Source organism: Pezoporus wallicus, unplaced genomic scaffold (genome assembly GCF_028554395.1).
Source record: "Pezoporus wallicus isolate ANWC-B61680 ecotype Strahan unplaced genomic scaffold, APGP_CSIRO_Pwel_v1 contig_6354, whole genome shotgun sequence".
NCBI lineage: Eukaryota > Metazoa > Chordata > Aves > Psittaciformes > Psittacidae > Pezoporus > Pezoporus wallicus.
Genome location: NW_026638688.1, coordinates 706392 through 778480, shown reverse-complemented (window position 1 = coordinate 778480; position 72089 = coordinate 706392). Strand labels below are relative to the sequence as shown.

The 72089-nt window shown below is 39.7% G+C and overlaps 1 long non-coding RNA gene across 2 annotated transcripts; it reads right to left on the bottom strand.

Annotated features, from left to right (window-relative positions):
- Window positions 1-35339: 35339 nt before the first annotated feature.
- Window positions 35340-71706, bottom strand: LOC130600571 (uncharacterized). Of its 2 annotated transcripts, none has more exons than XR_008972487.1 (4): window positions 71631-71706; window positions 36932-37076; window positions 36728-36834; window positions 35340-36131 (listed from the first exon to the last, which is right to left on the bottom strand). It is a non-coding gene; the product is annotated as an uncharacterized LOC130600571 (long non-coding RNA). The 2 variants fall into 2 exon arrangements; XR_008972486.1 differs by having other exon boundaries at window positions 36728-36820.
- Window positions 71707-72089: the final 383 nt, after the last annotated feature.

Here is a 72089-nt window from a genome sequence, read left to right as displayed (position 1 = left end):
CAGTTAAAACTCTATGCAACTCCAAAACGTATTGTCTGGAATGAAACAACCAATTATTTCTTCAGGTTTTGTGGCATAATATCCTAGGAAACCAGCAATTACGGAATCAAAGTGGCATCAAATGGCGTAGAAAGGAGTTAGCATGTATTATTCTTTAAATAGGAGTTACATGAACTCATAATAAATGGGTATTAAGTGCTAAATGTACGATAAGTAATTCTTGACAATGCAATTATCCAAACAATACAGGAAAAAGCAGCAAGATGGCATTGTCAAAATCACTTGTGCAAATGCCTCTGTGTGAAGACTAGTTTCTGTTGATGAACACTCTGGAAATAAAATAGTGCAAGTACATGTGTGCAAGTCAAGCAGCACATTGTTTCGGATTCCCGTCAGCTCTCATCTGGTAAACATCACCCACTGGTTTGATACTTCCTGAGGTTAAGACTTTGGCCAAAATAAGCATAAGGGATCAGGATACCATTTTAACCTCTGAACATGTTATATATAGTATGTTTTGAAGGAAACACAGAATGAAGATGGAGGAATTATATAAAGTGGACTTAAAGAAATACTGATTAGAACTTCTCCATTTCACTGACAAGGTTACATTGTCGTTATAGCAACAGGGTCAAAACTTGAGGAATTTCCAGAGGAGTTATACCCAAATGTGAAATAATGGGATGCTAATAGGATAACACATTTGGTTCTGTCCTGGGTTCAGGTGCAACAGTCATTTTTCTCCTCCTTAGTAGCTGGTGCAGTGCTGTGTTTTGGCATTAGTCTGAGAACAATGTTGATAACACACTGATGCTTTAGTTGTTGCTAAGTAATAGTTACTCTGATCAAAGACTTTTCAGTGTCTCATGCTCTGGCAGTGAGGAGGGTCATGAGAAGCCAGGAGGAAGAAGAGACAAGACACCGAGCTAGGACAAATTAGCCAAAGATGTATTCCATACCACAGCACATCATGCCCAGTATATAAAATGGGAGGAGTTACCTGGAAGGGATGATCACTGCTTGGGTCAGGCTGGGTATCAGTCAGTGGGTGGTGAGCAATTGTATTGCACATTACTTGTGTTTATTGGGTTTTTTTCCTTTCCCTTTTTAGTTTTATATTCTCTCCCCTTGTTATTTCCCTTATCATTGTTATCATTATCATTAGTAGTAGTAGTTTTATATTATACTTTAGTTATTGGACTATTCTTATCTCAACCTGTGGGGTTCACATTCTTTCGATTCTCCTTCCCATCCCACCTGGAAGAGGTAGGGGAAGAAGGAGGTGTGAGCTAATGGCTGCATGGTTCTGAGTTACCAGCTAGGCTTAAACCATGATGGGTTCCTTTAAACTCTTCTTGTTTCAAGAAGAGCTTGGTAACTTGTTTAGCTGGGGAACAGATAGAGTCATCACCACCACAAGAAGCTTTTGGCAGCGTGAATCTGAACCTACATCTGACATCAATCTTTAATCAAAACAAGGGAATTTTCTTTTGTTAAGGGAAGGAGTGATGATGAATCTAAGCCTGTTAAGGATCTCAATACACAAACACACTTAGGAAGGACTAAGATAGTCAGAGGGGATAATATAAAAACTTTAGACTAACAGAACAAAACTCATTGCAGGATAAAGCCTAGGCCTTTACCATGCACATTGTTTAATAGTCTTTAAAAGATGCAACAAAACTCTAGCTGCATTTTGGGAGAATTTTCTTGATTTGTACCTGTTTAAGTCAAAAGTTGCTGTTGCCAAATTTATTGGAAAAATTGAATGTTTAACATTGGGCAAATATCTCCTTTGGACTTATTTCAAGAAAATGATAAGAGGTCACTACTGTTCAACATGTCAGGATTTCCAGCTGTGGAGCCATGCAGTTCATGAAACCAGATCCGAACATTTTCCCCCTCCTCCTCCAGAGAAGATTGACATCTTTATCTCGAATAGGGAATCAAATGATCAAATGGGAATTCAAATGATGCTTTCTTAAAAAATAAAAAAATAATTTAAAATATTTTCTAAATTAATTAAATGCTCAGAAGAAAATTATAATATGTTTGGATAAGTAGCAGAAAGCTTCAGTTCAGTTCCTCTTTTTTTCTTTTCTTTAATAACATCTGGCACCATATGTTAAAACATTCATTCTTCCTTGTTAGTCAAAAAATTAATTTTATAATTAACTTTAAGCTTCATAAAACTGAATGATCTGAATAATGAGCTTTCCACAGTTTCTCTCCATCTCCAGACTTTCATGCACATATATTCAGATCTTGGTCTGCCTCACCTGCTGCAGGTCCAGTTCAAATTGTTCTCTCTGTCTTGCTTGTAAGTAGTGTCAGTGACTTGCTTATTAAATCTCAAACTTGCCTATTTGTGCACCTTGCAAAGTCCTTGTGCCCATCATAGAACTTAAATCAAGAATTGCAATGAAATTGTTTAAGAACATCTATTTAATGAATGCGATTCCATGGCTTGAAATTTGGGCTTAGTTTGAGCATTTCTCTATGTTTGCAGTAGAACCTTTATAGTCAGAAAGTCCAACAAATGCTTCAAAAAAGACTGCAAGAAGTCTGCAAGAAATGAGCTCTTTCAGAGAAGGTCCTCATTGGTAGTGTAATTTGGGATGTAGCTTGCAAACTGCTGTCACTGCCAGGAACATTTATGATGCGCTAAGAAGGCCAGTATTATGTACACACACATAAATACACATGCATGCATATTCTGAGATTTATAGAACATTTAAAAAAATTACTGAAGGATTTTATTCTGAGAAAGGTTAATGGTAACATAACACAGCAAACATGTAGGGCTCCTTGGGTTTCAAATATAAAAGGAATCAGCCCATTACATTCAGTCCTAAGAAACATCAGAAGTGCAAGGAAGGATCTGAGAAATGCACAAGGTACATCTTGCACATCCACTCACATATAAATGAAAAAGTATTTTTAACTAAGAAATCAGCCTATGCTAATTGTGATACTTATCAAATAGAGTTTATTTCAGGGTTTTGTTTCCAGATTTAGATTGTGTTCATTCTGTAATGAGATGAAATTTATCCAAATGAAATCTAGGAAGTTAATATTATGAAATCAAGTAATATGAACCCATAATGAGCTGAAGCCTGAGGCGAGGAAACATCCCATAACTTCATACTTTAAAAAGTATTGTTGTATCTTCCTGTGGGAGAGTACATGTCAGAAGAGTACCCACCAAATGACAGAGTAGGAATTCTATTCCCTGCTCAGATAAAGTGTGGCCATGGGAAGGTCACTTTAAGATTAATTCCACAAAAATTTAGGTTAGCATCTACTTTAACTTAATATTTCTCAAGGGGACAATTCGTTGCATCATGGAAAGGTTATCTATCTTAGACTAGATGTATCGCCTCTCCAGATAAATAGCAAAGATTAACTTCACTTTAAGTGGAAACAATTTTCAAAAGGAACTGTAAGACAATGAGAACATAAATTTTAATGAATTCATACAGATTTTCTGTTTTCAAAATTCTCATTATTTCCCTCTCACTGTTCTTGTACTCTGTCCAGCTGTGTTGGGAGGACTGCTGTTCTTAAGTGCTGCTCTTTTGAGAGCTTTTTCACAAAATGCCAGAGGAAGTGTAGCATTAACTCCCAGGAGGAAGAGGAGAGCCAGCTGGAATACACTCAGCTTTGGCTGAGGTTGACTGAAACAGGACTTGGCTTTCTACAAGGCAACATCTAGGCCGGGTCCCAACTGTCCTTTGTATTATATACAATTCTTTCATCTTTTGTTCTTGATACGTTGGTTTTATTCCTTTACAAAATAGGTGAAGCTGTTGCACTTACATTCAACCAATAGACGATACTCACATGAGGCTGTGTTGTGGAATGGGAGATAACTGTAGCATCAAGAAATGTGTGGGAAGTTTGTGTTGTACTTAGGTCAGCTCAGAACAGCTGTCTCCTCTGTTTCATATGATTTTAAGACATGCCTGCATTTAAGCTTGTTTTGGATAATCTCTTTGGCTACTCTGTCACCTAAAGAGGCACACTAAGCACAGGAAAAAATGTCAGGTGGCAGTCTGTTGAAATTCATAGGAGATTCAAGAGCTGTTCCTCTGGTGGGAGGCTGAAGTATCACTGCTGCTCAGATGATCTCCGGATTACATAATAATTGACAGTTTCTTCCAAATACAGAAGGCATGAGCACTTTGGGACTAGATGTTGTACTGCTCGACTGGTCTTTGTGCAAGAATCGGACTGGGGAACGAAGAAAGCTGTTGTAACAAGAAAAATGTCCACTGTATATGATAGCCACACATCATTGGGAAAATATGAAACTGAATGATGAGCATGGCTTTGTGACCGAAAGGAGACAGAGGTTCCAACTTCACTAACCTTTGGGATAAAATATTTCATTTTCTATCTCCTGACATAGCCAAGCAGCCCTATAAGCAAGGAAGGGTGAGCTCCTTCCTGAGACACCTGAGGAGGCAGGAGCTGAGCCTCCAGCTGCTCTCACTTCAGGTGCAGTGCCCCATTCCTATGTGCCTACAAAAGTCAGCACCAAGTAGCAGTCAGTCTGTTTCTGATCAAGAGCTCTTGTGTGTAGAGTCACAGAAGCACACCAAGAACTAAAGGGATGTCTCCTTAGACTCAGTGTTGACTCAAAGTACAAAGGAGGAACTCTGTACACTGTGTTTGACAACTGGCTAAAACACATAATCTTCCTCACTATGGTACCTGTCAGGTGGCACAGCCTCATGGGAAGCCTTTGGGTGACAATACACATCTAGTGGAGGTGGAGGCAACATCGTGGCAAGAGTCCAAGTCTTGCATAATGTCAGTCTATTTTCATCATTCCTAACATGACTGGCACATCCAGCAGCACAGCCCTTGGACTAAACAGATTGTATGATGGATTTCTCAGTGGAAATTCTCAGAGCTGTCAGTGTACGTGCTCATTACGGATGTCAAGAACAACAAACAAATCAGAGTGATTGTAGGTAACTAACATAATTAATTACCCACATGGCAGGCAGTTTCTATGGTTAATTCTATTACCCTGTATCTTGAAAGTAATGGAGAGAAGTACTCTTTGTCTGGCTGTTGTAAAAAGAAAAGAAAGAGATGATCACAGCAGGTGTCCTGAATTTAAAAAGGTAGAAAACACAAGACAGCTGGGCACCAAGGGAAGCTTCAAATGTTACAGAACTGTGTATAATCATACACAGATCATGTTCTCCTGCTAATAACTGATCCAAGAAAACCCAATCTTTGCATTGTTTTAATGTGATTTTATAAACTTCTCAAGACACCTTTAACCAAGACATAAATATGCCACCATGGCTCAACATTATTAAGCTTTCAATGACAGCAGCATGAACCTTACGAGCTGAAAATATGACAAGGAACAGATTTCACTGCACATCAGATCTGCATCTTAATCAGGGAGCTCTTCTCCAAGATTGGCTTTAACATGAACAGCTTTCCGACATTGTTTGTCAAGTATTTACAGCTTTTGAAGACATCCCCTGCTCCCGAGGGAAGGAAGATATCTTCCCCAAAGCACTACACCAAAACAATTAACAAAAAAATGTGGCTTTACACCTTTTTCAGCATGTTTAGAGTGTGCGTTCACAATACTGATACATCATAAATATTCAGCTACAAGAGATTATTTTCTAACCACTAAAACATGTCCTGTTTGACCGTTTTCTCTGCGTGGAGCCACTCAACTTAAAAATTTAAGCACCTTCCTATACATATTTGGCAGAGGTTATTGTAGTTGTTCATGAATTGACCATCAAGCATTTTTCTATGGAATAAAATACGTTGACAATTGACTACAATTTTAAAGATCAGGACCTTTAGGCTCAGTAATTACATTGCTGTAAAAGATACATAAAAGCTCTATTGACACTAACAGAAGTATTAATTTTTATATATTGCCACATACACATTCAGATACACAGCTCGTTATCTTTAGATGCCTCAATAAAAAAGCTACTTATAAAATTACAGAAGTCTGTTTTGTGGCATTGCATCTACATAAGTGGTGAGAGAGGAGATATGTACTGAACTAATGAACTCTGTGGAGCAGAGCTGCTACTTAATTGCAGCTCAAATGACACCTACAAACCAAATATTCTTCTTTCTATTCACCTAGGACAGCAGGGTGATAGATTATGCAATAAAATAAACCTCAGCTATATAGCTAAGTATTTGAGATTTGGATTTTATTAGTTTTTCAAAAATAAGCCACGTGGAATTGCTCGCAGTATTCTCTGTTTTGCACTTCAACAGTTTCAAAGTTTTCAAGGATTTAATTTGAATTTACCCTAAAATTTTTACAATTGACATCTCTATAAAATAGAAAAGGTGATTGGCTTTTCTTAAACTGATCCTTTGCAAATAAAATATTCAGACGGCTTCTCCTTAGGCTTTGTGAGGAATGCTTTTGTTATATTTAATATAAAATCAATAGAAGTCTTATTCAAAAGCCGTTACAGATATTGAGGAGACTCCGCCATGCTAATGGGGTTTGGATCAAGATCATGTTTGTGTTACACAGCTCAGGGTACTCCTATGTACTAATCACATTGTCAATAAATTCTCCCTCAGCTTGTGTTTTGGAATACAATACAGGCACAATATTTGTTTAATGATTTTAAGCATTAAGTTACTCAATTCCATTTATTGGAGATAACAATATCAGTGACATTTCTCTCAAGTGGTGAGACTGAGTCTGAATATTCTTTAATATTCTGTAAAATGTGGGCTGAACAGTGGTTAAGTGCAAAGTGGCTAATTTATTTAGGTATTTCCTACTGTTAAGAGTCAAACCAGAACACTGCATAGACAGGCATGCTACCATATTACTAGAGAAGTTAAACATTTTAAAATAACCTTTATAAATATGTATCCAAAAAATAGCTATTATCCAGAAAGCACAGTTTTAAGTTTCTTTAGACACATTTTATGTTTTTTAATTAAATTCCTAATTCTTATTATTGCAACCTTTGTCTTAATAGCTAAGAGTAATTCTTAACATTTACTCTAGTGCTGCTCTAATCTGTTCTAATGCAGCTCCATGTTCATCATGCAGTTTCACTTGCAGTCATTTGCATCATCTAAGATCATCTAAGTAATGGTATCTATATTTGTATCATACATTTTTCAAATACTCCTTTTTTTCACTCTATTATTTGGTCTCCAATGGGGTTCAGAGACACAGCAGCACAGCAGCTGAAGGCCACCACAGCCAGGCAAGCCAGCTCCAGGTTTGGACCACATGACATCATATTCCGCTGCTATTTCATAGTACTTTTGTATATATGGCTATTTCACCTCCAGAAGAGAGCCATTATTGTAGGCAAGTATTGATTTCTCAAGCATCTATTTTGTTAATGTTCTAGTATTCAGCATTTTGGGGGTTGGAACTAGATGATCTTAAGGTCCTTTCCAACCCTAACTGTTCTATGATTCTATTCTATGATCCTATGATTTTCTTTTGTCATGTGTTTCTTTAGCAGTAGAAGCCATGACTTAATTTTGAAGCAGCATATGTTTGAGTACATAGTGTTTTCATAACTTCTTTGACTAGTGTTGATTGACTTATTTGCTGCTTATATCCAGTGTATTAGCTTGATTCCTAGTGGATGATCTAATTTGAATATGACAGCAATCTGTGGTGTAAAATCATATCTCCATAACTAATCTCAGATTCCTATTATAGCTTTCAAACTTTTGTTGCTTTACTGCAGCATAAATATTATCTGAATTTTTGAGTGTTCTCCTACTAGCTATTCATCAAGCTAGCCAAAAATGATAAACCTAATAGTGATAGCAATATACAAAGTCCATTTCTTGGTAGACCTCTGCGCATGTGAGATGTTTAGTTTCATTATACATGGACAGTCTAACAAAGTAATTTAACGATGCTAAGTGAAATGCATCAACATTTAGCTTTCAGCAGACGTTCTTTTCTAAGTTGATTATTAAAATGAAATAAAAAGGGTCAGGTGCTGATTTCCTTCTTGCTAGGATAAATTGCAAAAAATCTCTAGAGAATTCAGAGAATTTATCACACTATAAATAAAATCAGTCTTGCTCAAAAGATGGCAATAATTCTAACAAAGTATTTCACCAGAGGCCTGCAGCCAAGACTGACATTCAATTGTAACCGAACCGGTTTTATGTAAATGGTAAAGTTATGTTTACTAAATAACTTATCCTCAAGCATAATCTAAAGTGCAAGGTACTGCTTGAATCCCAGCAGAAACAGTACTTTCTATTTGTATTCATGGACAGAAACTTTAGCAGTTACAGCTTGGAAAATGAATCTTTTATGGTAATGGTATGGATTATGTGTTGTCTGAAAGATTAGACAGCAGAGAAACCTCTAATAATGCAGCAAAGATCATTAAGTGTCAGTCACATCTCTACCAGCGGTCTCCATTTAAAGTTTTTTGAGTCAAGAAAAATAAGGAGGACATCAGCTAGAGCTTTTTAAAGAACTGTCTTGAGACATCCTTTTCCCATCTTGTCTTCTTTTGTTTGCAGTCTGTGGGTTGTATTCTTTAAAATAAAAAGGAACTTCAGTCATAGCTCAAGCTGCCTTAACTCTGCACTCTGCAAGTTGGAATCTGAAGAAAACTAACAGTATCTTCAAGGGGTAACAGATTTCAAGAGAACAGTACCTTGGTGACCAAGACACCAAAGTTTAGTTTTACTGTTATTTGTCACCTCCTGAATTTCTGAGGCATTTTACTTTAGCCCTGCTGGCCCTTGACAAATCAGCCTGTTACTCTATGGAAATCATAACTCCAAAAGAGAAAAGCTTGCCTTACTGACGCCAAAGATTCAGTACACATCAAGTAAGCCCTCAAAGATTATTTTACATGACAATTTCCCCTCTAACAAGTTGAAGATTTAGCATCATCACGTCATCTTTCATGCCAGAATGTTCAAGTCATCATCATGAGGCTATTTGGAAAAGGGGAGATCAGGCAAGAGCTGATGCTTGCGATGATGTATGTACCCAATTCTAGCCAGGCATCCCACAACAGAAGCATTTCAAACCACTCACCAGGACCTGCATTTCCTGACTTATCTGTACCAGGCATTTCCAGTTAGAAGAAAATGTCCCAGTGCTGTTGCCACCCTGTTGTGGTTTAAGCCCAGCCGGTAACTCAGAACCATGCAGTTGTTCCTTCACTCCCCCTGCTTTCTTCCTCTCTCCCCCAAATCCCGGAGTGTTGGAGAGGAGAATCAAAAGAATGTAAATCCCACGGGTTGAGATAAGAACAGTTCAGTAACTAAGGTGTGACACAAATCACTAATGCTACCACCAATAATAATAATGATAAGGGAAATAACAAGGGGAGAGAATATAAAACCAAATGGGGAAAAGGAAAAGAAAACAATAAACACAAGTGATGCACAATAAAACTGCTCACCAGCCTCTGACCAGTACCCAGCCTGACCTAAGCAGTGAACTGGACTCCCCCCTGTTTCTATCCTGGGCATGACATGTTGTGGTGTGGAATATCCCTTTCGTTAGTTTGGGTCAGGTGTCCTGTCTCTGCTTCCTCCCAGCTTCCCGTGCCCTCCTCACTGGCAGAGAATGAGACTGAAAAGTCCTTGATCAGAGTAACTATTACTTAGCAACAACTAAAAACACTGGTGCGTTATCAGCGTTGTTTTCAGGCTAAAGTCAAACACACAGCACTGCACCAGCTATTAAGAAGGAGAAAAATGACTGCTACAACCAGTACTCATCCCTGGTGGGCAGGGTGCTAGGGGTGCCCTTCCCCCTGTCCCCCAAAGCCCTCCCTGACCTGCACAGAGGTACATGGCCATGGTGGGTGCTGGTAGCGGGGCTCAGCACAGCCCCAGGACCCCAGTGAGCTGCTGCCCCCATTGCAGATGTTGGACAAGGCACTGATGAAGTGGTTGGGGCTCTCCCTGCCGCAGCTCTGGCACCTCCTGCACCACATCCACATGCAGCAGATGGTGCTGCCTCAGGGTAATGTCATTACCTGGGTCTCTGAAACCACTGAGTCCCATGGCCTGAGCAGTCCCTTCCAGGCACAGGGTGTGAAAGAGCATTGCCTGACTTAACCTGTGTCAGCTGTCCTATCAGTACCTCTTGGTTCCAGATAATTTTTCAGGAAACCTCATCAAATGCCAGCAGACTGGTCCTGGAGCAGATACAGAACCAGTAGAACAAAAGAAATATGATGCAAGTATTCATATGGAGGATTGCTGGATCAAACTGAAAATCATTGCATTTGTTCTTCTGAAGCACCAAATCTCTCTTTTTTTTGCGTAAGAATTATATGATATGGCATGGCTTCATGCAGGGCTACTGAGAATACATACATGCAGTCCTCAGTAGTGCAAGGCTGATACACTGAATTAGTTCCTCTATCCCACCATGGGGATGCTCCAAATGCTGAACAGATCTGGGGAGAGAAATGTGGCTTTCTGCTATTTCTTCAGCATACCTGTTTTGGGGCATTCAGAGTTCCCTCTTCTCTTTCTGTTTTGGACTCACTGTTATTCACATCCCAAGACGTGTAAATAGTAGGAGCTGGAGCAGATAGAAGAGTAGAAAAAGCTAAATTCTGGTCTGGTTTTTTATTGCTGTGGCTTCTGAAAGACTCTTGGAAGGAGCCCCTTTTTAAAGAGTCAGGTTTGCAACACATATTCAGTGCTTGATATATTATATGCTGAACCTATTTTATAAATAAATTCAGTAAAAGAATGCATTCATCCTTATAAACACACTGATTACAAGCCCCAGTATAAACAGCAGAGAGTGGGAAGGAGGACTGTATCTCAGTCTGACTTTGTATGTAGGCTTTCCAATGACAGGCTCTTGCTGGTTATTTGACAGAAGCTATCAACAGGCATCCTTGGAGGTGAACATTTAATGTAGGATTCATTTTAGCATTTGATTCAGTGGCAATTATTCCTCCAACATTAACAGTGAAATGACACTAATGCACTCTGCATTTTGCTGTTTTCAGAGACTATACCTGGCTCACATGATGCTGAAAAGGAGGAGGAAGCACTGGAACAAGGGCAACCAACAACTTGTACACAGTTAAAACTCATTTATAGTCTGGTATTTCTGAAACAGGCTCCTCTTTTTACACTTCTACAGATATTTATCCCTCACTTGACCTTCATACTTGTGAATTGTGGTATATCTTCTGCCTGGTAATTCACCTTCTGAACATACCAGAGTTGATAGACAAATTCTAAACCACATTGAAAGTGTTTGTCATCTACCTAAGCTGAACTTATGAACCTTAAGAATATGTGTAACTGCATATTCTCCCTAGAAACATGATAATTTTATCAAGCCAGGCACTTTTATATTTCTGGCTGAATTTATCTCCACAGGATGCTGCACAGAATCTAACAAAAAAAAAGAGCCACTAAATCTGTAAAAGTATCTTTCTACTTAAATGCATCGATAAAGAAGCGGAGGGTGCGAAAACTTGTTGCAACACTCAGAAAGAAAAGGAAATTGTGCAATACTGGTTCTAGGAAAGGTGTGAATGGAGGAGAATAGGCTAGCTTTGAAATCACTGTCAGCTGAGAAAATGGGTAGAGTATCTGAATTTTCTAGTTTGTTTTGAGCCAACTCCTCCACTTGTAGGTTACATCTGCTTTAGGTTCATTTCTGCATAGTGAACAGGTTGAGTTTCTCAACAGAGCAAAGTTGGGCATCAGCTTGGAATTTTGGAGGTTGCCATGGTTTCAGTATTTTTATCTTCTCTGCAAATCATTAAGATTTCATTGCTGTATTCAGAATGATTACACCTGAAACCCAGGACTTTCTTGCTTACAGAAGTCAGCAGTCTAGCCACACACACCTAAAAACAAGAGAAGCATGGAAATATTGCACCCCAGAGCAAAACTGGTTGTTAAATAGGCAAATAGCAACAATTCTGAGCCAAAGATACATATTTCTTAAAAGGCCCATGAGTCAATATGCAAATTATTACAGATTTATAATGTAGCAAAAATGTGGAGTATTTAGTGAACTTTTCAAAGTAAGAGCTTGAGTAGGGAAAACCACTGAACAAAATATTCCAATTAGCAAAGCCATTTACCAGGAACAGAAAATGACTCAGAGAAAATGTCAATGGGTTCAGTAGTGAGCTAGCCTCTCTCTTCAGAGAAAGACAGCTCAACCTTCTGGCTCATCCAGAGTGAGCATCTTCGCTGAAACATATCTCTTAGGTCCAACTGTTCCAAGAACAACTAGGTTTTATTCTTAAGGGAATAAATTCAAGATATATAGTGAAGCACACATTGTTCTCTCCAGTTAGAGCCAACTCTGGTCATATCTTTTAAAGAGCCTGGAATTAACTGCAGAGTCTCTCTAGACACAAGTTATGATTTATCTGGTTGGGTGAAGTCTTGTTTATCCTATAAATTAAAACCTTCAAGTGAAAAATTCAAGCTGCCTCTTGTCTTGCAGAGAAAGGAAGGAAACTGGAGTTGCATGGAAAAGGCTACATAATGCCAAGCAGGCAGGAGCAGTGACTTCTTTAAGGGGGATGCTCCTCTTTGGCACAGCAGCACTATCCTGCCTGCAGTACCACAGGCTGTGCCCTGAGCAGGATAGAAGCCTTCCTGGGGTGTCTGTGAAGAGAAAATTTTGCTTTCAGTACTGCCTGCTGCAGTAGCTGTGTGCGGACTCCTCAATTGCTTTCCACGTCTTGTGCTACATAGCTGCTTTCACTTAGAGAGAAGTACTCACGTCTGAAACTTTTGCCAAAAGTTGTGAGAGCTGTGGTGAAGACAGCGTAAGCAGACAAACATCGGAATTTGGAAGGGAATATACCAATCTTTCTAACATGGCAACGGGAAGCCAGCCCACTCTGGCTGCAGCGCTAAACATTGATGGTGCCTACCTCCATGGGGTGAAGTTAAAAACCACATTTGTTTTGGAGCAGAGGAATCACAAACACATGTGCATTTTTACACTGAGATGTAATTGTACCTTAAACCCAGATCTGTGCTTTTATGAAGAGTGTTTTGTCTTTTTAAATACTCCCTTTGATTTCATTTAAATACTTTAAATACTCCCTTTGATTTCATTCAAACAAGATCAGTAATGCGGAGATGCAAGTTGTTATGCTTCGAATACTTGCATGTAGTTCTAACTAGTATTACATTACATTCCTGCCTTTCTTTTCTCTCTCTTTTTTTTTTCTTTTTTCCTTTTTCAGGAAGTTCAGTTATTCAGCTGTTAAAGTAAATCAATTTATTTTGCCATTAAACATCCCATATCCGCTTCACCACAGCTTTAAAATGCTAGTTTACAGCCATAACTCCACAAAATAGAGACACATATCACCTTCTAAACAGAAAAAAAAGCCATCCCAGCCTTTCAAATCACAGCTCCATACACTGTAAAATCTCACTGCTTCAGGAGCTGAACACCTTCCAAAAGGCTATGTAGAGGTAAAAAGTCTCTCCTGAATTTCCATGAGGATGCAGGTGGCTTTTCATGTATTATTTAACACAGGAAAACTATGATGCAAAGCTTATATTTATGACTCTCCTGGGAAAAAAAAAGGTAGGTCTCTACCACCTGGAGTCCTCATGAGCATGGGCTTTGCAGGCAGCTCCCTGGGGCCGGAGAGGCCAAGCTCATGGCTTCTGCCAGCTCATGCGCTTTGTTGACTGATCCGTTGTTCCTGTAGAGTGCACTTATCATGTTCTATCAACATCTCAGAAAGGAGGTCTCTGAGTTAAATAAGGTCTTGATGAACTGAACGCGTTAAAAATGCAAGATCTGGAGCTTCAATCTTAACTGATGTTTCAAAAGGGAAACAAATGTCATGACTTAGAATTAAGGATGAAATAAGTGGACTTTTTTTTTCCCCAAGGAGGCCGAGAACTTTATCCTTTCTCAGTAACTCTCAGTTCATCCTCAGGTACAACATTCTGCAGCTAGTTAATTAATTGGTTACGACTATGTGACCTATTGGGATGAGGTCTGTGAGTCACAGAGAGGCAAAGGGAAGAGAGGGAGAGATGGGAGAAGACTTTCTAAGAGCTGTTTTAATGTTTGGTCCTCAAAAATATCACTACAGCAAAACTCAGAAATGCAGGTACAGATTCTTTCAATAATGGTGGAAATGTTTTGTAGGAATCAATAATTTCCTATTTCTCCCTTCAGACAGCTGTGTTCTTTCAGCCATTGATCTCTCTGTGGTTACAGGTTCTCAGGTGAAACACTTTTATCATGGCCATGAAAACTATTTGCTGCTAAGTATCATCCATATACAAGTGACATATAACTTCATGCTGTGTCATCAGCTGCTCTGCTAGCTGCAAATGTTTAGTTAGGGAGAGGGGACCAAAATGTACAAGCAGAATGCACCTTAAATTCACCAGCAGACAGATCAGCAGTTGTATAATGTATCCTGGACTTAATCTTACCACTGTCTGACCTGCGTTCAGCAGTAGCAGTCATTTTTCTCCTTCTTAGTAGCTGGTGCAGTGCTGTGGTTTTGACTTTCGGCCTGGGAAAATCACTGATAACACCAATGTCTTTAGTTGCTGCTAAGTCATGTTTACTCTGACCAAGGACTTTGTGAGTCTCATACTCTGCCAGGGACGAGGGGAAGCCGGGAGGAAGCAGAGACAGGACACCTGACCCAAACTGACCAAAGATGTATTCCATACCACAGCACATCATGTCTGCTATATAAACTGGGGGCAGTTACCCAGAAGGGTTAGGTCACTGCTTGGGTTGAGCTGGGTATCGCTTGGCGGGTGGTGAGCAGTTGTATTCTCTTTCCTTGTTATTTCCCTTATCATTTTTATTATTGGTGGTAGCAGCAGTGGTTTTGTGTTATATCTTAGTTACTGGACTGTTCTTATCCCAACTTGTGGGAGTTACATTCTTTCAATTGTCCTCCCTATCCTTTCAGGAAGGGGGGGGGGGGGGAAGGTGGGGGGGGGGAGTGAGCGAGGGCTGCGTGGCTGAATTGACAGGCTGGGCTTAAACTACGACACTGTCATTTCCTCCAAATCTGAGACACACAAACAACCACTACAACAACAAAAAAATAAGACTTGGTCACAGTGAAATTCCTGTTCTTTGCACAGAAATTGAACAATCATCAAGCACCAAATGGAATAAAGTATCCTCCAATGTCCCTACTCCAGTGGAGGAAAAGCAAACAGAAGTACAATTTGTGCATGACTGATATATTTCTATATGAACCAGGTATGTACATCTTTTTTCGAATCATCCAATAATGTCTACCCTCCAAACAGGGAGCTGCCAAAATAGTTCAAGGCTATTTCTTGATGTAACATTTCTCCTGTCTATTGCACTAAACAGCGTGACTGTCATTGTTAACATTCACACATCTTCATCTCAGAGATACAAGCATTTGTAGACTCCTGGAGGTGCCATTTCACAAAGCATTTGATAAGACATAAAACGTCTTATTAAATGTCCTGAGCAAACCTCTGACTGCACTTGCTGAACTGGATCACTGGATTCCCAGGAAACTTCCCACTGTGGTACAATATGAAGTTACAAACTTAGAGGAGGTAAAAGCTACCTGTGCGCTCCAAATATGCCTGTTTTCACAGTGGTACAGTAGTGTCTGAATATTGCTACTCTTTATAACATTGGCATGAGGCTTATGGATGGACAAAGGTCAGAGTTGAGGCCCAATACACACTGGGATCCTGGTCAGCAAAGTCTCCCCATGGAAAAACACACCAGCCCTGTAGTGGAGATAACAAGGGACTCTGCTAGGCAGCTGAGCAAATTCAGCTCTGCTCTGTAACACTGCCAGAGTTACATAAACATAGCTAAAATAATGCAGTGAGTCTCCAATAACACCTTAAGATAATTTGGCTAGAGCCTCCAATGCACGGTGGCACGCTGGGCAGTTAAGGTTATTTGTATCTTCTCTGGTCAGTCCTTACCTTAAAATATCTCAACTTAAGTGTAGCTCTATTTCTGACTTTGCTAGGTGCATGGTGTTTGGTACGGTGTTTTAATTTAAACATAGTGTCACAAATGCTGTAATGATACCCGACCTCGGTTTTGCCTCACAGGAATATAACCAAACCCCAACAATATTTTTCAGGCTTACAGCCAGTCAGATGAAGTGCAGTGTAAACATGCTGAAACTAACTTTAACTAACTATCTTTGGAACTAATAGTAAAATTTAGTGGCATCTATGCAGGGCTTAATGAGGGCTAATTTACTTATATTTGCATAACTGTACTTCTCTATGTAAGTTCATGACACAAGCTTAATGTAACAGTGAAGGGGAAAAGGAACATAAGATACGTCAGACTAAAGGAGAGAAAACACAGCTGCACATCTCTCCTTTTTAACATAAAACATTTAACTTCCTGTAAGCATCATCTAACAAAGTAATCAGGAAGAGCAATTAGGAGATGAGGGGAAAGGAGAAGCCCATGGAAAAGGCTGCAGGATCTGAAGTTCACAGGTGAATGGTAATACCATGAAGTTCAGTAGGTTTATCTAATAGTGATTCTAAATAAATTACCCCTTCCAAAAGGACTTCATTAAAAAAAAAAAAAATCAAATGGAGAAATAACAATGTAAGAATTATGTACATTGATTTCTGATCAAAGATAAGCTTGAGGTGAAAACCTAACAGTTTTAAAGGCGTTTAGAGGGATACACAAGGTTTATATGTCCCAAGCTCTGTGATAAATAAACCTTCTCAAACTTGCAACAGGAATATTACAACATCCGTTGCTGGCACCTCTCACATCAAAATCAGCCCAGGGCCAAATAAATGACAGCAATGACTTAGCCTTGACATTTCTCTTTGCATTTTGCAGTAATGACACATACGAATGTTTCCACTGTAACATTTAAGTCAAGTGAGAAGCACATTTAAAATGTCTGCTATCTTTCTTTTTTCTTTTTAAGAAAGACATGGTTGTTAAGAGCAACTTTTCCTGAGCAAACACTTGCAGTCATGAAGCAGAAATCAAGGAGAATGTCAGCAGTTTAGACTTTCAACATGGGATCTCAACTTCCTGTGTCACCTGCCCATTTGCAATTCCAGCAGTGAGGTCTTGTTAGAAGGATGACATAAGCCCTAGTCTTCTTTCCTCTAACCCAGTGTTGCACTTATTATTGCTCCATCAACACCACTTTTGATCTATGCCCATGGGAACAGAACACATTTACCATAGTACTAAATATCAATCAACCAACCAATTAATCAATCAATCAATCTGGGAAACTCTTTACTGACACGACCCCATCTAAGAGGAAAGGGAACGGAATCATCCCATTACATCAGGGTGTAAGAAAGGAGAATGTTACCAAGTCAATGCCACAAACCTTGATTTGCAGAATTCCCTAAATCTATGCACTTTCATCAGCACCTGAGTTTGAAAACATTTGTGAAAGACAATGCATAAAATACTGCCTGGGGCTTAAGAGAGGTTATACAGACAGAAAACCAGCCAAAGACTTGTACACCAAGGTGCTGCCATGAATCTCAATCCACCTGCACAGTCATTCCCTCTTCCAACCTTGCAAATCTGATCTTAAGCTGCCAGGCCTTGGCACAGCTCAGAACAGCCTCAGAGATGATCAGCATGAGTCTGGTTTTATCATCACTAGTACTGCTTTGCTGGTGTGGGTTATCCCCACCTGGCACTATTACCTCTGGTAGATGCTCATATGCCTCCTATGCTTTATGTTATCCTGAATACACTGGCCTGAAGGAATCCCACTTGTTTCCAGGGTTCAGTTTCAAGCCCTATTTTTACTTCCAGAGTAGTCCAAAGAAAACTAAATGGTGGTGGGATGCTCTCTTCAGAGTTTACTGTTGAAATATCAGTATGAGATTCTGTGCAATCTGAGAAATTAACTTAATGGCCCCAGAGATACACTCTCAAGCTGTGATATCTCTACACTGTGGCTTTTTGTACCTCTGAGAATGACTCAAGTAGAGGCCACAAAATGACAGGTGAGAATCAAGAATAAATATGTGTTACAAGGCCTAATTGTCCTAAATCACTTGCCTGGAGTTACTAAAAGGGAAGAAAGCAAACAACAGGAAGCCCAGTAATCTGAAGTTCACAATTTGTCACCTGAGGGAAAAAAACAGTTAGAAAAGGCAAGGCTATTAAAGCAGTTGTGCATTATCCCTGACTTGGTTTATATAAGGGCAGAACTCATGATGAGCTTTGCTGAACTCATTATGGCTTTAATGTTTATCTAGATAAGGTGTGAAGGGTTCTGAGAATGATAAATAGCTCAAAATAGCTGAAGACAGTTTTCTGCAGCCAGCAGGAAACAACTGCAGCTTATCTGGAAGATGGCATTTGTTAGAAAGTGATGTGTTTTTTCTAAATTTTTCAATTAAATTATTATGCACACACTTATTATTGTAATTCAGCAGGATTGCTGACAACCAGTTCCCCAGGTGCCAAATCCTCAGCCCTGTGCTAAGAAAGTGTGCAAGTGTGAGCGTTTTAAACAGTTGCAACATCAGATTTAAATAGAGGATAAGACCTGTGTTGTCTTTTTGCATGGAGGTGAAATTTCAACAGATGAGTCCCCCACTGAATTCATTGGTTGCTGTTCAGGATCTGTCATTCCTCATCAATTCCATGGTATTTCTGTTTCATTTGGACTCTCATAGACCTTTCAAGACGCATGCACAGAGGTTCCTTCATGTTGCCGTGAAAAATCCTGAGCAAATAATTATATATTTATAAAATGTTTCTGCAAACAAGATCTAACTTATCTCAGTTCTTTTCTGCTTTCACAAAACTAGATATTATTAAAGGAAGCCTACAAGTTTTAAACTGGAAGAGATAAGGATTCTTTATGTTTCAGTGGTGCCAGGACAGTAATCACGTACCATGACCTCTTTCATCTATACACTCCTCAGTTTTTTTAGATTCTGTCAGTATATTGCTGATAATAGGCCTAAACAAAGTACTTCTCTTTCCACTTCTGTGGGCCAAGGGTTTAGTGTGTTGTTACAGCTGAGCCTAAGAGGCTGGCTGTCTTACATGTCACTGCTGCTCTCTGCCCTTTGCTGTACGGTCCCAGCCTTCCTGGCACACATGCCAAGACTTTGCTGACCTCTTGGTGAGCTACTTCACAGTGTTAAAGCAGTGGAAAATTATCCTCCTTCTCAAAGGAAGTGATCGGTGTTCTGCCAAGTTATGTCCCTAATAAATAGCCTAAATTTATGTCCCTTTCGTAGTGCAACAGAAAAGGTGGAAGAGTGCACATGGGATGGGAAGTATAAGAGAAAAATATCTCTTCCAAGACCAGCTGGAAATTATATTGGCTTAACTGCAGTTTAAATGCTCTACAAATATTCAATAATCAATATTAAATATTCATATTAATATTACTATTAATAAATATTAACAATATAAATACTCGCTATTACAACACTCTTAAGTTTTTGGCTCATCCGCGAGATCTGCTTCTGTGCTAACTAAAATGTTTTCTTGTCCAAATACTTGGTCATGTCCAGTGGATGTCAGATAACAAAACAACTTGGATGAATTGTTCCCTCCATCCTATATTAATCATCATACTTTGTGCAATTCTCTCAGCTGACACAAACATAGATCAAACAGAAAAATAAGGATTGTACCCTCCTGCAAAGAATACAGGAAATATACACCACATCTTATCAGAAATCAAACATAGAGGATGGCAGAGAAATTAACTATGTTGCTGGCATCTGATGGAAGAGCTGCATGAAAAAAAAAATGGGCCAAAAAAAAGAGGCATGTATGCAAATCAAATTCTTAGAGTCATTTTCACAGTCAATATTGTCTTCAACCTACAGAGCCCTGCTAGGTCCACTGGGATGGACATCATATGTAAGACATCACGAAGCAGAACACTGATGTTTGCTCATTAATGAATAGAAACACAAGTACATACATTGCAGAAGTGCAGGAGTGTTCAAGGAAGACCAATTAAATAGATCTTAATTTAGAGACTACCTTCACCAATCTGTAATCCAACTCTAATTGTGGTGAGTAACAGAATTCAACTGAAATCTAATCAGCAGAATGAACATTGCTAACATCTTAGAGTTAATTAGGGTAATAATTACTGAAGAAACAGATTTGCTGCATTGAACAGAAGTTGCTATGGTATTCCCATATATATTTGAGAAAGCAATTAAAAAAATCCTCTGATGTAGAGGAGTAGCCACAGATGAATGGAAAGTTAAAAGGGCAATGCATCAGAATGTAGGAGCAATCCAGGGCCACCCCAGTTACTGCTTTTTGCTTCCTAAGGTCTTTTCTCCACATCAGCTCCAGATGCTAATGAGGCTTCATAATGCCTGAATGCACCACACACAGAGACCCAAGTATGAAGGATGTGGTTATCCTCTGTTCATAAGTTGTTGCAAGGGGGTGATTTTGACTGTTAGAGAGATGTCAGCGCTGGGAAAGAGGAGTATTTGATGGGGAGAAAGAAAAAAAGTATTTAGAAGGAAATGGCAGCACCAAGGTCTGGTCTCACTGACTTCCATAGGAGAGGTTTAAGAGACTTTGGAGAACCTGACAAGTCATATAACTTATGTCACTTGTGACAGAATATCTACAACTCATTTCTGACCTGTACAGTTTTCAAATAGAAATTAACAGCAGGCAATGATAAGAAAATCTCTGAGACAAAGGCTGACATCTAGGCTAGGGTGCAGAGACAGGTCTGAAATCAGAGAGAAAAAAATATTAATTCAAAACCAGTAGCTAAACAGAACAGAAAGGGCCTACACAGGCTGAGGAATAGGGATAGGGGAAGATAATGAAAGTTACAGAAAGACACAATTCCAATAAAGAGCACACAGTCAGTGTACTGTGCAATGAGAAGCCAAGGAGGATTTAAATGGAAGGGGGAAATGCTTCAGTGATCTTGTAAGAATGGCTCTTTAAAAGCCAAATTGTAGCCAACTTGGGATAATCTTGGAGCAGAGAGACAGGAAGCCAAGTTTGTAGACAGCTTGTTTGTTGCACACAGAGGATGGATGGAGAGGCTGGAAGGATCAAGGACTTCCCATTTATATGTAGTTGCACCAAGATGTAGGAGGCTAAGTAGGGTGACTAAGCAATGGCTGCCTAGTGACAGTGGTAGTGATATTCCACATGTCGACATATTTCACTCAAACACAATTTTAGCAGAGCTGGATCTACTTCACATTCAACATAATCCTGTTGTTAGAAATAAAGAGATTATGCAGGAACATCACTGATAGAAGCACTTCTTCAACTCAAATCTGTCTGTCTAGGTATCTCTATTCTCTGCTTAAAATTGCTGAGATGAGTAAGTAAGAAGCTGTAACAGAACTTGTATTTACTCCTCCCTCCACTCTCACACATTGTGGCTTCTTCACCCCAAACAAGAAAGAAAGAGCAGAGAATTTGGAAGATGATAATGAGATAGATCTTTGGTTCTTAGGATACTTAGGATATTTTTTTCTGTTCTGCCTGATTTTGTTGCTGTGACATTAGGGAAGAAATGATCTCCTCACAGAAGGACTGTGACCCAAATTTCCTGTGCAGTTTTTCCAATATATTTCAAGAGAGAAAGACAAGAGTCTACGATATGTGCATCTAAAAATTGTAAAAGCAAAATGTTGATATTTAGCAAGAAAAAATAAAAGGACTGCTTCTCAGCACAACATCTCAGTATCTAACTTTTAGGACGTTTCTCTGTTGACAGTGAGCCACTATAGTGAGCCGCTATAGCTAATAGCTACAGATAATCATGAGGAAAAGAGATAAACCACCTTCAAGAAGATCAGCCATCATTTAATTACAGCATGCACTCAAAAGGTTGAGAAGCTACTAAATCTTCCACTTCATTAATGAAACACTGTCCTGAATAACTTGAAAATGCTTATATTTGCAAATACTTGTAGTGGATGTGAGATAACAAATAATTTCTAGGCATATATTGTGGAATAGTTCAACAGACACCCTGCTACAAACATAAATTTACTCAACAAAAATTCTTGCTGTGTTTAAGGCTAAAAAGGTGGTACATGGTGTCCTGTTTCCTGTTGCATGAAGGCACACAGCAGCCCCAGTTTAAGTTAGCCAGAGGAAACCTGTGCACTGAAGCAAGAATCATGCAGGACTACTGCAAGAGAAAATTAGATCCTGCACCACCTTCAGCTGCAGAGATCTGTGTGAGTGGCTTTTACATGCAATAAGAAGAAAAATGGGTGATGGAGAGAGCTCTAACCTGTATTTTTCAACAATTTATTCTGGACAGTAGGGGTTGTCAGAGGGGACTTCAGTTTATTTGAAAGCTGCTTCCAAAATATTATAGGTGACCAGCAATAGGCTCAGCTGTAGGATGTGATATTCAGTATTTATGTAGCATAGCCTGTCGGATGCATGTTTGCTACAAATAACTGTTTTTATATGTCCTCTAAGCAGTAACTGGAATAATAAATACTATACACAGTGGAGATGCAGAAATACATAATGCAGTGCTCTTTCAGCGGCAGAAAACTGAGTGGAAAAAGGGTTTGTCTATCAAATGTCTTGGTAATGTGTGGAAGAATGAACCATATTTTAACAAAATGAAGAACTTATGTAAAATGATAGTGTTTTGTGTTTTCCTCCTAAATGCAAAAGAAAGTGCAACACCTTCATAAACTTACATCGAGTTCCTTTTTCAAGAGCCTGTATTCACAAATTAGAATGGCAGTGCAAGCTTCAACATTCTAAATCTTGCTTTCATTTGTTTGCGTCAAAAATCTCAGTGCAAACCTAATGTCATGAAAATTTCTTTTAATCACCCTGAGAAAAATGGGGCACTTTTTTTGTTGTTGTTTCATCTAAACAATAACTAAATTATTGTTTCTATCTATTTCTTCCAGTGTTTAAGTGCTGACAGCGTGCAAATTATTCTCAGCAAAAAAAAGACCTTAAAGCCTCAAATCAAAGCAGATGGTAAAACTGTCTGAAAAAAAACCCAAATTATTTATAAGATCAGGACAACAGTTTACAAATCCTGGTGAGATAAATTAACTCTTCCCCTGATAAACTAGGTCCTTAAAGATATAATCACAGAATTAGGTTTTCCATTTATCTTCTCATTCACCGTTTTCCTTACTTGGAAGACAAGAAAACTCTATTTCGGTGGAGCCCCACAGATCCGGCCCCGCTGCTTCCCTCCGCAGGCGCCGGGAGGAAGATGAGCGACCTGCAGATTCCCAAAGCAGCACCACCTCCTCCAGCCCCGCGTCAGCGGCGTCCCAGGCTCAATCCCGGCTCCAGGAGCTCTCATCCCAAATCAGCTTTACAACGTCACCACCTAGTGGAAATCCAGCTGTTTTCTTTCCCCGAGTCCAACTGCTACAGAGGAATTTTATACTCGTGACAACAGGTGAGTGGCAGATTTACGGGGGGGAATAAACCACAGAGAATCACAGTGCCTTAATTTTGATTAGTTGTTTCAGTTTGCCAGACTGAAGTGGTTTGAGATACTTGGTGAGAGGGTGCTGAGAAATGGAAGAGAAAATATAGGAAGAACACAGTGTTAGGGAGAAAATACAAAAAGACAGCATGAAGAGAAACACAGAGCACGATAGTATTGCTTGTTAAGCCCGTATTAAACTCCCAGGTGGGTTCCCTAAATACGAATACCTAAATGCAGGGCTGGGGATCAGCAGGGGACCTGGGAATGCTTGGTGCTCTTGGGATGAGGACAAGTCTTCTACTCATCTCCGCCTCTTTTTGGCAGCAGGGTCCAGCATCAGCCAGGTAACAGCACTGAAGCTTTTGCCCCCCTGGGCTCTTTTCAACAGTAGCTGTACAGAGAGCTACTGAGTAATCCCATGGGGTTCCAAAACAGGGCTCAATGGAACCCCCACCACTCTGAACTTGCAGGCAGGGGAAGGGGAAGGATGAAAAGATGAGTTGCTGGTGGGGTTTATGTTTTCTTTAATCCTGTTTGTTTTTCAAAGATGACTGCAGCCAAACTACGGTACTCTTCTGCACAGAACATCTTCTTCCACTAATCTTCCCTCTAGCTGTTTTGCTAAAAATGTAAACCAGTAAACAAACAGATTCCTGGAGAACTGAGAATACTTTTAAACAATATAGATGTATATTGCTTTCTGTTATATATTTGCATACATATTCTATTGTTGGTTGTGTTCTGGTTTGGTTTTTTACTGGGTGCGTTTTTCTGATCATGTTACACTTTTTTTTTTGCTGTCCTTCTGATGGAATACTTTAGAAACTTTAAGATCTGCTCTGTAGGAAGGGAGAAGCAGCTCTACAAAGGAGATTTGCACCTGCACTGTCCTCAAAAATTGTTTTTGCTGTGTTTGGAGTTTGTATGTTTGTGATTTAAAAGACTTTTTGAAAGTCTTCATGTTGACTTTGCTTTAAGTGCTGATCAACTTTCTGTCAATGTTTAAGTGAAAAGGACCAATGTTGCTAGACCATCAATTCAAAGGTATTAGAGTTTAAAAACATTTCCTTAAGCAGAATTTGAACAACTGCCAAAACCAACAAACTCCTCACTGTGAACTGAAGCCTGCACAGCTGGATAACCACTGTCATCCTGGTTTCAGGCAGTGGCAAAGGACCACGTGTGTTTTCGCACACTCACAGGTGCTACCTCGGCCCCCAGGGAAACAGGAGGGCTCCCAGGGAAAAAAGATGAGCTCGGAGTTAAGGTGGAAGGTGGCTAGATGGCAGCAGAGCCCCAAGACAGCAGCAGTGGTGGCTGTATATCTAGCATCTTCCTGGGGAGACATTACCGAGGGACAGACAACTCAATTGCTGGAGGGAGAAATGACAGGAAGACTGAACTGTCTGCGATTTGATACATTTGGGAACTCTAAAAACAGGAACAAAGAGTTTGTGTTCTGTTCCAGTTTGACATAAATTCCCAGCTCTCCCCAGGTTATTGCTGGCAGCAAAGTTGGAGAAGTTGCATGGTAGCAAAGGAAGGAAACCAAATGAAAAGTCTATTTATGTGAGAAATTATGTTTTATTTGTATAAGATGGATAAAATTTAACTATTTCATGGCCTTTTGTGGAAAAGTAGATTAGTGGACTACATCCTTGGACTGACATTCATAGACAGGAAAAATGCAACTTAAACTGCCAGCAACTAAACCCCATGCAGCCACTCGCTCACTGCCCCCAGTGGGATGGGGGAGAGCATCAGAAAGGTAAAAGTGAGAAAACTCGTGGGTTAAGATGAAGACAGTTTAACAGGTAAATCAAAAGCTGTGAATGCAAGCAAAGCAAAACAAGGAATTAATTCACCACTTCCCACTGTAGGTCATCCCTAGGAGATGCCATCCCCAGGAGAGCAGGGCTCCATCACATATTATGGGGACTTGGAAGACAAGTGCCATCACTTCAAACATCCCTCCCCTTCCTTCTTCTCCCAGCTTTATATGCCGAGCATGATGTCCTATGGTATGAGATACACCCTGGGTCAGTTGGGGTCAGCTGCCCTGGCTGTGTCTGCTCCTAACTACTTGTATACCCTCAGCTTCCTCACTGGTGGGGCAGGTGTGAGGAGCAGAAAAGGCCTTGACTCTGGGCAAGCACTGCTCAGCAGTAAGGAAACATCCCTGTGTTATCAACACTGTTTCCAGCACAAATCCAAAACACAGTACCACACCAGGTACTTTGAAGAAAATTAACTCTATCCCACTCAAAAGCAGCGCACAAACCCTGCCAGAATTCTCTGCATGACTCTACCACTGTGTCTCTACGGAAACATGGGAAGATCCTGGATCTCTTTATTTCTCAGCTTTCACCAGCTCTTTGTCAAGCACTTTGACATGCTGAGTTACTGGCATTACACAAGTGATGGTAATTGCAATAGACTTTATAGTCTTTAATGAGGTACAATCTGTTCAGCAGTGAAAATGAATCAACCAGATCTAAAATTTCAACTTTAATCATCTGGAGAACCAGGTTAGTCCAGCAAACCAGTTCTGGTTCACTCTTGCTTGTTCATATGGAGAATAAATCACTTGGTAAAAGTCAGTATAAATGAAAAAAATAAGAGGACATTTCACATAGTGGTATAAGAAAGACTTCACTTAACATGGTTTTGCAGCAGTGCCTGAGGTCACATGAAGTTTCTACTTGGACATGGCCATAAAATCCCTACCAATTTTCCAAGAAAAATTGCGCTGAAATTTCCAAAATTCCAAAAGTACTGAATAAATATCTGAGAAAGGAAACCAGATTACATCCCGAGTATGAAACTAAGCACTTTGTCATCAGCTGCATACAGATTACACAGGTGTCAAAAGGTGATTAAACTTACAGGGGTGGCATAAGTTTTAATGAAGCACTGAGAAACTCTTTAAAAACAGAACTGATTTTTAAGATGTGGATTAAGCTCATATTTTTATGATCCTGTTCATATGCAAGTAGTTATGTTGATGAAGGCATGAAAATGTAAGGGTAAAAGAGAGATGATCTGCAAGGAGAGACATCTTTTATTAGATCAAACAGATAAGTTTTCAAGCATAGCAGCTCTTCATTAACTATGTAATTCTTCCTGGTTCTTAAATATTGCAGTGTGGTATGTTCGTGTTACCAGCTGTTTCTCTGTGTATAACCTCAAATCATCTATCTGCATCTCTCCACCTCCCCTGTGTCAGTCATGCCAATGATACGCAAATGGTAGCTAGAAGTGGAGAAAATTTCCTAGTAAACAAACTTGTCTAGCCATGAATACTCACACATGTGCCACTGCCTTTAGTGGAAACACCTTTGTAAAACCACCTTAGCTCTTCTTTAGACACTGTGCATGTTGAGATGCATTTTTAGATGCCGGTGCCAAAGTATTTAAATAAAAAATGCAAAGCTTTTTGCATATCAACTGACCTTTGGTCAAAGAGCACAGAGGGATGACAGTTCTGGCCAGAAAAACAGAAAAGCCACCCACGAGAACGTGTCTCTGAGCTCTCACAGATCTCAGGTTCATTTAGTATTATGCAGCATTTCTGACAAGTGACAGCTAAAATATTTATGGGATAGAGAATTCTTGTAATACAGCTGGCTAGGAAATGTGTATGGCTACTGATGATCTCATATATGTCTACCAAAACCATCAGAGAATAAAAATCAAGGAGCCTAAAGAATGGACTTAGGTTTAACCACCAGTAACAGACAGGAATCAGACCTGTAGGCACCAGGCTTTGTGCAACACTGCTAGTTACTGGCTTACTGAGAGCAAAATTGCTTTGCTATTTTTTAAACAACTCTGTCTTTTGCCAAACGTTCAACTGTTTAATCTATTAGACCCTGATTTTCTCCTTGTGGAGCTTTAACTACTGAGAGTTTTGTTAAAGATAAGGCTATTAAAGGTAACATTTAAACTTATTATTTTAATAGACAAAAACATACAGGTTTCCTTATTGGGCATTCCTATTGGGTCTAGCATTTGTATGTCACTGAAAGTAATCAAACAGTATTATTTTAATCAAGAATAGGAGGAGATGATTTAAGAAAAGCACAAGTAGCAAAATCTTGTTTTATGTCAAAAGATTGAGATTTGGCTCAGTATTCCCAAATCAAGTCGGTGGGGATGCATTTGACAATGTTTTCAAACAACCCAGTAAGCTCCGATTTAACATGAATAAAGCCACTGGGATCAAAAGTGATGAAGCAGAAGTTAAATATTTGGAACAGACCTTGATACATTGAGAACAAGTGCCCATTCATTTGAAATTAGTATGAAAACAGTGGGCCCAGTTGTAATTTCATTTGCTTTGGATTAACTCTGGAATAACTCCACAGAGGTCAATGGAATGATACTGGTATTAAATAAAGGACAAGAGATCAGCCTCATGTTGAGCTGTGGTCTGTTTGAAATACTTTTCTACCATTTCATCTGTAAGCTGGATGATCTGTCTTTTTTTGTAAAGGAATTTACAATGTTTTAAAGGCTTTGTGTACCATTAAACAGGAACATAATAAAAAATATTAAACAATGTTAATCTTGTAGGCTGAAGTAATTTTAAGACATTTATGAGGGAAAAAGTACTTTCTCCTTAAAAGAATTTTGACAGTTTAGACAAGGTGTTCCTAGTGTAAAAAGGCTTTTGTTTTGTTTTGAGGGTTTTTTTGTTTGTTTTGTTCTTATTTTATGTACGTAAAAATAATATTATTTTGCCCTCAGATGACATCCCTATACTTTCATACAGTGATTGCCCTTCTGAAGTCATATTTAAATCAGCTGAACCATGCAAACAAGCAACAACCTTATGCACCTTGCCTAACTGTTCATGGTCACAAAAGGATGCTAGAGCAGCTTCATTTTTAACGGAACTTAATGATCACTTTGTACAGACCTGATGGCAGGAAGGGGGTGATTTGTTAAAGTGAGATAAGGCTCCCTGAAGTACTTGCCAAACAGATGGAATTTGTGTTTGTTTGAAATCTTCAGGTTGAAGTAAGTTTATTTGAAGAGTAACGACTGATTTGCCAATTTGCCTTTAACATATAATAGAAACAAAATCAAGGTAGCTGGAGAGAAGAGTGAACTCAAGCCCTCTTGTAAAAAAGCACTCATCATTGCCAGTGATTATTTGTGGTATGAATAATTCACAGATTCACAGGATTTTTGCATTAAAAATAAGTACACTACTTCTCCCCTCTCCAAGATTGTCCTTACTCCTTCCTTTATCCCCTCTGCAGACTGCAGAGATCACTCAAGTGAGCCTGATAATGACATTCCATAAAAGTACCTAAGAGTATTTGGAAAGATGAAAGCAGCAGACAAACCTCGATGCTATTACACAGCTTGGAAATGGGCCACTGATTGCTAAAGAGGGATAAAGCCAACTGTAAAGCCTACCTCACCATCCAAACGTCAGGAAGAAATCACTCTTGTGCTAAGTGGTGTGAAGTTGTTGAGGTCTTTTATGACCAATGAAATCCTCCAGAACTAGAAAATGTAACACACATACAAAAAAATCTCTGGTACATTCATATTCCAGAGCAATTTTTATCTCTACATAAAAAAGTATAATACCACTTTGCAACATCATATAGATAATTACTTGGTTCTTAGAGTCGGCCCTTGATTAGCATGTATATAGTCCCTTAACATAAGCAATGAATTTAACTCTTTGCATAGTTCATTGGCAACAAAAGCTATCTGAAATATTCTCAGATGTGGAAAAATACATTTTAAGTGCAACTACAAAATGCCTGTAATGAACAGCAGGACTGGAGATAAGGCTTCAAAATTATATTGCTCAGCTTTATTTCCTTTTCACACCATACTCACGGAATTTATCATGCACACAGTAACTATGTGAGAAATATTTTTTTTAAAACCTTTCTTCTATCACAAACATTTTCATGTATAACTTGTATTACAGAAAAAATTGTATTTATGAAGGTTGGTTCTACTATTAAAATCCCTCAAGATTTATGAGAACTCTCATGAGAAACAAATATTGTAGAGGTCTCACCTTTGGTAGGGATTTAGTTTGGAGTGCCAATGAATTTTTGAGAAACAATGTTCTCTGGAAACAAAGATCACACAGTTCTAAGTTTCTTTTTTCCATGCATTGTTTAAAGAAAATATTTGAAAATATGACTTCTCTGAACAAATCAATCACAACTCTTGTCTAGTCAACTAAAATCCCCTTACCTGTAACCTCTCTTTTAATCAATAAACAAAAGGAAATAACAGTTTGTTTGAATGCCACTGAACTGTAGGGTTTATTTTCCAAGCAAACATTTTGCTGCAAGTGAAATGCATGTGTCAGAGCTCTGCTCCTTTAAAAACAATTTACCAATTTCCTTCTTTCTGTCCATAAGTTGAATAACATTTATTGCATTAGGTAGGGCAATCCATAAATGAAAGAGGAGCAATTGCTCCTCTGATTGCAAGTCACGTAACCATTACTGCCACTCTTTCTGACTGAGCTCAGTCCTGTGATTACACTTACTATAAATGCACCAAGGATCCCACTGATTCAGGGTCATATTCAGCACCCACTTTTCTTCCATGAGATAAGGGGGTGTAAGATTTTTACCTGGAAGAGCAAGGGACATTTATGTGTCAAGACTCAATCTGAAGACGTTTGTGTCGGTCACTTCAGTGCAAAGGGGAGAAAAAGGCTAAATAAAAGTTGGGTTCTCAATTGCATCCCTGATCCAATCTAATTGTGTTGACCTTAATAGACACATACATGTTTACTCCATCTGAGGCTCCATCTTGTAATTTATAAGCAGAAACGAAATTGTCCCAACAGCCTTTTATTCAAAATTGTAGATTGTGCAACTCAGTTCTGCAAACATGCTAATGAACTACACAATCCCCAAAGAATACATTTATGAATCCACTGCCTTTGCTAAAAAGTGACTAATTTTTCATCCACTGTAAACTGACCAGATGTTTTGGTCCAGCTGCGCAGCCCCTCAATTTAGAAACAGGCTGCCATCAGCCTTTTGATCATTTCCCTGAGAAAACCATCTGCTCTCTGTTTTCCCCTTCTTCTGCTCTTTGTCTCCACAGGCTTCCCTGAAGGCTTCCCTCAGCACAGTGTTATTTTGAGCCTTGAGTCTTAGGAGGATATAAGGTAATTTCATCTACTTTCAAAAACTGGTAAGGCAGGATCTATTTTCCCTGATGTAACTTCATAAAAGCCAGAGGGATGTCTTCCAAAAGAGCCATGCAGACATGTGTTTTCTATCCTGCTTTTCCTTCTTATATCCCTCAGATTTTTGCACACATCTATGCCCACAGGATACCCAGAGACATAAAACTACAACTGGCACATTATGGTGTCCACTGAACAAAACACCATCAAAGGAGACACCTCAACATTACCCATTAGTTAATGAAATCAGAATCAATTGAGTTGCTGGAGCTGAAATCACTCTGATTTTGTCTCTCCAGAGGCTGATGGCTATAGCAATACAGTCTTGAGGAGTCCCCTCTTGTCAGAATTTGTTTCATCCTCATCTAAAAAAGCCTCAATGAGCTTACAAACCAAATTTCAGCGAGTAAAGTGCAAGGTCCACTCAGCACCCAAAGGGTAACTAAATGGATGAGAGTTGAGAAATCATTTAGCAGTTTAGTTTTGGCAATATCTGAAGTACAGTTGCCTGTTTATGTTACACAGCAGCTTCTGTATTTCAGTAAGTAATCTGGATGCTTTTAAGGGGTACAAGGGATATATATATATATGTATGTATATTATATTGGTAAAGAAAATTCACATAACAGTTGTCCAAAGTGTTCACACAAACCCTCTCCCTGCTATTTGTAAAGATCTTCGCTGTGTCCTTCATTCCTACTGTGATCCGTGGAACAGATAAATGAGTATTTTTTATTATAACAGAAAGGAGGAAAGCAAGCTAACTGCTGAAATTCCTGAGCCAGCTTCTGGGACAATGGTTAGGGAATGCTGCTAGTCAGGCCACCCTGATCTTCGCAAGGAGCCTTCCTTGTACAAGTTTATAGGGGGACTTCTACAGCAAGATCCTGATCCCACCAGGAGCAATGGGAATTTTTTCACTAACTCCAGAGAAAGCCACTGTGACAAGAGGGTTTGTGAAAATTAGATGCCTTCAGGAAAGCTCCTTCTCATGTACCCCACTAGCAAGTCATAGCGCCTTGACTTAAGAAGTCTCTTTTCAAATCAGAGGCATAAAAAGCATCATCAGACTTTACCAAATCAGTCATCTGACGAAATACAAAGAAGAAAAGCCATAAAACTCAACTGAAAGTCCAAAAATCTCTCTATCAAAAGTTCCAGCTTCTGCCTTCTGCATATTTCCTGGTTTCTTTTTAACCTCCCTCCCAACCGCCTCATCCTTGAAAACTGTCATCAGCCTTTTGGTTTAATGCTTTTGTTGACAATGCTACACCCATATTGATTGTTGCTTTTAATTAGCATGGAGTACACAGGGAGGAATGAAATTAGTTTGTTCGGTTTCATTACACTCCCTGCATTATGTGATCCAAGTGTCAATAAATTATCATTCTTTCATTAAACAACAACAACAATTCTCTTTATTATCTAAATTACAAAAGGCTGCCTCACTTGGTTGCAAAAGACAACTTGCACATTAACAAAGGGATGTAACAACAATCTCTCAGCAAGGTTGAATAGGGAATTGTTAATCATCTCATAAAGCATTACTTTTGGCATATTTTATTTCAATCTTAGAATGAGCTATTCACATTTGACCTCCTCAGCAACATAAGCTTAAAAAAATAATGCCATGTGACAGAGCAATCCATTTGTAAAAAGCTTATTAAAATCATGTAGGTATATACTAATTAAAAGTTACATGGAGTCACTGTCTGTGACTGCCTTAGATGAATTTGAAACAAAACAACTCAATATACCACTGTGCTTTAGGAATACTTTTGCCTGCTGAAATGGTGCCCAGATTCAACTTCTGGCAAACACAATAGTCCCATCATTAACTCCAGCATTCCAGTATGAACTGAGAAACAGCTAGAAAATAGCAGCCAGTAATTCCTTCCCCAAGGGCTTGCTCCCACCAAAATGCTAGGTGAGTTCTGGGGGAGCCAAACTATCTTGAAAGAGTAGGATTCATACCTGTGAGTCGGTGTTGATCAGTGCCTTGGAACAGGGCACTGGCTCAGCGCTTGCAAAGGGCTTTGAACCGAGGAGGCAGAAGAGGAGGATCAAAAAAAGAATGGCTGGGAAACATAAGCAAGTCTCTGAGAGAGAACCCATCAGAACTGGGTCTAGCTGAACACATGTCAATAGTAACTAAAGCCACTAGATGGTTTCCTCTCTGAAGGCACAGTGTTGAATATTTTTAGACAGTGATGCAGAACCAGTTCCATTCATTTTGAATCACGACACTACCATTGAAAGCTACCTGTGAAACAATCCTGCAGATAAGACTTCTGGGATTTTTTCATCAGAAAACACAACCTCTTTGACACACAAAATCTGCAGCCAAAGTGATACTGTATGTATCTTCTGGGGGTCAGTATACATGACTTCTCTGTTTCCTAAGATTCAGAGTACTGTGGTGCCAGTTCATAGAAGAAAAAAGACTCTTTACTAGCTGAACAGTTTCTCATATCATTCTTTTCATTATTAGCTCAAGTTTTCTTTAGACAATGGTTCAAAGGTCAATACACTTTTCAAAATCAAATGTACATATTACTTTCTGCTATAAAACAAACCAAAGGTCAACTTACATTCTCGTATTTATATTACTTGGAAAAACATCTCTATTTCCAGTATCAGTATTAAAATAATATACTTCTAAATGAGTTTACATATTCCTTTTCTTTAAAGAACTGTGTTAAATTAATTGTTTCATATAAACAACATTTTGAAAATTAATTATGAATAAGATGGAAGAGAAATAAAATTAACCAGCTCATTGGGAGTGGAATTGTCCCTGGAATAGGGCTTTAAGAAATCAAAAGTAACACAATAATTAATAATGCCTGTTATAAATGAGTTTCCATTTTCTCAGTTACATATGATTAATCAACATAATTGCAAGCTGTACTCTGAGTAATGTGTAAGTTTAATTTGTATGGGCTTGGTGATGAAGTAAGTCAAATGAGTCTTTCACCTTTGTTCAAAGCCTTTGTTTCAGACGCAGGTTTAAATATGATTGTCTCATCCTATTCTCTCTTGGGGCACATCAAAAAAACACCAACAAACCTGGAAAAGTACCTACTCAGGAGACGTACTCAGTGATAGAGATGTGTCAGGGGAAGCTGTGCATGGGGAAGACTGTAAAATACCAGGTAGGGCTGCTGATGACAGTCAATTGTTGTTCTAATACGTACAAGTCAAAAATAAAAACTGTTTCAGGATAAAACCATAACAAGAGAATGAATACTGGTTTGGTTGGTTGGTTTTTTAACCCATCATCAAGTAGAATACTCAGAAGTCAATCTATCTGTGAAGGTATTACCCTGCAGTGGAGTAGAATTATACATCCTGAAGAAGACAAACATAGAATCATAGAATAGTTAGAGTTGGAAAGGACCTTAAGCTCATCTAGTGCCAACATCACCAGTTAGAATTATTCCAGAAACACACCTAGGGAATCGCACAGGTTGTTACAGCCATTCAGGAGTCATAAGGCATTTCTTACAGTTTCACCAAAAATTGAAATCTATACGGAAGACAACATTATACCTCTAACTCCATTTGGAAATGTAGTATTCAAAAGATACTCTGGAAAGAGTCCATTCTGTTTCAGATACCGCAGAAATTGTGGTTTTGTCCATCGAAGGACTATATAAATGCTCTAACTAGAAGACAAATGTTTATTTTATAAATATCAACATCCAAAATTGAATGCAGATACTCATCACTCATCTAGAGCTGTAGCTTTCAAAAATTAACATATATTAGTGAATAGTGAATTCATCTTCAAAGGCTGCCTCATAGTACTGGATGAACCTCCCTTCCACTCTGCATTGATATATTTAAAAGTAAACTACATTCAGTATGGCTAATTTTCTTCCGGGAAAAAAAACTACTTTGGCAAGAACCAGGAGTGAAAGATCTCACAATGCTCTCCCTTCTGAGTGCTTGCTATGAAGTCCATTGGTGGCACTGGCACCAAAGGCAGGAAAGCACATGCATATGTATGTGCACACATTTCAAGTTGGAAGCAACTTGAAAGAAAAATAAGAAGCCTACACGGAAAAATATTAGGAGGGAAAAAATTCAAAGCCAATGTTTTCTGCCAAAGCTAAGAAGGTGCTTCTGTTCCACCAGGCTACTGTGCTACTGTTCTTAAACTCCAGGCACTCTGGCTGGAGCACGCAGCCCATGACACTCAGTACCTTCCTTCCATGGAGCAAGAGAGTGTGAATGTGCAGCAGATGAAGGACAGCTGTTGTCAGGCAGCACAGCAGCACTTCCAAGATGCAATGCTGACTGAAGTTTCATTACCGTTTTACTTTTCTGCAGAAAATCTGTTTTTTTTGGGGAACACTGAAGGAAAAACAGCAGAAACAAACCCCAGAGCAGAAATATTTCAGGAAAACAATCTGCTGGACAATAGCTTCCTACATTAAAGCTGTTATTTTTCAATCACTCCAACTATATATGGTGGTGAGTGAGTTTTTAATGCTCATCCAGCTAGGTAGTCTTAAGTCAGGAGCTGCATTATCAGAAAGGGAGGTAGTAAAGGCCCATACCGCAGCGTGGACACGTAACATAATTCATAAACTGTGATGATCCAAAGCAACAAAGTAAGTCCCACAGTGTCATCCTTAGAAAATAAGAGCTATCTCTCATCTCAAAACTTTATTAGGTTTACAATACCTCAACATACACCAGCCACCCATTTACAAAAAGACAACCAGCTCCCTACGGCTTAAGATAAATTCAACTAAGAAAAAAAAAATATTCTTTTTATGTTCAGGCATAAAATCTGATAAAAGTTCAAGCTTCACAGATTTATAATGGGTTGAGAAAACACCTGTAGAGCAGCCATGCTGTTCATATCCAAAGGAAGAAAGTTAACTACTGAAATACAGTCAGCAACTTGACTACATTAAAGCACTACCAGATCTGTTGTAATTAATTTTTCTTGTCATTTAATAAGGAAAACAAAGCTGTATTAAAATAAGTTTCATCAAAGTTCATTAATTAAAATGCTGTGCATTCTAAACAGTCTGTGGTTTGAGATCTTTCTGTAATAAATAACAAGGAATGTGCTTGCACTTACGGTGTTTGGGCCAGCATAATTGCTATAAAAATAATTACCAGCAATTTTCCTCTTGCATTAGATCAGTTGATGAAAAGGAATAACAAAACCCTTTTCTTCTCTTTGTAGTTCAACACACGCAAAATAATACCACTGAAATTCAAATCAAATGGGCAGATACAACTTCTATGAGAGGATCAACTGATAATACAAGATATTTTTTAAATAGCTGTAGTAAGTGTTTGTGGTAGATTGAAGTCCAGTGGGACTGGAAAGGTATATAAATGTTTATTTCTAGCTCCTGTCTGCATTCTGATTTTATAGGGATTTCAGATGAGATTGAGCAGAGAGAAACATTTGTCCTAGGTAATTCCTTCTTCAGACTGGTGAAGTACAGATTCACGTTGCTGCAATTTGATGCCTGCCTAGTCCCAAGAGGAAAAAAAATTCACATTAAACTCCAGACCAACTGGCTGGCAAGTTCTTGTGCCACCTGCATGAAACTTAGCAAGGAAAAAACTAATATTTGTCCAAATACTACTACTTGGCAGGGAGTTGGAGGTGGATGGTTGTAGGGGGAGGAGGTATTCTGGTAGTGAGAACTACCTGGAGTCCAAATACTAGAAACTTTCCAAGCTGGCACATTATTAGAAACCAAATAACCTTTTGGAAAGAACCTTCATGGATCCCATTACACTTATTGCTCCTGCTCTGAATCAGTAGTGCTCAGCAGTCAGAGCATCCAGCTTCCTAGGGAGCTGCTTGGCAGAGGAAATACCTGTTTTGAGGTATTATTACAAAAATCTGTGATGTCTTGAAAGGGAAACACTTCTTCAGAAAACATTTTTGTATGCAAAGGCTTAAAATTGGCATTTTAGAACCCACAATTGTCTTTGAGGATCTCTGAGTACCAGTGGGAATCAATAAGGCTCTTTTAATGGGGAGTGGATCCTGAACTGAAGCCAGCTTGGACAGATGAAAAGTTTTGAGGTGATTTCAGCAAATACTATATCAGACTTAGAGGGTTCAAACACTAATTCCTCACAGATGGGAAGAAGCAAGATGAATAGAGTTTCAAGCAGTTGTCCAAGGAGTGCAACCATCTGGAAGCTGGGAAATGGAGACTGTTTTTCCTATGTTTTAGTTACATGGGCACAAGTAGTAGAGAAAGCACCAAGAGCTCTCCTAGAAGTTATGCCAGTGCAGCACACAGGATCTCACCTGATATGGCTTTAGATGTGCTATTTTAGAGATTGATGGAGCCATCCAGGATTCAGATTTGCTTGGGATCCCCATCTGCTCACCACCATGGCATACACAGTCACTAGGTCGTCACTCTGCTGGTACCAGCTGACATGGGCAACGACTAAGGGCAATAAAAAAAAGCAGGTGATAGCTGCTGGTATTTCCAATCTACCCCACAGGCTGATTGTCTTAGCCCATGTTTGCACAGGAAATCAGCAACCACTTTAGTTGTCTCCTCCCAGATAAAGTGCAACATTTAGAAATGTCATTACTGAGAATAAGCTATAACACTGTCTGGGCACCTGAGTCCTTGTGTAAAGTATTTCCCTACTGCAGAGGAAAATATCGGCTTTATAAAAGTTGCTGATTATTCAAAACCTTTCCTCTTGTCAGATCTGCAGCCAGGAGTGTATCTGAGCCATTTTGCTCCAGGGAAAGAACAGATTTTTATAGAAATGTTCTTCCTCATCCAAAATACTGAAAGGGAAAAAAAAAAACCCAAACCCAAAACCAACAGATGGAAAAGTACAAATATTGGATAATTAGGAGTCACAGGGCAAGAGTAAGCCAAAACAATTTCTCCTATTTCTATCAAGTGGATAATATCCACATGTAATAAAGGAAGTAAAACAAAAGAAACAGAAAGTCATTTCAAGTAATAGCCTAAAAAGAAAAAATGTATCTATTATATCACATGCGACTCATAAGGAGCCACGATGATATACGTGAAAAATGAACAAAATCTTGAATCTCATGTTAAATATAACTTCTAGGCACAGGTGCGAAGCTTTCAGAACTGTAACCTAGATTTGTTTAGTTGACCTTGAAATTCAGAAATGGAGTGTCTGAAAGACAAGAGCAGATACTTTTCTGTATCTTTTTCTTTCCTCATTATTCAGAAGATGTAATGAGGACCCAGACTTTAAAGTAAGTGAGCATCTAGTTTCACTTAGAATTTTACTTTTACATTTGGGCATTGAGCTTCAGAATAATCCTTTTTTTTTTTTCTTTGAGAAGTGAAAATGATCCAGAGGGGGATTTGAAAACACTGCCTGTTCTTTTCAATTCCACAGTTATTTGCAGATGTAGACTAGGTCACTTGGAAGTGATTTACAGGTGCAATTATGGCACTTAAGGAGCTGGACTGCATTCTTAAAATGCTGCCAGCACAGAACAGCAAGCCCTGTTAAAAGCAGATTCCAATTCTGGCCCTTCTCCTTAGATTCTTGCACTGTTTTTACATATAATTTCAAATGCATTCTTCATTAGCCACTTAGCACATAAAGGATTCCAGGTTGGAAAAGCTGGGCTAGTCTGCACCAGAGGATTGCAGAGTCTCAGCTGGCATAGAAAAAAAGGAAATTATGCCCGTGCACACCTAAAGATTAACAACAAACTAAATCTCCTCAAATACCTTTAGCCTTTGAGGAGTGGCAGGTCACAATCTCCTCTCAGCAGCTAGCCCTGTCATTACTGTAAACCACACAGCATCCTAACTCTAATCCCTCAGAATCTGGGAATTATTCGCACTGTTGTCTTTTTCAAACTGTTTTCATATCAAAGTGAAGCTAATGCAGTCACTCTGCATGTATGAACTTCCACGTGTTCATATGTGTCTGCCTCCTAGATACCTTTGAAGCTCTTAACTAGTATTTAACCAATTTTGACAAGAATTTGGAAGGCAAAAAGATCATTTCTCCTGATTTTGTACAAACAGGCTGCCCAGCAGAGTCTTCAGCAATACCATCACTGGAGGAAAAATTGTACAGAGGCACCAGATAAAGCACAGACCAGTTCTCCCAGGGCCCACTAGTCCTTATGTCCAGTGGTACAGGCCTCAAACCACGTTATACTTTTCTTATGAATTCCTTTTACTCGGTCAGAATTTTTAATGATAAAGCACAACCAACACCACTCCGGAGCACGGGCAGAAAACCCAGAACAGAATCAGTCAGTGCCTGTCTGCACAAATCATACATTAGCACTATTCATTTGGAGATATCTCCAGATAAAGAGAAATTCTTATTAGTGAATGTCTTAATTATTTTTATTTTCTTTTTAAGCATGCTCACATTTCTCAATATATGGGAAAAAAAAAAACAAACAAAACCAAACAGTTAAAATCCACTCAAGGAACCTAAAAATTATCACTGCTTCCAAAGCTCTACTCAGCCAGAATTGCTGTGGACTGCAAAGACAAGAGACATTAATAACAATTACTGCTCAATTAGTTGCTCTCAAATCTGGTCACCAGGGTGTTTGTTGCTGGAGACAAAAATGTACACTTCTTTTCCACTGTGTGTTTGACCTATCCACTTGACATCTACATTCATTTGTACCTTAATTTATTCATGTGTCTTCTTTTTTGGTGGGAAGGATAGGCAGGATAGGAGTTGCTTTTATTCAATGTAAAATTTTGCCTGCTTTCTTTAGAGCAAGAAGGCTCAGATATACTGTGGATAATTCACCAAGAAACTCCAAAGAAACCCTTTGTCATTAAAGATTTAGCTGCAGAAAGGTGTTTTCAAAGAAGTCTATTGGTTAATATCTTCTCTTTTGTGTGAGTAACACTGCAAAGCCCTTAATGTTTCTTTGCATCTAAAGGTATTACTCACGGTGACAAAAGCTTTATTTTCACCAAGGGCCTAAGCCAAGTAAGATGTGGTCACGCTTAAGTAGAGCAAATCACTACCTTCCAAAAAATGCAAAAATGAGACAGGAAATGAGGGGAAAACAACAGGCAGACTTTTAAAAATTAATATGCATGTAGTTTTTAATGCTGTGACGGTCACCGTTGTATCTGAGCATCTTGCGTAGTCCATAGAGGAATAAAACTGCATATAATTGTGTTGTGTGTCTCTTCTCCCCCTAGACTGAAAGAGGTATGCATGATCTGAGGGGCATTAAGGTTTGGGCTTGACTTTTTAAAATATACTCCTTTTCTATAACTTAATGTCTGTGAAACTAAGACAGAGCTGCCTCACCCTTAGAGCAGAATACCGAGATTTGTGATGTTTCTTGAGGTCTCAACCCATTGAGGTTTATGAAAATCTCTCTCTGACACAAAGAGGGGAGTATTTTTGTGTAAAAAATGTGCTTTGCCCAATCTCAGATATTTTGAGCAAGGCAATACTTTGCAGATAGAAGCCAATGCAGGTATTCTTGGTAATCCCACAGGTGCCTCTCTGTCAAGTTCAGTGTTACGTGGAGCCTCTCAGTAACTTTCTCCCGAAAAGACATCACTCTGCCCTACCCATGTGCAAACTGTCAAAGACCTGAGCAACAGCAGCAAAATCATCAGCTGAGAGGATGAGAAAGTGTCATCAGTGTGATTGGAAGTTGAATATATATTCAACCCCTGAATATTTATTTAACAGCTTCAAAATGGTTAAAACATGAGGCATAGGCAAGAAAGTGTGTTTTCAGCGTTCATTTCTCCTACTCTAAGTGCAGCCTGTTGCCACACAGCACCTGATTATCTCTCAGTTTGTGTCCAGAGGGTGGATTTGGAAGAAGCTAAGTAAAATAGTCCTTTCAGTTATACTAAAATAAACAAAAGACAAGGACAACGTTCCAGAGCAATGAAATCTCAATTATCTGCTGCTCCTAAATACTTCCTGCTAGAACAATTTGTAAGTTGACAAACTTAATTAGCTTCTTTACCAATATTTTCCAGATGTTCAGATTTTCATTAGACTACTTAAAACAGATGTTTCCCACATTTAATCGTATGACTGTGGCAAATTTTGAGTCACCAACAGACTAACAGACTATGAAAACTAAGTTCATCCAAGCAGTTAATGCCCAGACCAGTGCAATATATCAATGAGCTAACCTCCAGAAAATGTAATTGTGAACTGCGATGAAGTCATACATATGTGACTATGGAAACAAATAGTAGCTGAACAGTAAAAGAAGTAAAGGTTTGAAAGTTCAGATTTGTATAAACGGTGTCAGTGGCAAAAGCTCAGGGATTCTAATGCTGTCAGCTTTATTAAAAAAAAAAAAAAAATCACAGCCTTACAATGGATCTTTGGAGAGCAATAAAATATTTCCTTCTGAGACACTGAACACTTGAGGCAATAAATAAAATAAATAAAACCTTATCCCTGTGATGGTTGATGATGGGAGAGAGATTTGACACCCAAGTTAGAAAGAGAGAGTGTGCAGGTGCTGTTTTCTTCTTTTAATAAACACATTATATCCAAAGGGGAAGTATCTCATTTTTTTTTAAGGCAATGGAAGTAGAAGAGGTGTCAGACAAGTCATGGCTATTTCCATATAACAACAAAATGGCACGAGCAGTTGCAAAAATAGTTGCCGGCATGAATTTCAACTTCCTTCCATTAAATGTTTCACTAATTAACTTAATAATCAATGTCAGGGAAAGATTAATCCACCACTATTTGCATTTCTGACAAACATCAGAAAATCAAAAACCAATAAAATTTCTATTTCTACCTCACAGCTTTAAGTCACATTGCATGGGGAGAATTCCCAAATTAAAAAGAGCAGGAATGTAAATCACAAGTCTCCACACATCAACAGGAATTTAATGTTTTCTTTTTCATCCATTGAACTGCATCATGAATCCCCCTACCTTTCTTTCCCAGCTTACTGTTTTCAGCTCAGGCACAGACTCATACCCCAGGCTTGTGCTGATCAAGATGCTTCATGTAATGAGACACATGAAATACACTTAGAGTGAACGCAGAAATCCAAACTGACTGCACACAAATTAGTGCCTGGGCTAGAATTTTTAAAGACACTTGAAAAGAGTTTTTTGGAAGATAGCACAAACCCAGGAGAGCCAGAGCCATGTGGATACAAGTGAGAAATGAAGGCAGACTATACCAGCTGGGGTCATCTCCATCATATCCCTATGAAGCCTATGGATCCTTTCTTCCTCTCTGCTTTTTTCTGTGCTGCACAAGCAAAGTTCTGTTGTGTTCCCTCAAACCTACACAGCAGAAGATGAAAATGCTAATAGCACATCAGGCTTTTTGAATTCTTGTGAAGTTACAGCCTTACAAAGGTGATAGTGAAAACATTATTGCAGGGTGTGGTGCTACATTTTACCCTGGGAATTGGAGGGAGGGAAAGGAAGAGAAACACAAAAGAAAAATATTACTTTTACTTGGAAAAGCTGCATACATAGAAATGTAAGGAAATTAAATTTTGAGTGAGCTATTGAAAAGGTCCCAATTTACTTTTGAAAGGGCATCATCATCTCCATCAAAATTGCTAGCAGCAACAGAAAATGTTCAAAAAATTGGTCCCATCTATCAGTAATAAAATGTGCTACATTCTGAAAGCATTGTCATTTTCCAAACAAAGAGTGAACTCTTCCACCTCCTCTAGGTGAAAACAATTAACAAAACCAGAAGGCTAATGAAATGCAAATTGCCTTCATGAAAGAATGGTTCATTTGCAATTCTTTCTCATAACACCCTTGTTAAAAAGATCCAGAAAACAAGGTCTTCCCCTACTGCACAGTCTTTGGAGAAACAGGTCTATTTCTTGTGCATACTAATATTCCTCCTACTATCTCTGGAACACTTCAACTGCAAAGCTGCTTACCAACTGAGTGATTTAATGATCATTTCAATGCAAAATATAGTGTCCACCCTTTTTTTATATATCATTAGAATTTACCAAACAACCTTCAGACATGGTGGTCAGACCACTATGCCAAATGAAATTACACTCCCCAGCAGAACAAGTTTTGAAGCATCAGGTCAGAGCTGCAGAGAAAATCTTGTTTCAGCAACAAGTTACAGTGGCATGTAAGGGGTGGGAGATAGTATCTGAAGAAAAAAGGTGTTTAAACAGAAGCTATTTGGTGGCATCACTGCTACAGCTAAAAAGCACCCTTAAATACCCCCTTCTAAAATCAGCATGGTGTTATCCTATCGAAATGAAAGCCACTAATAACTCTGAAGAGCAAATCATAAATGCATTTTAATGTGGCCCTATGAGCAGCTTTGAAACCCGCTCTCAGCAGCCCTTCCAAAGGTGTAGCTATCCCGATCCAAAAATGGAGGCTGAGTTTTCCAATGTAGCATCTTCTCTCTCTGTCTCGTTTTATGACCATTCATGAATGCCCTGACAATCATATTTAATTAGGAATGAATAGGAACAAGAGCTGGTTAATTTGTATTCATCTCCTCCACTTCAAAGACTGGAGGACACGGATCCAAGTGATCACTCTTTTGCAGTATGTGTCAAAAGCAAAGAGAAAAGCACACACTCAAAACCAGCATGAACTGTCCTGGCTTGGCTTATCTATGTACTAGTTTTGTCAATATTTTATACTAAGTAGTCCCTTTTATAGCACATCCTTGAGAAAAATAAGAAAAATATTAAAAAAAAAACCATAGTTCTGTAGCCCATAGCACTTTAGAACCAGGGTCCCATGGGCTCTACCTATATCAAATATTCAATGTGGCCACAGATATGAACTATAAAATACCAGCCCTGGTCCACATTTGAGACAGAAACTTAACTCAGAAGCATTTGCTAGAAAACACAAGAGAAATTCTCCCCCTAGAGCATCATCTAAGTCTGCAGATGATGGATGTTGCGGAGAGTTGTTTGCAGTGAATTCCCAGCAGTTATTAACCAACACTCCCTTTGCCTTAGAAACTTCTTATTCCACACGCGTGTGTACTTGGAAGTGTGTGAGCACAAACCTGTGCGTGTATCAGGGAACAGACCTTCACCCCCCCTCTGCTGCAGGGACAGGCTGCCTATCTTGCCTTGCTGGAAAGGTGTCCCTGGAGCAGAACCATCCCCACCAACACTCTGCAGTCTCAGTGTAACGTGATGTTCATCTCATCCTCTGCTCCCCTGTGCATGTTAACGGGGCCGTGCTTTGCTGAAAAGGACACCCTGTACCATTCAGCGTGATTTACCTCTGCCAGTAACTGCTGCTAGACTTTTTATTTAGCTGTCTGCGTGTCTTGTGAAACATTTGGGGAATTTTGAAGCCCTACGAAAGTGTTTAAAGCCTATTTTAGTATCCTGATGGTGCCATCTACTGCTGAATTTTGGCTTTAACAGAGTATGCTTTCAGAAGAGGAGCTGGGGGTCTTACCTGCTCCTGAGAACAGTGTAACTGCTCCTCTATATCATATTTAACACTCAAACACTCAGAACTGCAGCACAAATTGCAGTTATGCATCCCACTGCCTCACGGAAGGTAAGGACTCTGGGGACAGACCCTTAAATAATGCTTATGGCTAAATAACTAAATCAGGTAAAACTCTTCCAGATACGAAAATACTGATTCCAAAAAATCACACTGATGGAAGATTTGCCCATGCAACAGGCCTGTAAGATCCCTTCTTCTCTCTCTAGGATGTCAGCACACTTTTTTGTGTTCCTCATCTGTTAAAAATCTCAGGTTTGAGAGTTCCATTTCTTTCACAACCAAGCAGAAGATGAGTCCCCTCTGGGTCAGGTCATTGCACTTCAGTCACTGCAACACCCACCTGTGAGTGCAAGGCACAGGACAGTTCAAATCAGCCCAACTAGTGAGGTTCAGCTACTATGTTCAGGCAGAGGACAGCACTGGGTCAGTGCTGCGACCCAGGAGAAGTGACAGGCATTCACAGAACTCATGCTATCACATCTGAGTCTGAAGAAAAGACACACATATACCCACCATGATCTAAGGCATAGGCAATTCCAGGGCCAACCCCCTCTGCTCCCTAGCACTTGCGACATAAGCCAGAAAAGCTTACTTAGAGACTTACTGTCCTCCCACCTAAACGTGCTTCTCATCTTGCAGTTTTCAAGGAGGGAAGCTGTCAGAATATCAGGCAATTTCTGTCCTAATTGCTTCTAGACTTTTATAGCATCTCTAGTTCCCAGGGAAAAGCACAATCTTTCATGCTATGGATTAGAGGAGGGGGGGAAGGCATTTACAACATGAATGCCACCTTTGAGGAGCCAAACAGTGCCCTTAGTGAATCTCTTTTATGAGCCAGGAGAACAGGAAGACTTGTGGGATCAAACCAGAATTATTCACCCTTCTGCCTGTTAAATTTGCAGTCTGTCTATAGGTGTTTTGGACAGAGCACAGTATAGAGGAGCAGATGGAGCTTTGATTGTTTTATGAACGTGATTATTTAACATGGCTGTTTAAAATAGCAGGGAACTAGATTAGACCTATTAGACTGGAAGACCTTACATTTTATATATAACTAGAAATAGCTTTATAAACCTTCTTCCTGAATGTAAACATTCCTGTTTGCTTTCAGTCTTCTATGCTCTAAGAATTTTTCCTTGCATAAATAGAAACATGCCACCCCCAAGAAATACAATTCCTGAGGCCTCAATGTGCACTAAAACAACTGATTTAAACCCACCCAAACTGCAAGTGGCTTCTGAAATACTTGCACCAGCCAGCAGCACAGGTCTTTCAGACTGGCTGGAAGCTAAATTGCCAGCAATGCTTACAGTGAATTTATTTGAAAAGAAAGCCCTTCATGTCTTTCCCTGGAGAGACAGGGAATCCACACAACCAAAGGAGCTGAATTTTCATACCTTGTTTACCTGTGTTTATAGATACACTTTGCAGGAGAAAGAGCGCAAAGGAAGAAGAGGTGTCTGGCAGGCCAGCATGCTTGGAAGTGCAGACAGGAAAGGATGCTTTGCTCCAGAACTTTTCTAGTGTGAGACAAGCAGGATCATAAGCACTGCCCTAACTCAGCTGAAATTCCCCAGCTGCTTCATTTTGGGTTGAGCTCAGCAGTCTCCACCTTCTGTCCTCAGCTGTTGGCTGTTCCTCCTTTATCTGTTCCCACCAGCAAAGGAGCAAAGGGAGCTGAGACACTGTGGCTCTGATGCCACAAATGTGTACTGCAAATACTTGTATCTTATACATTTAAATAATCTTGCTTTGCCTGGGGCTCTGCAAACACTGCCTTAGACAACAAGCAAGTGAAATTGGAGCAGCCAAAATAAATTACCTGTTGTTGACAAAGCCACCCGCCATGGGCTGGTTCAGGTGGGCTGAATGATGCTGAGAACTTAATTGTCTATAAAACTGAATATCAGATAATTGAAGCTGCTTAAATTAATTTCAGAACAACAAAAAGATGAGCTTCCAAACAAAACCAGGGTGTTTCAATAACACTTTTGCAGCTGATACACCCTCTAGTGGCAAACAATCTTTTCTCTTACTGTAGTAATCAGACCAGATGTAAGCCTTCCTTTTTTCCCTACAAACACCTCTGTGCCCCCGGGGATCCAGGTTACACTGTTCTAGGAGGAACATTCCTAATGCACTGTAGTTCACATATTGCTTTTGTTATACTGCTGTATATTAGTTTGCTGGTGAATATCAACAGAAATGCAAGCAGGCAACTTGGAGCAAAAAGCTCAAACTCAGAAATAAATGAAAAAGGATTACTTTGCTGCACCACACTGTACCTATTCCAGTCCAACAGTAAGCTGCCCAGTAGGAGCATTTTAACTAAGCTGTGCAATGTATTAAACTTGGTCTCATTTTTAGGTCTCCTGAACTATGCAAGAGCTGTATCTATTACTCTGTAACAGTTCAGTCAAGTGCCAAAGCAAAGGCAAACATTACATCCAGCTTGCTCAGTTCAAAGAAATCCCTAACTTGCAGCCAAAACTCCTCTTCCTCCCCATCTAACCTTAATCTGTACACTGTGGCACCTCTCCTAAGCAAGTCCTGCTTGCTGTTTGAAGAATGAGGTCACTGGGTCTAGAAGTCATTGAGAGTCTCTGATACATTCACTACTAACTACTACCAGCATTACTTTCCAGGCGAATAGCCCAAACCTTCAGGCTAGTAACACTAATGCTTGTAAAAGTTTACCCCTTTTGCGAATTTAAGGCTTTATCTGCCACTTGGGATTTTCTTCCTCTCTATCATGTCCATACGAGAACGTTTAAAATTTTATTATAAATAATATTCTAATGGAACCCTGGGAGATTTTTTTTATAAAGAGCAATCTGCCTGCCCTGTGCTTCATACACTGATCCCAGGAAGACAGCCTTTGTTGGGACAGTGGTAAAATCATTTTCAAAAGGAAGACAGTAGGTTTCCACAGATCCCACAACCCTGTGGTCCTTTACTCACTCTGCAGCTTGCTCAACAAAGCTCACAGCAGAAATCAGCACAGTACATCCAACTAAAGCCAGTCCCCACTTTCCTGCTTAGGAAAATGTCTCTCCTCCAGCCTTCCTCTTATCCCCATCCCTGGCTGACCCTGCCTCTGGCCTCCAGGGCAGCCAAAGAAATTGCTCTTCAGGGTCCCAGTTTCCCAAACCCCCTGTTGTGACCCCTTAAAAAAAAAAATAAGCCCCTGAAAGTCTGATGGTGCAGATATTTCTGGGCAACCTCTCCACAAGTGCTTATATGGTGGGATCTTTATATACCAGGGAGGTAATTTGTAACCTCAACATGCTTAGCACAAAGCTACCCTGAGCTTCCCAGGAAGAAATGACACGTGCAGGGGCAAATCTGAAATGCTACAGGATTTTGAAAAAGAAGAGGTAAAACAATCTGTCAGCATTTCTTAAGATTCGCTGTCATGTCCAAGCTTTGGTTGCTCTTTCCTAGCCAGATCTTATCTTGCAAACCACATGCTCTCACTCAAGGCAAAGTCATAAAATGCCTGGTGAATGAGGCATGCCTTGCATTGATGCTTGAAAGCCAAATCACGTAGGTTATCTGGGCTGCAGGATGATGACAGCTTCCAGGGAAGAGAATTGTCCTGTGTCCGTGCTTAGTTATCAGAACACCAGAGCTGTGAACTTCAGCCATCTATTTGATCAGAGCATCTTGACGTTAACATACAAGGAGTCAGTTGGTCTCCAAGGAGTGCAAACCAAAACATAATGAGTTTTAAAGCTCAAACCACAAACTCCACCTGCATTTCATAAACAGGATTGTGCGGGACTAGCCTATTTTGAAATATGACCACTTCTCACATGGCTGAGCTGCCCCAGTTCTGCCTCAGGCCTTGGATGTCTGCCTTCATGGACTCTTGCTAGTTTGTTCCACCTTCATCATTAACTCATGTAAAAGAATAGTCATCAGGTTCCTTGTGAGATTTCGCTCTGTTGTTCACTAAGTATCACAGAGGGTTCTAATAGAGGTTTTTACCAGTATCAGTTTCTACTTTGGGTTTGGGAAAACATGATTGAGAAGGGAACCTCCTTCTCAACTGGGGTTTATTCCAGCCTGTAGGACATCTCTCATTTGAAGAAAACCTTTCCCATCTGGAACCAGGATATGCTTTCAGTCCTTCACAGTTGGGCACCATTTTGCCAGGTTACGTTATTTGACCAAAATGCTCTGTGAAATGCTTGCTAATTGTTACAAGATTTAAAAAGGAAAAGAGCAGACCTGTTCAATAGCGTTCCCCCTGGAGCATTTTTTTCACTCAGAATGGCACAGTGGTGCAACAACAATGCAAAATGTGCCCTGCTCACTGAACACCAAATTACTGGAATCATTTTCTAACAGTGAAAGGAAGAAAAATATGTAAAGGTAATTATGAAGTTTTTTGCTGTTTTCAATAAATCTAAGCCTCTAATTACCCAAACTACTTATGGGAGGGTTTAGATGAAGTGTGTTAGCTCTCTCTTTCCTCAGGGCTCAACAGTTGTAGGGCTTGTTTCAGTAATCCCAGATTATTCTCTTATTTTACTTGTCCCCTTGCTCCATTATCCTGTTTGCATTCAGAGATCTATTTAAAGAAGTTTACAGTTTACACTGACATAGTGCTATTGATACAGAAATTACATGAGCCCGTTTCAGTCTGTTGGCTTGACAACAGAACAAATTATTGTGCTTTCAGAAGCAACCATTTGTCGTGCAGGATCCTTCTTAGATTCTTGATTTTTTAACATACTCCCCTCTCATTACCATTCATTTCAAGTCTGTTATGCAGTTGGTTTCTGTATCAGTTTAGTTACCAAACCAGGAACCAAATTCAAAATTGGTCTAAATGAGATCCTGAGAGTGAACATCCTTAAATGCCTAAACCAGAAAGGATCCATTGGAAATTGGTTTTCTAGACAGATTTTTCTGCCTTAACAGAACTGATACCAAACCCAGAGCTGATACATTTTGGTTTCAGCTTTGGTCTTCGGGTGCTTTCATGTGTCTCACCACCACACCAGACTGCAAGCACCTCACAAGCCCATCTAGATTCATTGCAAGGTGCAATGGATGGTTGGCAGTGAGGAGCAGTGCTGCTGAGCAAGACCTTTGCAGAGGCAGTGGTGAGAGTTATGTGTCTCATCTATTCAACTGTGCTAGACACCTCCTTTGGCATAGAGGTATCAGGGACTCCCCTGGTGTCACGCCAAAGGATCACAGGAACTAGGTCTGGGTTACAGAAAGAAAAGGGCTCTCTACATTGATGCTTCCCCTGTTTCTCATGGGTCTTTCATCCCCAGAGTGTCCACACTGCATGCAGGTTACTTCATATCCAGGTTCCTCTTTAGTGAACAACTGTGGTAGGGGAAAGACAGACACACCAGTGTCCAGATCTTGCATGGATAACAGGCAACCTACATCAGCTGGCCTGGAGGCTACAGGGTGAAAATATGTAAAATACATGTGATATCAGCAAGGCAAATAAAAGGCTCAGGGTAGCTACTGGGCTGTGCCTCTGGTTAAAATACAAACTCTGTGTCATGGATTAGGCTCTAACCAGAATAAACCGGTAATCAGATTTTCAGAGATAGGGATCTATTTTATATAGTGCTAAGCATTCTGGCCTTGATCAAGCAGATTATTTCTGAACAACTTGAAATCAGTTGGAACAGTTCCTGGAAAGACCAAAACCTCATTTATATACATCTGAAAGTTTATTCCAATTGCATCAGCTGGTTTAATAAAAAACATCGGCTCTACGTACAAAGCCTGACTTGCTTATGTCCTTGGACCATTATGGCTATATTGCTGCTACCACTGTAACACAGTAGGGCTTGTACATCTGCAAACATATGGAGCCAATTAGATGACTCATTGACCATTAACACCCATCATTTGGATAAACATACCTACATAATTCCGTGATTTAAACTGTTGAAAGGACAACTCTGAGGGAAGAGAGCAAAGAGTTTATTCCCGCCAGAAATACCGTGTTCCTCCTTAGCTCATTCTGTAAGGACCTACTGGACTCCTGGTCCCTGCTCCCAGCAAACATATAGGTGGAAGCCAAGAAATTTCTCATCTCCTTCTAGTCCTCAGCCATGCAAAAGATGCTTGAATCCTACAGCTCTCAGTGATGCTGCTGGCTCAGGCAGCAGGGCGCAATGGATATCCCTCCCTCTCAGATGAAGAGGACTGTTTTTCATGCATTTTCAGTTTACTTAGGAAATTAGCCAAGATAAAATGAACTCTGCTCCCCACATTCAAAGGTTTTTAAGGCTCAAAGTTGAACACTCAGAATTAGGAAAACACAGTATTACAGTTTGTGGGAGCATTTTGAACTGCTCTCTGTGCACATGTAGTATATATACAAGATCACAGGACACCTGCCTCATTGGTGCCCAAGATAGAATTGCTCTGGGGTTTCATCAGGGCTGAACATCAAAGCATGAAGTTGTCTGTAAGATCTCTGCTTCATTTGCTGCAACTGGGGAAGCTGTCTAGCAAATGAGGCTAAATGTTAAAGAAAGAACAGCTTTGTGGATAAAAGCAGTTGGATGTTTTCCTGGAAAACTGATTCTACCCCTGTCGCTGCCAGTGATTCCCTTTGAGCGAAGCAATTTGCTTAAACCAAACTTTTTTTTTAAAGTGATCATGCATTATGTTGCTCGTTTCAGGGACACATCACACAATCTGTATGCTAATTTGCAGAAGTGCCAAGCGCTAATACAGATAAAATAAGCAGCAATTGCATAAACAAAACGGTTAGTTGTAGCCCAGGGGTATAGAGGAACTATTGTTTTAAGGAGATAGGTAGTTTCACAGGTGTTCAAAGCTCTGGATAAGAGAAAAGAGATGCACAAAATCATATGTCCAAGATCAACATTTTAGAACTTGTGTTTTCGTTCTTCAATGAAGACAAATTATGGTACTTGTAATGAATAGGAACCATTGGTACTATTGGTCTCCACCTGAGGAAACAGGAGTGCAAAACGCAAATATGGGGCCATAGTGCACTAATTTCCGCTGCATTAGGCAAATACTTTTTTGAAAAAGTACTTTTCAAAAGTTAGAAGAAATTGTTAAATAACATCAAAGGCAAAGAAAAAAAAATCAACATATTACTGTTTTTTGCAAACTGAAAACCATTCGGTTTTATTCACTCTGAAAAAAGTGTGTGTTCCTGGCTGGGTGGATGTATCTATCCTTAGAAGGGGTATCCTTCATATTAGAGAACCCAGGACTCAGAGAATTCTAACCAACTGCCATGCCTCAAAATAGTTATTGCATTTCTAAAATCTGGAGCAGTCTAGGCTGGTTGAAGAACTGGTAACAGATTGTGCTTGGAACCAGGTCACTAAAGGACCTTTTGCCTGTGCTAAATGAATTCATTTTCATGGATCCTTTATTTTCTTTGTTGTTCTGATCCAGTTTAAATCACTGCAGCCAAATTGAAAAGGTATAACTAGCTTATTGGGTTTGGCAAGGGTGATTGTTTAAGGTTTTAAAATCACATTTTACTTAGTCTAACTTATTTTAAGTTTGCATTTTTGTTTTGTTCATGGTTTGAATTCTTGGACAATCTTTCAAAGTACACTTTCAAGTTATCACCATTTTTATTCCTGTTAGTATAGATCAGCCTCAGGGGAAATAACAAGGCAGTCTCTTGTGCAGAACTGTAAATGCAAATAGCATTCTGTTGAAATACATAAACCTTTTGTGTCTCACTGTGATCTGAGAATTATTAGCAGGGGCATATCCTTTAATAACTCTGAAAAATGAACAAACTTTAAACAACTGGGAAAGGATTTAACATAAAGCTGTTATGGGAAATTTGATGGAGTTCATGATTCACGTCTGAATTTAGAGACTGCATGAGATTAAACATTTTCTACAAGTAGATGTTCATACTGAGGTATTTCGGACTCTGGCGTTTGAACAACTGTTAGGCTGTCGTATATAATCTAAATGCTTTTACTGGCAAATGAAAGGAAATTGTGAAATTACTTTTCATAAACTTTGTTTTAATTAGGTTTCCACTTTCTCATTACAATAATAGATAGTCCCTAAAGATTTTAAAATTGGTGTTTGTTTCCCTCACCTTCTGAATCCATTCAGTCACCTCATGTTACTTCAAGTCATCTGGTAGAAGCAAGACTGCAGCCAAATACAGGCTGACAGAATCAGACTACATTTACAGGTAAGTGTAGACCTGGTTGAAGCTGTGTTCCCTTTGTGTAAATCTAGAATTTACACAATTGGAATTGCCCTCCAATTTACAGCCAAATTCTGCACTAACTGTAAAATCCATACCACATGCAGCAAAATCAAGACCCTGAGGTCATCAAAGAAGTCCTTTCCTTTTTCAAAGCTGTATGGAAAGGGGTTCGATGTGCTACTGAAGTCATAACCATGGGTGAGGACGTGGTAGACGTGCAAAGCTGAAAAGGGCACTGACACAAGGACTGACATGCTGCTCTTGCTCTCATTTTGTTCAGCTTCAGCCCTTGTCCTTCCATATCCTCATCTTTCCTCCCCATCATCACAGTCTTGGGGCTCAATGATTGTCTGGTGGAACCACAACAGTGACAAACTGAGGAGCCATGACAGTAATGGGGAAAGAAGAAAATATTTCAAAAGGGAAATGTAAATGACAAGCAAATAAGTAAGGATGTACTTCTCTAGTGACAAACTTGCTGATGTACTACAGATATGAGAAGTTGCTGCAAACTGCTCTGTGAAGCATTTTGCTGACATTAGTTAGTGATTCTCCTCCTTCCCTCCTTATTTCTACAGGGAGAGTAGAGAAACTTGCACGTTTCCTCGATTTATGGCCCCAGAAGCAGTCAAATCTACAGTGCCTTCTATGTTGGCTCAGGGCAGTGATACAAAGCTCCCCATGGCCCACAGACATACACATGCTCTAACCTTGGCTGAACCCTTCTAACATTAGTCTTGATAATTGATGGAACCCAAGGAGAAATGACTGCAGTTTAATAACATTCAATGGTTTCTGGGTGACTAGTGGTGTGTGACTAAAGCAACATTTAGGTTAGGCATTACCCAATGCTTTTCAATGGAGGCCACAAGGGTAAAGGAAAGCAGGAAATGGGGAGGAAGAAGGTCTCCAAAAAGAGGAAAGTAATTTCTCCATACTCCTATTTTGAGTGTCTTCCTTACGAACATGTCATTTTCAGACCTGCTGATGTGGCAGATGATGGGCTTTGGAGAGTGTTCCTCAGGTATGAAATCATTGATTAAAACTTGCATAAATAAGCAAAGCAATATTACATCTGTTTCCCAGGTACAGCGCGACTTAAATCTTCTTGTGTCATTTTCTGCTGACATAAGAGCAATAGTAGATCCAACAATAATTATGGAAAATACTAAGGAAACATTTATTAAGATCCATTATGCTGGTGACCTGTTTGTAACATCTTGCAGGACCAGAGCTCAATCACATTAAATACTCACCTACGCACCCCAAAACCTCAAATATTCCTAAGCAAAATGGATGATATTACTTTTTAACTTTGCACTGTCCTTATTCACATCTGCCATATGTAGATATAAGTGCAACATTCTGCATGAGCACACATTTCAGTCATATCACGCAGAGATTATAAATTTTTAGTGATCTGAATACTCTTCCTTTGGCCTACTAATATTACTAACATTTCATTGCTATCTTTCAGCAGCATAGAGAGAAAGTCAGGACAGGTCTGTACTAGAAAAGGTTTTTCACTCTAGCTGTAATTGTGAGGTTTCTAGAATAAATGCTGCTCACACTGGCTACTAAACTGTTTAACCAGTATAGGATGTATTAAGTTAAATAAGCTATTTGTGTAGGGGTTTTTTTTTGCTGGAATGACAATATACTAACAGTATAGAAACAACCCCCCCCTATATTTTCAACTGATAAATCCCCAAAAGATGCTCCCTATATGGGCAAATTTCCATGCTGTCACAAATTACCCGTTTCCAAAAGGGAGTGTCAAAGACACCACAACCTAGAATTTTGTAATATGAAAAAAATACAGCTGAATATTCTGCATCAAATACACAACTTCTGTATCTTTTCACTTAAAGGAAAATCACTAATGACTGGCAGTTGTTAGAGACTATTAACATAAGGATGATGAGTACTGCCAGCCAACAGCATAAGGTGATGATACCTACATGATTTAAAGCAGTCCACTGCAAAAGTTCAGTCATCTTTGGTCTCTTACATTACTATATAATAGATGTTTGATCCAGCATGTTGGTAGGACAACTTATGTACTAGAAGCTATGAAACACATAGCTCACAACACCCAGAAAATGCCTACATAAAACTTTAGGTAACAGAGATCAGAACTACTTAGCTCATAAGAACAGAGCAGAAGATGCTACCAGATTCCTAATTCCCTGCAATACTGCAGAATATTTTTGCCCTTTCAACCTGAAGAAATATGTCTTCATGCAAAGCAAAATATAGGATCATAAGAAATGTCAGAATATCTCATGGTCAATATATTACTATGAGCTATAGTGAGGGGAATGGTAGAATAGAATGGTCCTCATGGCCAAATTTTCAGGAGCTCAGCATGCAAAGTGCCAAGTTACTTTAAAAATTAGACTGCTTCTTCTGGAGTCTTGCTGGGAGATGATTTCTTTTGAAAATCTGGCTGCAATAATGCACAAACAATGTTCTTCTAGTAAAAGAGCCACTGTTGGCTGCATGTTTAATTTATGTGCATTTAATCATCCATGATAATACAGTAAGTCTTGTTGAGTACAAGATGTGAGATCAGACTGCTGCCCATATGTAGAGAACAAATTCATATTAACCACAGCAACACATATGCCTAACTTGGCCAAACCTTTCAGCCAAAATCTGGGACTTGCTAACGTATCAATATGGAAGGCATATGTTCTTCAAGACATAAATTATGATGCTTTTCATCATATTACTTGTGCAGTCCAGTTTATGGAGTGAAGCAGCTTAGCAGAGCTTGTTTGGGTGGATGGAAAAAGCATGAATCGTAAGTGCAACAGCTCTTGTTTGATAGACACCTAGTTACTCTGGGCAGTATGGGTTAATAGAGCTAAACTAATAGTCCAGATGAGCAAGACTTTCCATACTGTGTCCCATCTGGAAACACAGGTGACACAACTTGTGTGTCACACACTTGCTGTCTTTATTACACTCTATTTAACCAGAGAAATCAGAGCTTCTATAAAATAGCTGTTATAAAAAACTTGTACACATTTCACTAGACAATTATGAGCCTTCCGTACATTATTCCAATGGCTGTGGCAAGTATTTCTCAGGCAAGCACAACAATTAATTAAATTACTGGTTTAAAATATGCGGGTGCTGTGCCTTCATTTTCAAAATTCCTTCTTTAAGCTACTTTTATGCTGAATATTATAGTGCTGGGACAACTGATTCCCTCAATACTACCGGGAATGCTCATTTCCAGGAAATTGCTAACATCTCTTCCTTTAACTGGTATTACTTCTCCAACCTAAAATCAAAAAGACCATTCCTTAGAAAAAGCTGTTAATTCTGAAGCACTTACAGATACCATCTGCAATTCCTATTACCTTAGCTGAGTAAGGCCACCATATACAGCTAAAACACATTCCATGTCACATTTATGATTTCAGGAAAACAAGGAGCGCAAAGCTTTAATTTGGTGTTAACTTGAAGAGAAAAATAAAATTGACACCGTGGGTGCTGCCGACTGCACTTTGTTAAGAAAGGTGGGAGATTAGAGTTTATCCAGCTGAGCACTCTGGACCTTATGCTCATTATGCAGGATTTGCAGCATAAAATTTAAAGACCAGATGGGCAGTCCAGAACTGCAGCCTGTATTCAACAGGAATGTGTCTATCAAATGTCCTTCTTGAAAGGCACAGAGAGATAAAAACGTTGATTATTCAGTATCCTTCACTATAGATGCTCAGCAGATGCGTGGGTTAAGACTCAATGGGAAACGAGATAGTGTTACTTGTGCTCTCCTCACCACAGGTATCTTGGCAGGAGGGGGTGCAGGCAAATTACAATCCATCCTCCAGCACCAGCCCAAGAACTGAATATGTGGGGCAGCTCAGAGCAAAGACCCAGGCACATTGGATGTTAGAAGTCAGACATTGGTCTGGATGCGGTGTTTTTGTTAACATGGCATTAATAGGAACTATAACCCAGAAACTTCTCCTAGCTCAGCCAATGGCTTTCCCTGTGTGCTAATGAGATTTGCTGAAAGTCAGAGCTATACTGCAACTGAGCCAACAAATCTATGTGGTACAGGTTCATAACCTCTTATCTCTGCTGCTTTGGGCAGCGCTGTGCAATTCCCAGCTTCCCAGAACTCCTGTGCCCTTGAACGCTGACATGTCTCCTCACCCTGCACAGCATTTCTTGTTGGAGATTCAATGCAGTGAGCTTTGAAGCTCAAGAAGTTTCCTGGCACAGCAGAGAGCAATAGCCTCACAGCCATGAAAATATCTGGCATTTGCTCAAGGGTCCAGCCCACCTTCAACTCCTTAGTTGAAGTAGGAGACATCCTGAACACAACAGGGTTAAAACCAATCTGACAAATGAGGCAAAGCATGGAAAATATGAAGACAGCTATTTGGTAGCACAACTGAACCCTAGCACAGCAATACCATCTGCAATCACTTAGAGGTGCCCCAGTAAAGCGTAGCCCGGAATGCCTGGCTAATAAAGTGTCAGCAGCAGGGGGATTACGAGGGAGATTTACAAGAGTGCATGAGTTTAGTTGCTGCTGGAGACATCTGATACACTCTGTGTTTGATTCCAGGCTTTGAGACAGCAATGAAATAAGCTCACAGACTTGTGTCAAGAAGCATTTAAAGTGAACACTTCTATCCTGTGTACCTGCAGCAGCCCTGGCAAAGCTGCATCTCAGCACCTTGCTTGCCAGATGATTCTGAGGCAGGGCACTGCTTGCATCTTGCTTTCTAAACAGCAACAGAGGTAGGCAGAAGTCAAAATGCCTGGTTCCCTGGCTCCTGCGATGACAGTTCTAAGGAAGACCTAGGGTTAATGCCCTGATGTGAAATTTAGCCTTCTCCTTTTCCCACTCCCCCCATTAAAGCTTGTGTGCTTTATAACCACTAAATTTGGGCCAAAGCTTGCAAGAGCTCTGGGGAATTTTTTTCAGGCTCATTTCTAATTTTTAAATAATGGTCTTAAATAAAATCTAAATTAAATGAAGCATGACTAGATATATTGTAGTGAACCCCTCAACCCTGGAAAGCTTGATTAGAGGAATAAATGTTGCTTTTTTAATCTATAAGTGATGAACTTCCCAGCTATACTTTCATGTTTTCCTTTCATGTAGTGGACTTTCCAGGAGGCAATTAGGGCAAATGATCTGGGCAAAAACAAAGAGCAAAGTATTTTCCCTTCATTGTCTAAGGCAACATAAATAAGTACTTTATTCACTTCCTTATTAAATGAAAAGACAAAACATTTTGTGCTTTGTTTCTGTATCTGACACATAGATGTAAAATGGGTAATAACCTCAGCCACAGCTATGTCACTTATGACAAAGCTGCCTATGGCTCCAGTGGAATCACCTATATGATAAAGCTTTGCACGTGCTGAAGTGTTTGCAGGATGAAGCTCCTCACCACCCATATATCAGACTTTCTCTTGGCATTTCATCAGGCTGACGGTCCAGCAGCCCAAGTGCCCCATTGAAGATGTGAGGAACTATGAAAGCAGAAAAGGAATGGGAACAAGGAATGCACTTGCCCAGCCTAGGAAAGTAATTGGAGATATTGTTCACTGTGGATATTCATCAAGCCTGGAGGCTAAATTCTGGCCCCATGGGAGCCGGTGGCAAACCTCCATTGATTTCTGTAAGGTCAGGATTTCACTAGTGATTTATGGAATGAACTAACATGACATTTTAACAATCAGTTTTAGTAGCTGGAAGTGTTATTCATTGCAGAGGTAAAGCATTGTTTGATTTTATGTGACAGTGTTCCTTTAAAAACAGGCAACCTGCAAAGCAACAATATAAAATGCAGCACTTAAATTACATTATGATGAGGAATGACACCAGGATGAGGAATGAAACCAAGGAAATGTTCCTTTTTATTCTCTCATACTTTCAAAAGTCAACAGTTATGAAGACAGTGTTACTGGTAAATTTAAATCACCCTTCCTCAGCTTTAGAGCTGGCTGATTGCAGTTTCTGTCACTTCTGGCAAAACACAAGGGCTTGTTTTTCAACATGAACTATGGATTTTTCTGAGCAAGTATGACAATCTACCAGCTCATGTGAGTTGTTCATGGGGTGTTACAGGACAAAGAAGAAAAACCAGCTCTCCTATCCAAACATGTCTGGCTGAATATATACCTTAATAATAACTATAATAATATCTTTGTAAATGCTGCTGTTAACTATGCTATTCATAATAATTTCTATTTTCAAATCCAAGTTAAAACACCACCAGGAAAACTGTAGAGTAGGTCTTGGGACAACTTAACAAATTTTCAGACCTTTATAAAAGAATCACTTTCTTTTGTAAAAATCAGATCTCTGCGGTCTGAGATATTCTGCTATCATGAACAAAAAAACATTTGCTCTAACAAGAGTATAAAGGCATACTTACAAATAGACAATTGCTGTGTTTATTATAGTAGCATGTTTTGATTTCTGATTTGATTTTCCTTTGCTCTGCTTAATTTTGGTTGTTTTGGTTTTTTTGTTTTAACAGCATATATGTAATTAAAAATGTGACCATAGGGACAAGACTGGAAGGTAGCTCCATTTTGCTTCCCCATCTCCAGGTCAGGACCAGAACATATTTATTCCATAATAATAGATAAACTTGCCCATTATTCCTCCATTCTCAGGGTAGGTGCTGGTTTGATTTTGAGGCTTTTCAGCAGACCTGCTTTCTGAACACCCACAGCCGTGCTGAGTTCTGGATGTTCTGTGCCTGCCAGTCTCAGCCCTCACTCTTCAGAGGAGCGCTTGCATGATTACAGCAGCAAGACAGAGCAGCACAGACCCAATCGGCGCACGGAAGTCCAAAACCAGTTTTCCCTTGCCTCATAAAAATCACTGCTTTAAATCAAAGAACTTGGTCTGAAGCCCACAGAGAATAATAGTGCTGACAAATAGGACAGTGCAGTGGTGTTGGTGGGTTTTGAAGGGGTTCTCTCAGTGCTGTGTGTGATGCTTTCTTGGAGAGTTTTGTTTTGAGGGTTCTAAGTTGCAGTTCTGGGAAAAAAAAAAACTATCACAATAACAGGGGACGATCATGTTTTTTCACATTTCTAAACTGAATGTTTTGGTAAATTAACTTCTAGTGAAACTTAACCAGGAAAGCCCTTTATTCTGCCTTAATTTTAAGAAGCCATTAGCAGTGTTCCCAGTTTTCCTTTTGCATGCCTGTTAGCTTTGTTTTTGTAACCCCACTGTCACGCTTCTGCGTGTTACGGCATTCCCGATCATCTACGCTGCGTTTTGTATTAACATAAGACAAAGGATCCGGCCCTGGCAGAGGCTCAGGGCTTCCTCACTCTCAATAAGCTCTCTCGAGCCCAATTTGGCTGTTAGTTGCCACTGAAAGCAGTTAATGACTCAGAAGATGAAGCCCTGAAAGCTTGTTGATCTTTAAAATTGTTCCTTTCTACCAAAGCAGGAGCGACTCAAAGCAGTCACAGGTATGCCTGGATTCATCCAACAGACCCGTTCTTCCAGTCCTTTAGAACTGTCATTTTGTAATTGTCTAGGAAAATTTATTGTTTCTTTCAAAACAATGAGGAAAATAAAAGCCTCCTTCAAAATCAAATGTATTTTAATAACCAGCTTTGCAGTAAGGCAAACTGCAGCCCGATCCTGCCATCTTGACTCAAGTCCGGGGTTTGCATTAAGTGGGCGACTGCCATAGCTTGGAAAATTTGAGCTGGTTGAAATTTTCCAGTTAAAATGTTTTTATTTCTATTTAAAGTGACACTTTGGAAAACAGCCAAAACATCCTCTGAAGACTGGGGGTTTCTCACTCAAAATCTAACCCACACAATTTTTTTTAAATTTTTTTTTTTTTTGGGGGGGGGGTATTACCAATATCAGGAGAGAAAATAATCTTACTTATTTCCTGAGTTTATTTGCTTGGCCACTCTCTAACTTTCCAAAAATGGCCAAAGTTTAGCACATTCACCAAATACGAAACAGAAAAAGGAAAATTATCTAAATGTCATCTGTTTTGTGATGTAGAATAACAAAAAAGGACAGAAGAAGATGAAGTAGTGAGTGGAAGCATTCCAAAGGTCAGAAAACTTTTTAAATTTTTTTTTTTTCCCCTAAAATTCAATGTTTAAAACCTGCTGGGATCTTCATAGTGATGTAATTTCATGTCATCTATTAGATGTTTAGAAAGAAAGAGACCTGTGTTTGAATGCATCATAAAGGTGGAAGGTTTCTTCTGTTAAACAGAAGGGGGGGGGGGGGGATGTTATCACAGAGGCTGCTTGTACTGGAACTAGGGCCTGTCTGGGATGCACAGCCTTTTATACCAGTCACTGGATCCGGTGGGGAGACTTGTGGCAGGGACCTAGGAGGGAGATGGAGCCACTTGGGGAGTGGATTTTGAAGCTGTATGCCAAACAGCTAAGAAATGCACCCCTTGCTTCCCCCCATCCATCCCCACTGCCTGACCCTCACCCAAAAACCTGTCCCCCAAGCTAATTTCTGACCTCTTCCTTTGCACCTTTGATCAGGCTCACAAGCTTCTTCAGATCTCCTAGCTCAGCCCCTGTCTGCTGCTGTATTACTTGAAGGAAACATTTACATCATCTTTATAGCTCAGTACCTTTGGAAGACCTTTATTCCCCCTTCATTTTTCTTATCATCAGGAGTGAAAATGAATCCAACAGCACCTCAGCACTGCTCAAAACGGACATTGACCAAGTGAGACATTTCCTACCCTGGGCTGGCAGACAGCCTTCACTGCCCAGCCACTCGGTCCCCACTGATAAGACCGACACCACTCAGGCCTGCGGGTAGCTCAATACTTTCACCTCTAACACCGCTAAGCAGTAGGGAAGCCCCTGCTTCCAGGCCCCTGAAGACTTTCTAACCACCCGAAGGCATTTAGGGAACATCTGTAAACTAATTCAGATCTGTTTGTAAAGTTTACTTCATAGTTCCCCTCTGGCCAAGGAAAGAGCGAAGGCAAACCCAGCTTAATGCCAGAACAAAGTGACTCAAATGAGCCCAGATTCCCAGCAGCACAAAGCATCAGCACCATCAGGAGATGACACGGCAGCTCGCTGTGACTTTCACTATCTGATCAGACAATTTCTTAATCAGCAGAGACAGTGCTCGCTGTCAGAAAAAAGTCGTATGAATCAGCTTTCATCTGTGGGGAACAGGTTCTGCTTTTGCAAAACTAATGAGTGTCCAGTTGTTTTCCATACTCATTGTGCCGTACAGCACTTTCTTGCCGTTCCCAGGCTTTCCCGGCCCTTGTGGCTGCAGAGGCTCAGCACACAAATGCAAACGAAGTTTCAGCAAGGGAAATCAAAGCTAGCCAGGGCAAAATTACTCTTAGAAGTGGAAGCTGGATATTCAAGCACAGTGGGAAGGTTGTGATTATAAGTATCTGAATCGGCTTTTTTTAGTACTTCAGTGATAGATGTGACAAATGCAGCCTCGTATTTAAAAGAACAAAGTTTTTAAAGTTACAGATTTGGTATTAGAAATTTTTATGATATACGTCCTCAATTTAGAATTAGGAATAGAAATTGTCAGCTTAGCTAACACGAAATTGAGACATGATTTCTCAGCTCATCACGAGCTTTGTGTTCTGCTGAAGTAGTTTATGAGCCACGTTTGCCTCGAATAAGTTAAATGTATTTGCATACCACGACCACAAGAGAGAGCTTTAGCGTTGGATGACATGCACTGCTGTGGCACAGGATTCAGTCAGTTCAGTAGCCCAGTATTTTTAGCTGGCACTTTTTAAACATGATGAGGATACCAAAGCAAAACATCTAATACAGACAGCAAAACAATCCCCCATTTTGTACAATACAGGCAACCTCCCCGTGTCCTGAAGCACAAGAGTTTGAGAGGCAGGTTTTCACACCTGTGACATTTAGAAACTGACACATTCTGCCCAGCCTTGATCCTAAAACTTTAAGAGGAGCCTCAAGAAGATGCTATTTGATGGGATGTTTCCAAAAAGGTGGTGTGACATCTATTTTAGCTCTGCCTTTACAGACTGGGCTGGGTGATATCATCTTCTATATAACCTTATATATAAAATTTGTATATAGGCATATATAACTATATATACATATATATATGTATATCCAATCTTTTCCCTACACCACCCTTCTCTGCTTAAACAGCCTCCCAGTTCTGGCCTGCTAAGCATCTAGTCTCATTCCATTCAAATCCTTACCTAAGACTAATTTCTCCCATGATATCCATAAGGACTTTAATAATAATGATTATCCTGCAGTCCAACCATCTCAAGCTCTCCACCCATCTCCTCCCTATTGTGTATTACCTTCCACTCATTTTCTTCCAGATAAAATAAGCTCTTGAGGGCAGAGACCTGCTGGCTCTTCTAGTCTTCTCCTGGGTGTTGTAAAAGTAATAAGGCAATATCACACATAAAGCACAGTATTCAAATGATACTGAGTCAGATGTAAATGAGGAAAAGCAGGTCATTCAGTTACCTCACCATGAAGTGACTAGATGCATTGCATTCCTGCATCTTCCCGGATATGGTATGTAATGAAAATGGTGAATAATCTTGTGTGTGTATTATACCTTTCATCCCAAAGAGTACTCAATTACTTTACTAATTGACTGTGCAAAGTGTCTGCATGAGAACTTCTTTACTCATAAGCAAAATGCAGTCAGAGTGCTGGCAGGAACACAGGGCCAGCACGATTCCCAGAAAGTCCTGAGACAAAATCATGGGCTCTAAGGAAGGCAGAACAGAGGAGGAAAATGAGAGATTTGGAGATGACCTTTAACTTGATGTTTCTCTGCCTTTGCCCAGTTTCAGCAGAACAACCATCTGATTGTGTGCGAGACGTGCATTTGCACGCAGCAACCATCAAAGAGATGACATCTGCAGAAGCTGATGCGACACTGGGAATCACTCCTTCTTTTTGCATGGAAATAAGAGTCTGGGATTAATCCTGAAACATGCAGAGCACTTGCAATTCCCCTGGATTCAGCAGGACCAGCCCTAACTGTGCTCTTGAAATACCACACTATAGCAAGTATTGCCAAAGGTTGGTACTTGCTATAGCTATGTATTCGTTTGTTTTTAAAACATAGCCCCTGGATGTTTCTGAATTACTTTTATATCTATATATAGATATATCATTAACTACTTTTAACAAACACCTCAGTAAGCTTCCTTAAACTTGCAGTGGCCTATTACACATCCGGAAACATGAGAACATCAAAACCTTTCCCTAGAGAGAACAGGTTTTCAATACCAAAGCACTTGATGATGCAAGTGATTTTACTATCTGTATTAAAAACAGGGAAACTGAGGCACAGAAAGCAAAACGACATGTACAAAGCCAGTCATCTGCTAAAAGCAGAGCAGCCACCCAGAGCTGACACCAGCTTTTGGAAAAACATGCTGCTTCTAAACACGTGGAGTACCAGAAGCTGCTTCAGAAAATGCCTCTGTCTGTTGTTCAAGTCCTACTTACAGTAACAAGATTTTGAATAGTTAAAGGAATCTGTGCTAGCAGACCTTATTGTAAGCATGGAGCCAGATATATCCTCTCATTTTATAACATGCATATGCATCTTCTAGCAGGCACTATCTCTTCATCTATACCACACTCATCAGATTACACTATCTGAAACTTCTTTTTCCCCCAAGAGATCATAAAAGTTTCAGCATTTACTCAAAATGTTTTGTCGTGTTTTCAATTTGAGAGACTGTGCAGTGGCTCCAAAGATAACACGGCAGCTGCCAGTGCTTCTCATGTGTTGAGCTGAACTGTAGCTGCCTGTCTACAATGGCATGCTTCCTCAGTAGTTTTAGATACTCTGAAACAGAATTTTCCAGTCTTCTCAAATATGTAAGATACGGGATGGCCAGCAGCTATTCCTATTACACAACAGTGACATTTTTGAAAGCCAAGAAGAGGCAAAACAACAGCCCTTGCAGTGCACAGCCTCCAGCAGATCCCTCCTCCAAAGCGCCTTTGGTTTCCTCACCTCTATACTCTGCTCAAAGCCCTGAGTTAGCTGTTTGTTGACCCCACTTACTGCTTTGCCTCCTTTCTTGCTCTCAAAGTAAGCTTTGCTCACTTGTATGACTCTTGGTGCTGAGGTTTCGGAGGGAGACTTGTGGCCTCAAGCCAAGGCTCTCCAGAACAATCTCTTTCCAAAGGTGCCTGGGAGTGGAATGTTCAGAGGATGAGGTGTCAAGAGCCAGAACTGCCTGGGACATTTTCTCCTGCTTCCCATCCCAATATAATTTCCCTGACATTTCTCCAGCTCCTGGAAGTCCTTCTGCCATCACATGGAAAGGGACTGTTTTCATTTATAAATCTCTGTTGCAGGCAGTTCAGCGTGGAGGCAGAGGGCAGGGTGCAACAGTAATTTACACACTATAAACTTTTGTAGGTTTTATTCACCTCATTGCTCTGGTATTAAACAGCATCGCGTGGCGACTGTGTAAGCTGGGAGTAATGGTGCTAGCTGCCGACTTGGTGCATGCTCTGCCACGCAGGAGTTTACACCTCCCATCCCTGTCAGCTGTGGCAGGGCAGGAGGGAGAGATGCTGAACAGAGGAGAGTTTTGTGTTGGAAAAGAGGTGGAAACAGCACATCCACCACATAATCAGTCTTATATATTTATTACTGTACTACTTAAAACTCTGCTAGGAGCTGTAAATATGTAACTATCCATGCACAAAGATGCAGCCCTTGCCGAAAAACAAAACTATGCAGAATCTGTCTGGTGTTGCTGAAAGTAAAGGAACTACCTATCAGGGAGCATAAGACAGTGTTTTGTATGAAAAATATCTTAGCACAGGTCTTTCTTCATCAGTGCAAAACCACTTGGAAGTAGCAGTATTTTGTCCTCTGAGGACTGTAGAGTGTGTTTGAAATGGAAGTCTAGAGAGGTGAAGAAAGTGTGATTCAGACTATTTATCCAAATCCCACAGAGTACATGATGATTCACTTTCAGGGAATACGTGTATTGATTCTTTTGTCCCATGTCTGACACGGTTTAATAACAAGGCCAGAAAACTGAAAGCAGAAGCAAAATAGGCTTCATTAGGGTGCATCATCAGAGGAGCAAACCTCCAGGAGATGCTGAGCTTGACCATCCATAAAAAACTGTGCAAAACTTCTGCTGGCAAGGCTCCTGCTCCAGCAGCTGCAGTTCGTGGTGGCGTCATTCCCCTCTAGGTCCCTCCAATCCCCATGGAACTAGGTCCCAAGAAACACTGTCCTGATGTAGCTGGTTAAGATTGCCTGTGTGCACTGTAGATGGTTTGATTTTAGCCAGTAGCACAGATATTGATTTAAGCCATCAACATAGCCTTTATGCTTTTTTTGCCTATTATATCCTAGCTAGCATCAGAGGATTCTTTTGTGAAGCCTGGAGATATTCTTGCCTTGAAGAAATTGCACTGGATAAGTGTATTTTTTTCATTTTAGGCAAAGTAAAGGAAAATGATCAAATGATCATGCACTGTTAACAGCTCAGCCTTTTCTGGACCAGAAAACAACTCTAACGTAGACCAGCTGCATCTGAAAACAGTGTTTTTAATGCTCCTGCATTGCCTCACCTGAATAATAGCATTTGTTTCAAGACTTAATTTGTTATAGGAAGTTAAAAAAAAAGACACGCACGCAAACCAACTTATGGAAACTTTTGCCAACAGTAAGTGTCAAGCAGAAGAAATGTTATTGATTGCAATAGATTTACACCCATAATGAATTTGGCCGGCTGGTCAAAAGTCTAGTGGGTGTGTAAAAGGGGAGGTGAAGTGGGGAATGACGTACGTAACGGTTTATCTGGAGAGTGGAGCCGCAAAATGTTGTAGTTACACTGAAGTTTTATTAAAAATGCCATTCTAACGAGCCCTAGTGGCCCCAGCACATGGAAAGTGGCTTGCTGTGTTTTGAATGGCACTGAGTAACACCCCAGGGCCTTAAATCAGTTCAAGATGTGTTGGTGGTGTCTGATGTTAAGCATAGAAGGGAAATTCAAAGCAATATAGATTTAACCTAGGGACCCTTCTTTTGCCTGATGCTTATCAATAATGCAAGCGTAAGTAAGAGCCAGAAGAAATTTGGTACCAAGGCAGAGTATTATATTAATGTGTGATTTTATTAGTAATATTTTTACTGTGAGGTTTGGATAACTAATCCAAGCAGCAAGACATTGAAACGTGAACAACAAAGAGATAAAGTCAGATATTCCATCCTGTCTATTTCTGCAGGCACTGCTTGATGTAGTATGCCCAGGGAAAATGAAACTGGGGTCAAAAAGAAACAACTTTTTTTACAGGGCAAATAAAGGAAGAAGAAATAGCCACAGTGTGAGTGAGCAGAGAAGTCCTGCTGCACATCTCAAGTCAGAGAGGTTTTTAAGGGATTTGTTACATGGCAACCACTGGCCGCAGAAGACACTAAGGATAAGGAAAAAAAGGAAGATGAAAATTCCGCTAATCCCAACTATAAGGAACTCGCATATTTCTTTGTATTTATATTCAATGCCTTGCTAAGAAATTTAAATGGAGTGCCCATGTCATGAAGGGTGGATAAGAGAAGCTTTATGTCTTTAATCCAGGGCTGTACTTCCAAACCTTGTCATAGCTAGAACACTTCTACAAGAATGTCTCACCCATTTTGATGGGGCAATGAAAATTATGGTTTCAGAGGTATTACTAATACCAAGAAGGATTTGCCAGGTATTTGGATTTTACACAAGCAGTACATATTTGCCACCTGCCAGAATTAAACCTACACATTCCAGGCTCTGGGATGAAAGCCAGAAGACTGAGGTGCACCTCTAATGCTGGATAGATAGCCTGATGAGCTTGGGTGGTTTAATTTGTCAATGGCCATAATGGCAGCAGGAACTTGAAATCTGCTGAAACTCTGAATGTCCTTTACTCTCTATCTATGTGGTCTAGAGACAGACAACCACTGAATCATGAACAGCAATCACTAACTTATGAAACGCAATTAGAAGGGAACCCCAACAGCCACCTAATGAAATGCCAAGGACTTGGCACAAATACCTCTGGTGATACAGCGAAGAAGGAGCCCATAACTCTTACCTTAAGCACTGCTTGCTTCCTTCCCATACTGACAGCTTTAGCAACAACGTGACTTAGAGCGTCTAATTATAGGATAATTATTGTTGTTGCATTTGTAAAGGTCAGTCAGTAGAAGCTAGGACCCTAAGGGAACGGAGACAAGAAAGGCAAAGAAGGAAATGGGAGTAGCAAGGTTCGTGGGCTTTTTGATCGAGTAGAAACAGAGAGGGAGATACAGCCTTCCTCTGTAACTGGACCACAATCTGTAGTCGTGCAACATTAATGGTTTGTGCTCACGATTAAAGGCAAATGCTCTCCTGGTATAAGTGGGAGATAAGATTCAGGCCATGCATGTCTCTGCCTTTCTCTACATCTGCGATGCCAAAGAATGAAGCCACTGTGGTGATACTGGCCAAGAATAACCCAGACAGGTCACTGCATCTGAAACTGCCTACTCTCCTTTCCTGCTTCTACACTGCCTCAATACAAAGGAGGCAGTTTCTGGGCTGAAAACTGATTTTTGCTCCTAAGATTAAGGAGAAAGAACTGGTAAAGAGATGAAAGACAACTCCAAAGACAGGTGGTATAACAGCACAGAGAAGGTGGACTCAGAAACTGAGTATTATTACATAGCATTAGTATTATTAGTATTGTTATTAGTATTATTCCCATATTCAATGACCACCATCTAAGACAGCAGAAAACTTAGCTCAGATTAATAAATTCTCCTTTCAAATCCACACAAAAGAAATCAGCCATGCTGCAGACACTGATGATCTTTTGTTGATCTTCTTCCCCTCCAAGCTTCCTGCCCATTTTTTGACACATTTTTTGACTGCCCTTGGTGGGGGCCACCAGGCAGAAGATCACTCACACTTTTCAGCACATTTGCATTTCAGTCCATGAAGAGAAGACTAATATCTGTCATGCAGGTACCGGGTGCATCCTGTAAGCTACAGTATATACTTAAAAACTATTTTGTTGGAGGGAAGCCTCTGGGATATTAACCAATAAGTAAGTAAATAAATAAATCTGTGCAGACGTTGATCTATATCCACCTGAAAAGCTTCGGATTTCATTAGGAGAAAACATGAAGCAAGACTGCAACTAGCAGAAAAGAATACTTGGATTCAGCTAATCATCTGAACAGAAGCAGGAGATATTCACTAACTGGGCTTCCCTTCTCTGTATGAATAATTGCCTGATCCTAGAACAAAAATTAGTTTATTTGGTGGCTATAACAAAATCACAACTTGTCAGCAATAGTATTGTCAGGAATCCTGAACTTGCCCTGTGCAAATGGAATTGGCACACCTAATTTATTTTTTGTAAGACTTCAAAGAAAATAGGTCAAAATTCCTCACTGCAATTAGTTCAACTTAATATGTGCATCTTTGATCTGTCAAAATATAATTCTACTTTTCTAAATTATCCTCATTTCATTGAAACTGGCAAGATATGAAAGTATGGATGGATCTGAACCTAACGGAGGTTCTCCAAGGAATTGGCTTGTTATAAATGTGTGATGTGACAGCCAGGGTAAATCCATTGCCTATGAGCCAAGGCAACTTCTTCACTCCTGCAGTATTCATTTAGTAATTCTTGTCACTTCCACACTAGTCGGATGAAAAGTTTTTCTAAGAAAGGAAATATGTAGATTTTAGATTTGTGAAAAATAGATTGAACATTAGTTTAGCTTAAACCCATCTGTGTGATTTTAACGCCTTGTAGGATCTGTTTTCTAAACACAGAGCAAATTGCAAGCGTGGCAACAGAATACTCATCTGTGTAGCTGATTTCAGAGCACAGTAAGAACTGACATTAATGAGAATTATCAGATCAATCAGACATAAATCCTAGACATGCTGTTGTCCTCTTCAGGCATCCTAAACTTTATACCCAATTCCAGCTGCATTTCTAAGGACATTTCTAACTTACAGCATTGGACTGTATTACGCAAGTAAAGAGGTCATCACTATAAAATAAAGAGAAAATAAAGTTTCCAAGGTAAAATTTAAAGGGCTAAAATGACTCAGTGGGACAAAAACCAGAAGAGTTCTGGATACACTGGTTAAATCAAGGAGAGAAAAACTTGTTTTCAACTCTCATAATTCATGGGAAAGGTACAGGAATAAGACCTGGAATGGAGAAATAAACTGAATATATATGTATAAAGAAGATAAACAAAGGGGAGTAGAACTTGAGGTTAGATACAAGTATCCTCATTTTCAAACATCAGAAGTTATTTGTCAAAAGATGACAAATTTTTGTGGTTGGCAAAGGTTTTACAAGTAAAAGACACGATCTTACAGATAAAACCATAGGGGAGGGAGATCGTAACTTGTATTTGACATTTCTGAGTCCATTCGCCCTTGGTACCCCCATGTGTGTGTCTAAGGAGGGAAAGGGAAAGAGTAAATGAACAAGGTAAACAAGCACATTGTGCAACACTGCATCTGGAAAACTGTGTCAGCCTTTAACTTGTTTAACTGGCCCTCCTGTGGCAATAACACATCATTACCGCTTTCCGGTGTTTATTAATGTCATTTTTATGGTTTATTTGTAGCAAGGTTCAAATTCCATGCAAATAGATGTTTAAAAAAAAAATCAGGGGTTTCATAGCTTTCATTACATATTGTACCAAGGAGATTGCATTGGATGCGGACAGGGCAGAGAAAGAGGCTAATGGAACGGCATTTTGAATAGATTTGTGGTCTTACACAGGATTCCTACCTCACCAAATTCCCTGAAATCCCATAGCTATCAAAATAAACATTCCAGTCAAACCTGTTATTTCAGACTAAAGATGCTCAGTTCTGCTGCACTAAGGATTTTTCTTTATGCCAAAAGGGTCAACACACTCTGAAGAAAATTGGTGGAGATTCATTCGCAAGTGTGGTCAAATGTCCAGGACTTCTCAGTACTAGTCATCGTTCCTTTAATAACAGCAACAAGGCAAGACTGTCATTCCCAAGCCACTCCTGGCCTGCTGGCATAGGCAGACTGCAGCATGCAGTAATGTGACTCCTCTGTTCCCTCTGAGGGAAAGGATGTAGAAGACTCAAGCATCCCAAATGACTAAGCACCCACCAGAAAGCAAAACTAGATGGTTAGTCATGAAACTGAGAGAGCAATCATTCACTGTATGGTAAGAAAACTGATTTCCTGAGCTCAGACTTAATTTCCAAGCTCTGTGAAGGGCCAAGGGGGATCTCTGTAGTATTTTTCCCCTTTCTTTTTCTTTTTTCCTTTTATGGAGTCTGAAATATGAATATATATATGTCATCTTTTGCATGTAAATTGGTATGAAAAGCTAAGGATGCTTTTTTCTCTATAGAAATCCAAAATTAAGCATTTAGAAAGTACCCTATCGGATTTAATTTGAACAAATGTATTCAGTGAGTTCTCAAAATACCTAGGAGAGGATAGTGAGACTTTACCCCTTCCCACACAACTTCCAGCATAATTTCAGTGATAATTTCTCAGTCCATAGGTTGATCATGCTATGGCTTCATAAATAAAATACAAGACTCAAAATGGGAATAGGTTATGAGAGGATTAAACAAGTGACACTTGTTACTGATAAGAGCATTCACCATTGCATCTCAAAGGGATGCTGCAAATCTTGTTTCTCCTTTTATTCTTCTCACTGCAGTTAAAGGAGGGACAATGAATTTACGAAGTTTTCTTTACAGCTAGAGCAGTCTGTAGTACCACCTCTTGGCAATGAGACTTAGTTGGGACAGGTAAGGCAAAATCTGCTGGGGAGGACAGCACTAGGACTATGCACTGATTTCCAGGGAACCATCTTCTTTCCGCTTTCATAGCTCAGTTCAGTCAGAAGACTCAAACTACTGGAACACTCAAATTAGGCGTTTACTGTGGGATGGGGTTTTCAACGTAATCTAGAGCACAACTTGAAAATTCATCAGAGAAGCTTGCAATGTCCAAAAAACTTGGATGACTGGGAATTTTGGTTTAGAAATTCTAGCCATCCATTTCAGAACTTCTTCTATAAGTTTACTTCATGTCTAAAAGCTCATTTTAGCCTCAGGACCTCTATATAGGAAAGGAGCTAATTTTAGGCTAGACACAAATACTGATAAAGATCTGTTAACATGACTGGGAGAGACATATCCTTGGACTGAAAGCTATCAACTTTAGCGAGTGAAACTATTTTATTTTGTTATAAAGTTTTCAGTGAAAATATTCAGTTTCCCTTTTGGGGTTACCTGAGATATCTTTGAGCCTGCAGATCTTCACATACCACTTTCACCCTGTCTTCAGTGCAAGAGGTGCTCTCAGCTGCCAGAGAGAATATGCACTTTGACCTCATGGTAGCTGAATATATCACTTAGGGTCAGGTTTCTCCTATTACTTCTAATTAAGAAATCACATTTCTGTTTCTATCAATATTCTTTGTGCCCTTTCCCAGTTACCTGCCAGATCACTCATCACTTGAGTGCAGCAAGCAAAAAGGATTTGAATGCAGACAATGGAAAAAGGCTGAGGATTTTCAGTCATGACTCTCAGTCACATTATGCTCACCTGGTATGATTGAAGCCTGCATCATTCCGAAAGCAGAGATTTGTCAATGCCTGTTTGCTCACAAACAAGCACAGGGGGTTCCCAAAAGCTGTGCTAGCAGGACTAAGCCAGTGAAAGAAAACAAGCATACTGTAAGGCTGCGA